A 72,089-nucleotide genomic window follows, 5' to 3' on the forward strand; every position below is an offset into this window, starting at 1 on the left:
ACCATTATTTTTCCTGAGGTTAAGAGATCCAACCAATGGCACTTTCACCACTTTGTTGAATTCTGCAAATTAATTAGAAGTAGGAGAATTATTCTGCCCCTAATTGGTTGGAGGATTGGGATTCCTCTTGCCTTCCTATAAGATGGGCATAAATATCCATTGCCTATTTAGCTAGTTCCTCATCCTATTTTACAGTTGATTAAAGATGCAAAAGATTAATGTTGAAAAAGGCTGATTCTGCCACACAAAAAAAGAATTCCATTTCCTCTCATTTGATTTTAGATCTAAAAGTCTTTGAATGGTAAAAAAATACTCTAACAAGATTTTCCCTTCTTTTTCCTGTGGGACTCAAGCCTATGAATTCTGAAATAAGGAAATAAAAACCAATAGAAATGAAAACAAAAGGACTTGAGTGATCTCATCTTGTGAGATACCCCAATCATTTTAAGAAGCAGTTGTTCCAAATCAACAGCTCTCAACTTTTTGGTCCCAGGGTCACTTTATATTCTTAAAATAATTATCAAAGACTCTAAAGAAATTAAAGCTAAGGAGAAGTTTTTAAAACACAAAAATTCTATCAGCTGTCAGAGTAATGATGTCATTGCACATCATGTAGCCTCTGGAAAGCTCTACTGTACACTAGTATGAGACTGAGAATGAGAAAGATAAATAATGTCCCAGTATTATTAGGAAGATAGTTTTGACCTTGAAAATCCCCTGAAAGTGTTTTGGTGACCTGAAGGAGCCCACAGACCATATTTTAAGATCCATTCTTCTGAATAAATTAATGCTGAGATATTACTATAGGAATTATATAGCTTTGCTTATAGGAATGTGCCAAATGTCTTTTTTTCCCCTGAAGTGATTGGAGTGAGGGGGAAAGGGTAGGGGTAGAGCTAGACAGAAGCCAAACATGAAATCTACTTGGGGCATTGTAATAGGAAAAAAATTATATATGTATAAATATATATATTATAAAATATAATATAAAAATATAAAAATTATATATAAATATATAAAAATTAAATATATATATATTTCTGTCCCTGGTTCCTAGCACAGAGCTCCTAAAACCCTTATAACTTACTAAGTAATAAGAGCACTAGGAATATATTTTGTCATAATATTTGGTCTTTGAGCCTGGTTCCTGGTTTCTAACACAGAGCTCCTAAATTTCTTGGAATTTCCTGGGTGTTTGATATGTCTTTAGTTCTAATGAGGTAATTTTGGGTAGCCTCCTAGGTGGAAACTGGTGGGTCATCAGAGAAAGAAGCCATGATTATCAGCTTGGAACTGAGAACCACTTACCCGAAGGTGCTAACTCTCAATGACACAATATATAACAAGCATATTAAACAAGTAAACTATATGATATTGAAATTGTTTTGTACTGTAATAACTTGTTGAAATTGGAACCTTGTTTCTCAGCACCTTTAATGTATGATGCTGGTTAGAGTTGGCTCAAATCCAAATTTGTGGGACATTAGAAAGGTGGACGTATTAGTTCTCCAGAGAAACAGAACCAATGGGATATATAGAGAAAGTTATATAAAAGAAAAGATTTATTACAGGAAGTGACTCATGTGATCACAGAGTCTGAGAAGTCCCATGATCTGCCATCTACAAGCTGGAGAATCAGGAAAGCTGGTGGTGTAATTCATTCTGAATACAAGAGGCCTGAGAATGGAGGTAGGGGGCAATGGTATAAATCCCAATCTGAGTCCAAAACCTTCAGAATCAGGAGTGCCAGCGTCCAAGGGCTGGAGAAGATGGATGTTCCATTTCGAACAAAAAAAGCAAATTCAACCATCCTCTGCCTTGTTTTTTCTATTCAGACTCTCAATGGATTGGATGATGCCCACCCACATTGGTGAGGGTGGTCTTCTTTACTCAGTCTGCTAATTCAAATGCTAATCTCTTCCAGAAACACCCTTCCAGACACATACAGACATGATGTTTTACCAGTTATCTGGGCATCCAGATAGGAGGGAAGTAGCAGCCATTATTCTGAGGATTGTTCTGACTGGATGAAGTGGGAGGCAGAAATGCAGGTACAGGTAGTTTCAGCTTGTCTTCCCTCATTATATTTAATTCATTTTCCCTTCAGCAGGCCCTGTTGGCCAATAGCAACCCTAGATCCACCACTAGACTTGGAGGAAACAAATTTCCTTGGACTCCTACACCAGCTCCTCTTTGCATCTCACTGGATGTGCCAGTTCCTCAGGTTTCACGGCAAGCCCAACTCATACTGCACTAGCGCTAGGAAGGCTAACTGTTGACTATGAGATTGGACTGGGCTAGAAATAGGAATCTGAGAGTCATCAACATATAGATGATATTTTATTATAGCTTTATAAATCATTTTACAGTTGACAAAATCATTGTTATCTAATTTATCAAACATCTGTGAAATGTATAAGACTGGTATCATGATATCTATTTTACAGATGAGAAAATTAAGTTTCAGAGTAAAATTGATACACAGCCTTTCTGCTAACTTCTAATCCTTCATTTCTTTAGGACATATTTTAAAATCTGGATGGTGACCCAAAAATTAAAAATTAGAGATTATCTTTATTTTTCTTGTCAAGACTTTTATTAATACATTTACAATCAGGTGTAGGTCACACTCATATATGAACTCCACTCTGCAAACATCAACGAGAAATGTAAATTTTACCAGAATTTTAGTGCTAGAAAAATGAAGTATGTGTCATCAGGCACAAGTCATTTCATTCTTATAATTCCCATTACCCATCATTTTCTACTCCACAGAACTCCTTAGTTTTTCATGAGTTATTCCTTTTTTTCAAAACCAAATCCCTACCTGTCCCACCTCCCATATTTTACTTCAATTTTATAAATGTTCCACCTAGGCTCAATATATTACACTTTGTTTTCCAAAACAACTTAACACCATCCTTGCTCCTGTAATCACATCTCGTCACACCTTTCATGTGATACCGTCTTCAGTTCTATGAAACATCAGCAGGCCAAACTTTCTCCAATACCAGGATCCAGATTGACCCCCTTTAAATGGTATAGGAAATTATAAAAACAATGTTTTCCTGCAAATATTTTCTCCTGTTCTAAAAACATGTCATATGGGGAGAGAATGGAGCCTATTGTAATGAACATAACATTTGGGGCAGGGGAGGAGTTCAAAGAACCTGGATTCTTGTCCTGTTTCTACAATGAAATAGCATTACCTTAGTGCAGGGTTTCTCATCCTCAGCACTGCTGACGTTATGGTCTGGCTTATTCATTGTTGTGGGGGCTGTCCTGTGCATTGTGGGAAGTTTGGTCGTGTCCCTGACTTCTACCTACCAGATGCCAGTAGCAGCCTTCACCCAGTTACATTAACTAGATATGTCTCCAGGCATTGCCAGATATCCCCTGGGGGCTGAATGGCCCCTAGCTGAGAACCACTGAGCTGGTAAAATAGGTCTTATTCCTCCTTTTTAAACTGAAGAGATCATAATATCTGTGCCATAGGGTTAAGAAAATTAAATGTTTACGCATTTTAAATTGTTCTACAGATATTTATTAGTATTGACTAACTCATTCATAAATAACCCTTTTTCCTGTATTTAACCACTTTCTTGGGGTTTTTCTAATTCATCTAACCATAGACACCAATTAAATATTCCATTCAATATTTATAGCTATTACTTAATCTTTATTATTCACAACATAGGGTAAATAATCTTGGTCTGTGTGCTTTTCTACCAAGAACAAAGTCACATTTGCCATTCGACTGAATAGTTATTCCTCTGACTGCAGCACGATATTTGATTTAAAATTCATATTCAGTTTTAGAAACACTCACTGGGGTAGACAACCATCACTACATTTGACAGAACCTTTTAAATTCGAGCAGCTTTTTCCCCTAACCTGCATTATAATTCAGTAGAGGATGATCTACCATAGTGAGAAATGGTCTGGACAAGCTTCTGATTAGCAGGAAGTTCCAAACAGCAGTTTCTCTGCCAAACAGATATCGGCAGAATCCAACCTCCCAACCTGGATGCAACTGCGCCCAGGAGCTGCCTAACCCACGGGGCTTGGACATCTCCCTCATTAGCTAAGATTTCATACAAAGACTGTTCAGTAATAAATCCATCTTTTTCAGAGGTCAATATGTATTGGTCTTTCCAAAATCACCCTGGCATCAATCCCAGAACATAATTTATTACCTAATAAGCAAGTAAGCTCTTCAATTATTTCCTCTCCCTTGTATCTTACTCTCTGTGATTTGATTGTGTTGCTGCCAAGTTCCAGAAATCTGAAGCTAGGCAGGAAGATGAGGAAATTTTTAAAGAGACATTCAATGCTACACAAAAATATGGAAAAAAATGAGAGCACCCCTACCAGATTTGGTCACTGACTGATTCACCCTGTGTCATTCTAATCCCTTTTACCAGAAGTCTGCATCTTTGTGAGTAGTTTTCTATCCACAGCAGTACTTCTTTCATTCCTACTCCCAACTTCCATTTTACCTCTAAACCCCCCATTTAACTCCACCTGCAGTTCCCAGTCTAGCTTCTCTAGAGATATTCCTGAGTTAAACAGGGAGTTTTAGCTTCTCTTGACTAAGGCAAAGTCTCAGCTTAGACCAAAGCCATCCTTGACTCCTTATGTTTGTTCGGTCTCCCACCTTGGGGCATTGCCCACCTTCTCTCTCTGTAGATCTCCCAAGTGCCTGAGAGATCCACAGTCTTCTGTCTAGTGTTAATTCTAACTTATAGCCTGCTCTTTTCTTCTTTCTGAATTTTTTGACAATTATGGGCCATAAGAATTGGAAAATAACTCCTCCGTTGCTACAACTCATTCTTTCCAAAGTAAGCTGCTTTACAAGTATTTTCTTTCTTGCATTTTGTTAACGTTTAATTGCTTACTAGAAACCACTAGAGGATAAAAGCTGAAGGATGTTGGAGTTTTCTAATTTAATAAATTGTTATTCACATTTTTCCTGAATAACCTACTTTTTGAAAAGAAGTTTTACAAAGAGTATCAATGGTTTTGTATTGGTTCATCAATACTCTCTTCCCTCCCCAACCTGACTCCGTGTCCTTTTTGGAATCACTAACTGGGATGTAGTATATACTAGAAAATACAATCAAGTTTAACCTATCACACTAAACATTTCAGTTAAAAGTAAATTTAATTATAATAGCACCAAATAGACACTCAGAAGATAGAACCAAATTCCTTATATGAGACTGTAAGGATGCTTTGAAAAGCTAGTAAGATAATGTAGGCTGACATATCTAGCAAGGTATACATCTATAACTATATCTATAATATTTGGATATTTTGGTTAATATAGAAGTATAAAGATAAACAATGAAAGAACTCGTGATAATTAGAGCAGAAGGATAATGTTGAGACAGAAGAACTATTATTCTTACTTTCTGTCTTCTGAATACTAAAGAAAAATCACTGGCCATGGTAAGCTCTGAGGTGGGAATCTGAGACATTCCAGGTCTAGAAATTAAAAAAAAAAAGTATTACCAGGCAACCAGTAGGAAAATGATGAAAGATTGCCTCTGCACTGCCCCAGGGATAAGCAGTCTGTCTAATAAAAAGCCTCAAAGGGTGTCACTCATTAGTTTTGTGGGATGAACTCTCCCTAGGCTCTGGCCTCATCCAGATCCCTTATTTTGTGAGGACATCAAGAGTAGATTCATCGCTCTGGGCCAGATTATTATTAACGAGTTTATGAAGATGTTATTTAAAACCAGAATGCAAATGTGTTATTATTTTGTGAAATGTATTTGAACCATGGCAATTTAGCTAAGCTGGAACTACATTTTCCATAATTCTCTTCCTATGTTGGCCAAAGGAAGGACAGAATTACCTAGAAATTAAATATAACCAGAAGTTTGCATAGAAAGCTTGAAAACAGAACAGAGAATTAGAGGTGAATCGAATGTTTGATGTAAATTAGATCTGTTGTAATATAGCACCTTCCTGCCAATAGAGAAAGATTATCAAAAATTCTGTTATCTAAGAGACATTCATCTCTGAACTATGCTAGGATAGGCCTTGCCAAAATGTACCTCTGTGACTATTTTTTTCAGTACTTTCAAGACCGACCAATCTCTGATTATGGCCTTTTTTTCTTAAATTTGTTAATCATTCCATAATAGTACAATCTTTTTTTTTTTTTTTCTGGTCAGCATGAGGTCAGTTGGATTATCTCTTTTTTGATCTATTATGGTCCAAATACTGAAAGAATACAAAAATCCAAGTCTCTTCTCTACAGCTGAAATTCTTTACTTCATTTCCTAGGTTCTGCAATTTAGAGATAAATTTAGCTTCTCAAGCAAACTCTTTTATGAAGCAAATACTCCCATGGAGGCTAGCGGACTTTCTCATCTTAGAGTAAATTAATTCCATCTGTTTGCTTTCCTCTTGCTATGGTCAGCTGTGCTGGAAGAATTGGTGTTTTAGCAAGGAGTTAGAAAGAAAGAAAATTTTTTCAGAATGCAAAGTTCTTTGAGGGAAGACAAATGCAGCTGAGTTATCTCATGGGGAACCCGGCAGACACAGGCAGTATAATCGCTGAGGGCTTCTGAGGAAAAGAAGAGAGGGAAAACTCTCGAGAGACATTTTTCAGTTCCAAATTCTGCAGTCATAAGTACTTCAGCAGACAATTTGGACTCAGCAACAGATTCTTCTCAAATCCCAGACCTTGACTGAGAAAGTCAGATGGCGAGTTCTAATTCACATGCTAAGTATATGAACAACTCTCTTCCCAGTTAGACATCAATACCATCTCCATAAATGGTTCTCATTAGGTGTCCTTTGAAAGGCTTTGACACAAATGTGTGCCTGTAAGGGATCTTGAGAATATCAAAATAATCAAGCTGCAAGCAGCCATTATTGACAAAATACAAAAATCATTGCATTTTTGTTGTTGTTGTTGTTAACTTGAATACAACCTCCGAATTACTTGCCTAATGGAAAGTTTTACTCTCTGTCAGAACTCTAAATACTGGAGTTTATCTGATTCTTAAATATAGTATTTTTAGCCTTGAAAACTGCCTGGAATTATTGGAATAAAAATGAAAGAACAGAGATAACCATATTTTATAAAATTCCACTTTCAAGAAAACTTTATGAAGCATTTTATTTTGTATAGAACTTTGAAATAGCCTAAAGGCTTTCTTTGGCCAGCTGTATATTTTATCTGTTAATGTCTTCAAAGTGAAAAGATTCCCTCAGCAGAGGCACCTGCAGGATGTGCAATGATTCATTTTTACTCTGAATATCAGTTCTGTGGAAGCATCAACTCTACTGGCTCATCATTTACATTCACAATGGACATCTGGAGCCAGCGAAAGGAAACATCAGACTTGTTTGTGTTGTCAAATTAAGAAGGAAAAAGAGAATGGTTTAAAGTTCCGAGAGTCTCCATAACATTTAATTATGCTTTCGACTGTGGTCCAATCAAAAAATATGCTTTTGCAGGAAAATGGGCACTAAGAAAAAACATGCTTTGCTATTTAGATTGTTGCTAGGTCAACCACTCAACTCATAAGCTTAGAAAAAGTGGTCATGACACTGTCACAGGGAGTCTTTCCTTTGCGAAAACAGAAGAGCTTCACCGCTAGTCTCAATAGGACTTTATTTCCTCCACAATCCCAAGAGATGTTATTAACCCTCCTCTCCTGATTGAGGAACTAGAAACTGTTAAGTCAACTAAATTTCAGAACTAGACCTCAAGGTCGTGCTGTCAAGAAGCCAAACATCTCATGGGATAAATTCAAATCCAATACATATAACTGGAGATATAGTTGATAATGGAATATTATACAGCTCAAAGAATAATATTTTGATACTATTCTTATAGGAAGTTTATTCTATTTTTGGCCTTTTTAGTAATTTTCAAAACCACTTCTTTGAAAGAAAAAGGCCATGCCATACAAAATAAAATAAAATAAAATAATAAAATAAAATAAAATAAAATAAAATAAATAAAATAAAATAAAATAAAATAAATAAAATAAACAACTGACTCTTTTCTAATGACCTTTATACTAACTATTCCTACTGAAATTGTTTCAGATACTGGGCTGTTTCTATCCTGACTCCAAATTAACTCAATCATCTGTCTGCTGAGGTACTGAAAAGGACTTCAATAGGCAGAAAAAGTCTTTTTCTAGCATACCCAGCCATTGCATAAACATTTATTGGGCTTTTACTGTGTTTATTACACCATACTAAATAACATGAGATATTCTAAATGCAGCTCATAACCCAGCCAGAAAGAAAGATCATAATAAAGAGATATGACACTCATATTTTACAGAGAAGTTTTATACAAACTGAATTTTTAATTAGTGATATCCCTACACGCGCGCGTGCAAATTATGTTTGGATCCAATGTGGCAATACAAAAAATTGTTCCTTTGAAAAAATTCTATTTTAAGAAGAAAATAAACCTCTTAAAACTGAGGTTTAAAGAAAATTGAAATAAATTCAATTAACCTTTTGGTTATTACTGTACTATAATACACTGTTAGAGAACATATGAACTCTTCGCAAAACTTCATTATAATTGTTTGTCTTGTTTTAATATTTAAAATATTCTTTAAAATACTAGCGCTTTTGAATCGCTTTTTCATTGTCCTGAGTGACTTTACCTCTGAATTTACACTTATTTCTAAATTAACTTGGTATTATAGTAGACCTCATTTTTTAAGGGCTTGGGACTATTTGGTTTTGCTTTTCACATTTCTACAACCATTATAATTCATGTCACCTGGTAACACCTCTGTGAGGCACCACATATTTTTATTTAACAGATGACATGGGGTTGGCACAATGTTCGGGCTTAAAAATCTGTTCATCGCTTATTCATATTTTTGACATATTTACTAACAGCTAGTCCTTACTTTTTTTAATTAGAAAAGTACTTAGATTCTATTCTTACATTTGTTTTTTTCTTAAGTTTTGTTCCATATACAGTATGGAAATATTAATTTAGCAGAATATTTTGCCAAATTAGGATATTGCTTGATGCTATCTTGTCCATGCCTAACTGTTACACATTGGTTTACAAGAGCCACCATGTGATGGCTGTAGCCACTTATGCAAATGTCTTGGTAAAGAGTATAGATTTTTTGAAGATGTGACAGGGACAGATGAAGGGCATATCAGACACACCCCTATCATATCCTAACCTCCTTCAGCCACTGCCTTCCTCAAAAATCTCTGTCAACTGAGGGATTATCATTTTATCATTCCCCTACCAGCCTGGGCTCTCTTCCCTCAACCCTTCAGAACCCTTTAGGGGAATGCCAAATCTTTCTCTCCTTTATTATGTAATTTTCTTTTTCCTCAGGCAAACTGGGCCTAGAAGACTTCAGGGTCCTGGAGGTTCATCTTCTTCCTAGCAACAGTCTCTCAGTAAAATTAAGTAGGAGCCTCTACAAGCTCCTGATTTTTACTCCTTATTTTTGTAACTATGTTATCTCATTTAATCTTAAAGATAAACACTGTGAGTGAAATATTAAGAGTTATTATAAATAGTGAAAATGACATGCGGAGACCTTAAGCTACTTGCCCAACTTTACAAAGTAGAGAAAGAGCTAAAATTATTTTTTATGTCTCAGAGATGCATTCTATCATAAAACAGTGAATCCCTTGCCAGCATGTCTTACTCACAGTCTTCTTTCCCAGTTCACCCAGGTGTATCCTGACAAGCTGGTGCCAGAAGTAGAAACGGGTGTAAGCAGATAACCTGGCCCAAGAACAGTGAAGGCTTAGCACCTACTTTCCAGAATCAGCACTCCCAAGAGAAATGGAATTGGTTTTCAGGCAATAGCTGCTATCACCAACAACTGTATTGGCTACCATTTTTAAAAGATTAATTTCAAATTCCTTATAGTCTGAATTTCCACCAATTAGCTCAGACTAACACAATTTGCAGCAATTGTAACAAGATGGGACAGCTGTCCTCTCTTTTGGAGGAACAAGGGATTTGCTTCTGAAGCTACTATGAACATTAATGGGAGTGGTAAATCTACCTTGTCTCATTTCAAAGGAAGGAGAGAAGATATTCTATTCAAAGCATGTTCACAATTTCTATTAGTAGCCATAGTTTATCTCCTTGTAAGTCTTTATGAACCAAATTTTGCTCCAAAGTCACACTGCTTTAGATTATCAGCTGTATCAGGTAATGTCACCAATGATAAGCACCTGCTGTTAAAATAAAGGCTGTGCTCTGTTCTGCATCTCAGCTTGTTTTCAATGCAGACTCCTAGGGGCTCGTGCAACAGTAGGAATCCATTTATCGGCACAAAACATCCTCTTGTTTACACATGATCACTTGGTAATCATGCAGCCTGTGTACGAGAAGTCAAGAAAAATAATAAGTATTGTTCAATCTGCAAGGCTAGAACAAGGGGGCTGTCTTTTGACAATTAAGCACTATTTATGAGGATTAATGTGGCTTTTGATAAACTGCCAAACAATCACAGAGGCCAGCTTTAGAACAAGGCACACTGAAGACCTTTTGGGCTCTTCATTTTCATGAAGACTCTTCACAGGGCATGCTGAGCAAATGCTTAATAATTGGAAAGTAAATGTATTAAAATAAAGCACAGCTAAGTGTTCTTCCTGAAAACTCAGATAATCTCATTTATCCTCTTTTTGTACCAAAGAAATCATGTTCTGCAATCAAAAAGGTAAAGTTTTTGCCTCCTTTTTCCATAATCCTCAATGTCCCCAAAGCGTATGCACACTTTTTCTGAATTTAAATTTATGTTCCTGGTATGAGCATAGCTCCACAGAGGAGACAATTGCTATGGAAATTCAGAAATGCTACAAAGCCCTGCCAACTCCAAAACTTTCTGTTCACCTTCTCATCTGAAATGGGATTAAAGCAATATTTTCAAGGTCGGTGTTAGGAGACAGTCCTTCATGTATTTCTCATGCTTCTACCCACCTTGCTGGGTGTGCCAGGAATGAAAGGCCATGAGTACACTATAGAGTACCTTTTATCAGGATTGTATTTACATTGAGCAACCTTGAGAAATCAGGTAACCTATTTCCTCAAAGGACAGGCTTGCTTACTGCTTGGTATAAAAGTAGTAAGTTACCCAAGTTATTGTAACTCGGGTGTGAAGCAAACCACCTGCATGTGAGGCATCCATCTGCTCCATATCACATGAAAGGTTTTATCTATAAAATCTTATACTTATTCTACCAGCATTTAATGAAAACCCACTATGTGTCAGACATAGTGGAAGGCACTGAATACATAAACTCAGAAGGAAAATCAGAGCAGAGTATTACACAAACACTAATGCCTTCCCATCACCCATAGAAACATTATAAATGTCTAACAATATCAGAGCGTTTAATTCCCATAAAGAAGTTTGATGTTAAACATTATTATACTAAGATAATATTAAAACACTGAAAAATTAATTTATTTTTTTATTTTTGTTAGGAATTACTAAGTAAATTTCTCAGATTAAATACATTCATGATCTCTCAGAAGCCAGCTAGAAATATTGAAATATCTAACCTATTTAGAACATGAGGATAATGAAATTTTGTAATAAGAAACCTAATAATATCAGATTTACAACCCAATTTATAGTCTAAAACATCTCAATTGGTCAGGAAATAAAACCAAAGTCAATAAACTGTTGTGTTAAATATTGTAAATGATGAATAGAAACTATTTTGTAATGTTAAAAGATAGAAAAACACAAAAAGAAGATATGTATAGAGCATCACATAATCTTGAAACCAGACTCACCAGGAAATGAATTACGCGAATCAATTCAATTCAACAAGGTTTTTTGGGTTCCTACTATTTGTCTAGTCTCGTGCTAGGCACCCGGGGACTATTTTAAAACACAAGAAAAAAATATAGTATTCTACAGTCATCTTATTTTGTTTGAGCAATCCGCTTGGAAGACATCATTTTTGACTTGCCCTCTAAGAGCCCTTGAAAAATCAGAGAACAAAAATACATCTATTCAGATGCAAACTCGAAAAGCAAGAAGATGAGGAAAGGAGAGATGAATTACACCAGAGTAGTTTGGGAAAACTTCAAAGAGAATCTCAAGAGAAGAAATTAATATAAGTGAAGCCAGAGGAAGTTTTTTGTTTTGTTTTGTTTTTGTTTTTAGTTAGGTGGGGGTTTTTTTGTTTTTGTTTTGTTTTTTGTTTGTTTTTAACTATAAAGTTTGCACAGGGTTTAACTGCGGTAGAGGGAAAACCTTGACAAGTAGCTGGCATAAATTCTGGGCAGAAAGGACAAGATCAGTGACAGACAACGGAAAGAAAGGGGACCTATCTTATGCATTTATGTCAGCAAGGATTTCTTGAATAACAACTATGGGAAAAAACATTGTAGTAAGCCTTTGAAAGTATACAAAGATTAGTAATTTCCCAAATTTGTCATCAAAAAGTGTCCATAAATCAGATAGAGAAAATAGTGCCCTGAAAAAAAGCATGCAGCAAGGGTCATAGAACTGAAACAATTACATGCTATTGGAGTTCAAAATGGGGTAAATCCCTTCCTGTTGGAAGTTAGAAAAAACTACATATATTCTGAGTCTTAAGAATAAAAGATTTGAAAAGTGGAAAAACACATGAGAAAGAATGAACTTGATAATATGTTGACTAGAGAGAAAGTAGAAATCTATCATCTCAAATGAGATCATGTATTTGAAATCAATTTGAAATGATCTAGCAAAATACAAACTGTAAAGGATTATACAGTGGCCTGGGTCAACTTGTTTAATGTGTCTGAGCCTTGGGAAATAAAAATAGTCATGCCTCCTCCTTTTTCACATGACTTTTGTAGCAGCTTAATCAGATGTACCAAAATGTTTTTAGTAACTCTTTTTTATCATAGAAATTTCTTTTTTAAACAGATTATTGAAGTATAACTAATATACAAAAAGACTGGACAAATTTAATGTACACAATTTGATGAGCTTGTACATATGTATGTGCCCACAAACCATGAATACAATCAATATAATAAATATGTATATCACCTCCAAAAGTTTCCTCATGCCCCTTTTTTGTTTTATTGTTTTTGTGTTTTGTTTTGTTTTGTTTTGTTTTGTGGTAAGAACACTTAACATGAGGTCTACCCTCTTAATTTTTTTTTTAAGTGCACAATAACAGCAGTGTTAACTAGGGGCACAGTGCTGTACGGTCGATCTCTAGGACTTATTCATTTTGCAAAACTAAAATCTTATATCCATCCTCCTCCTCTCTTCCCCCTCCCCCAGTCCAGAGCAATCACCATGCTACTCTCTGCTTCTATGAGTTTGATTATTTAGGTACTTTATATAAGTGGAATCATGCAGTGTTTGTCTGACCAATATACTTTTTAAATTGTTAATCATGTTAAAATGGAAGTTTCTTTATGACTCTCAAACCATAATCTGCACGTTTAGAGAAGTCAGTCAACTACAAACTAAGTGAAAATAAAAATGAAGGTATCTTTTCCAAGAAAAATCAACAAAGCCAAAGCAAAAATCTTCTGACTAACGATGCAAATATGAAAACCCAAATAAGTAGGCTTAAATGCAAAAATGAAGTCAAATCTATGTATCTTGCAGCCTGCTTGCAATGCGGGTTTCTGCCATAGCCTCAGAGAAATTCTAAAGTGTTTTGACATATTTATCTGTGGGAGACTCTGCCATTGCATTAGCATTCTTCAAATTATTTTTACATTTAAATTTATTTCAATTACATAGACATTTCAAAACATTAATATTCATTTGAGATATTTCTGATATCTTCTCTCGGTGTGGTAAACTTTTTTTAGGCATTGGTTCATAATTAACTCTCTCCACATGTAACTGCTGGAGAACAACTCTATGAAATTCTGATTAGTATAAGAGCCTTTTTTGCATATGCTCAAAGTGCCTAAATTATAAGCATTCTATTGACAAGTTCACACATATAAACTCTTCCACCAAGATCTCACTTTTAAGATTTCTCTCTCTTCCCAATGTTTGAGAATAAGTAACTTGGGTGAGAGAGAAGCTCAAGCAATAAAACACGTTCATTCATTTGTAATGAGAGAGAAAAAGGCGAATCTAATTCTCTGGAGAAGACAGGAAAGAGAATAGAGTCTTTAAGGGAAAAAAAGAGAAAAACCTGACCCCTTCCTGTGGATCCTGTGGAATCAGTGTCCTATGGAAACTTATGAGAAAACTAGATTTGATTTGTGCAAATAGAGGAAGCATGGACAATTTCAGAAGGTCACAGGCGGAGGGAACCATGAGCATTTAACACAGAGAAATTAACAGAACATGTAGGAAGGAGTCACGGAATGACGTATCTGAAGCAATGCCATTTAAATCTCATTGGGCCGAGAAACCCACAAGTGTTATCTTGGACACATGAGAATTAAATTACATAATATATAAAATACTTGGCACTTAGAAGGCTTTTAAGAAACAGTAATTGCAACTATTATATTATCTTATTTAGGTTTCACAATTGAGCTCAACGAAAGGTTTGGAGCTGTATTCCCCATGAGTGTTAGTCTGGAATGTGAAATTAGGCAACACTGCCCCCTCGCGGTCTACTCTGTGCTCTGTGAGGATTAGCCTCCTTAACCGACCTTGAAATCTAAGTAAAGGCTGCGTTCCTGCATTTGGTTGGCGTCCAGTGATCCATGGGAGAGAAGTTGAACTTGTGTTCCCATTGGGATCCAATCTTGTTTGAAGGCCTGAAAGTTTCCCCAAAGTTGACTCAGACAGAAGAGAACCTTTGGAACTCCAGAGAAAAGCCCGCGGATGGGTAAGAGTGACCCAGGAGGACCAGCAGGGTGGAGAATGCAGAGGAACGAGTAGTTCCAGGTGAAGGTCCGACCAGGCTTGATCATCCCTTAACCTGGCCTGCCAAAAGTTCTGTCCTCTGGGAAATAGAAAGGTGTAATATTAAGAAGAAATCAGCATCACTAGGGATTCAAGAGCTTTAGAGTTGAGAATAGCAAGCAAAGGTGATTTCCTGGATACTGGAAGTGAAGATTAGTAAGAGTCAATGGAGTAAATCAAAGGAGGTTGACAGCAGCACAAGCAGAGGTTCTCTGAGTGGCATAGAGGTCAGTAGATCAGGGGAGCTCAGCACGAGTGCAAGCAGAAGAGAGCAACTGGTCCAGCGGTCCAGAAAAATAGGAGTAGAGCGATTGCTGCTCTGCAGGCGCCCTTTTCAGAATTGCCCTCATTCCTCCTGAGCCAGAGATCTTAGAGGAAATGCAAAGGAGATCTGAGGTAGAAGGAGTCTTCTATTACGGTTATGCCATGGATCACATTCAATGGCCAGGTTGCTTAAGCTTTATATCCATTTCCTACATGTGGATACTGAGATTCAGAAGCTTGACCAAGTTCACGTGACCATGTTTGTTTGTTTGCTTTTTTCCAGCACAAAGATTACGACATGAATTTATCTGATATTATTTTCTCTTTTCTTTTATCTATATTGACCTGCCCCGCTTAAAAAAAGAAATCTTGGGTACCCAGAGACATTTAAATCTCTTTTTAATTTTAAAGTTTTCTTAGTTTACATTACACTTAATTTCATAAGCTTCTTTCAATATTTTTCTGGAGTAAGTAGGACATAAATATTACATAAACAAAATAAATCATATTTATTTGGGAAAATGTGTTACAAGTTCCAAACAACTGGCCTCTGAATGAACCCTATATACTACAACTTTTTCATGATCTGAGTTCAGAACATATTTGGACCAATCGGAGGATTCTTTTACACTCTATTAACATTTCCCATTAAAATAATAGGAAATAAATAATGCTCGGTATGCATTAAACTACTTTAAAAAGACTATTCTGAAAAGTTCAATTATCTGACCTTGATGGATATCCTGCGATATATAATGAATTTATACATTTCTCAAAGAAACTTGATGTGACGAGGTTATATTCTTAGAATTATATATTTTCCTTTTTCAGAGTTTTTTTAGTCTAAAATTCCAGTGAGACAGAAGTGAGCAGAAATGAAAATAATAGCTGAGTCACTAAAAAATTTATTAGTATATTTAATGTAAAAGAGAATTTTTTCATAACAAATAGAAATCCAGTAAAGTTCTTTGGGGGGAAAAAAGACCAAAAAATGTTTTCTAATTTTTCCGTAGCTTGATAATGTGGACAATAATAGATTTAAATTAGATAGGCTGGGGTCCACTGAATTATAGCTTTGGTTGCTATACCACTTATATAGTGCCTACCAATGTGACTTCAATTTCTGGATAAAATATAAAAAGTTTTCATTTACTTATTTCTTTACTGAAATTAACTTTTCTCTAACCTTGTCCCATGGCCCTTTTAGAAAATAAAGGCAATCCTCAAATAATTTACATTTGACTCTTGGATTTCCCTTCTCTGTGGAGCAGAGTACCTGGATCAGTGAAACTTAACTCTCATCCCACAAACAAGATTCCCTCAAAGCAGCTTCTATTTGGAAGTTACCATGTTCTTCTCAGTGTAGGCAATAGGCACTCAATGCTCTAAATAAAATGTGCAACAGAAAAAGATGGGTACAATAGCGGTCACAATCTGACCACTTTAGTGTTTCAGGAAGAAAGAGAATTAATACAAGGAGTTAGATGCTGACCCAACTGTCAGACATGCCAGAGGAACAGAGGTCAGGAAATCTGGCCACTAGCATTTGGAGTTTCCCATTACCTCTCAGAGATTTGAAAGTTTGCAGTAACCACAGAAAAATGTTCACAGTGATCAGAGTTACCTCTAGAACTGAGGTAAGTCATTCACAGGACAATACTGAAGGTCCCTGCAAAATCTCACATCAGCTAAAGCCCACATATCTGACCATGACCACATATCTGACAGTAATAATGGATTTCTGCTTCTCTCTCACCTTTCAAATCTCATACAAGTGTGGCTAATCAGAAAAATATGTGCTTTTCCTTATGTCAGGGGCTGAGAGTTTTCAGGCAGTATCCAGATTTCCATTCACTAGGATGAATTTCAGCAGGAATTCATTCTTTGCCCCTAGCAATAAGTGCTTCTATTAAGAATCACTTATTGTTAGGGACAAGGACACTGAATTGGTGTCTCAGGTTTATTCAGTGAGGCTCGGTTCTGGCACAACATGTAGCTGAAGCTGGATGCTCATTTTAGCCAATGTGGGCTATACTCTGGAAATAATGGCTGAGCATGTGGATATGAACTAAAAAGATGCAACTCTAAAAGAAAATACCCTTGGCTGAAAGAGTGAGGTTAACCTCTATCAGAGAATGTGTGCAAGGATCTGGACCAGCAAAACATAAATGCAGCAGTCAACTCTGCCAAACCAATTTACAAGAGCAACACAAGAGTACACCAGTTACAGAAACAATAGCAGCAGAAAAATGAGTCCCACTAGTGAATCAGTCAGTTCTCCAATTCTCTCTTGCTGAGGCAATTGTCAGCAAGATCTGCCCCTTTGAGTAGTCCTCTGGAGTCATTAAACAATTCAGAAGAGAAGGGAAAAAGGTACTTACCAGACATCCTGCTATTTTGGAAATTATAAAATTGAGTTGGTTTTAATTAAATTTTTTTTTAAGTTTCCAGATAAATATGGTCAATTAATGCACTTATAGGCCTCTGCTGTCTTCTAAAAGCCCAATAAGCTGTATTTGTTTTTAAATAAAGGCATAAATTCACATGGACAGAGTATTTGGAAAAGAGACAAAAACAACAGTTTTGGAAGTTAGAAAGCAGCTAGATGAGTGATAAATTACTTGGCAAATCTGAGAAAGCTGAATTCTAACTCAGTAGTAGGATAAGCTGAGAAGCAACACAACGCATGTGACAGAATCCCCAAAGACCCAAGATTTAGCTGACCAGAAACCCCTAAAAGAATTGGAGGTAAAAGTGATAATAAAAATAGCAGGATTGTTTGAGAGTCATTTCTGAGAAACAATTAGACCTCCTGGCCCCTCACCAAACTTGTGAAGCTGGACAGCCACACCACTTTCACTCTGGCAGACTAGAAGGGAGAGTGAAACTGGAGTTGTCTCTACTCGAGGGCCACCGGGCAGAATTTCAGGCAAAGGTACCCTAAGGGAAACAAGGGTAGTAAATGAAAGTCCCTACACTGAATGTTGAGATCCCCGGCATCTCAGCTCAGCACACACACACAACACACACTCTCAGAATGCTAGCTGTGAGGCCTATACCCTCCAGGCAAGAGGTCAAAAGCAACTTTTCTGGGCAATCTTGCAAGTCCAAGAGAAAAGTCTTAAAAATGTTCTATAAAAGGTTTCCCAAGGAAACATACTAGTCAAATCACTCCACTCTGAAGTCTATGGTCCATGCACCCCCCCACACACAGACCTTCCAAACAAGAGTTTTTTGATGCCCTCATCATAAATATAAATGGCCAATGAAGATATTTGAGGCAAACTTCTAAATGACAGTGGCCAAGCCAAGCATCCGTAAAAGCAACCTGAAGGAAAGCAATGTTATACTAGAAGAAGAAAAAAAAATTTTTAATTAGTAATTGCGGGGGGTGGGGGGGCTCTGTTCCACATAGTTAGTCTCCCTCCACTTGTGACTTCTCCATCTTTTTGTTCTCTAGAGTTCTATCTATTCACCTGACAATGATGAAAGAAATGTCAAAGGAAACATATCTAGTTCCTAACTCTTTGGCCTAGAAAAATATACACTAATTTTGTTCACTTTCCATTAGCAAGATGCAAGAGGAGCTTGGAAATGTGATCCCTGACTGAGCAGTCACTTTCCATCCACAATTCTATTTTAAGAAAAGAGACGCAAATCTGTATTGGAGAGCTGACTGTCTATGCCACACAAAGAAAAGGAAGGAAGGGTGGTGGGAGGGAGGCAGGAAGCGAGGGAGGAAGGGAGCGGGCAAAGCAAGCAAGCAAGCTCAAACAAGCGAGAAGGAAGAAAGAGAAGAGAAAGAGGAAGGAAGGAAAAGGAAGGAAAAGAAGGAAGAAGGAAGGAAGGAAGGAAAAAGAAGAAGAAAAGAAGGAAGGAAGGAAGAAGGAAGGAAGGAAGGAAGGAAGGAAGGAAGGGAAAGAAAGAGAAAGAAAGAAAACATAAAATAGATCTTGGAAAATAAAAGTATAATAGTACTTATTAAATAATCAACAGAAGATTTGGACGACAAAATTGAGAAAACATGGGTAAAAGTATAGCAAAAAAAAAAAAAGCAAAGGAATGGAAAATAGCACAGAAACATTAAAAAAAATTAGAAGTCAATCCATAAGGTCTAACGTCAAAATAATAGGAGTTCCAGAAAGAAAAATAGAGTGAACAGAGTGGAAAAAAATAATGATCAAATTAACAATTCAGGACAAATTCATAGAATCGAAAAGTATGAATCTCTAGATTGAAAACTTTCACCAAAGATCTGACATAGTAAATAAAATAGACCTATATCAAGATACATTATATTAAGCTAAAGATAATTGAGGAAAACAAAAAACTTTTAAAAGAATTAAGAGCAATAAATCATAGTTCATACAATGATCAAGAATTGGAATGGCACTGGATTTCTTAATACCGTCACTGTTGGGGCCAATCAGAGTTTGGCGTTGCCCAACAGCGGTGACGAGGGAGAGGGATAAGTATGCAGACATGTAGTTAGCATTTTCCCTTGGTTCTTCCTCAAGTGATGCAGTGAAGAATCACAGGTCATTGAGATTTAATAGTTTTATTAAAAGTATATTTTAAAAAGACAAAGAACACTCCAAGGAGGCCCATGGAGAAAAACAAAGCATGCCCCAAGGAGGCACATGGTCCCAAGGCTATAACCAACAAAAAGGCCACAAAAGAAAAAGAACCCAGAAGGACAAAAAGAAGGGGCCCAAAAGCAGGAATGTCTGCCTTATATCTGAGCCAAGATGAGTGGTTCCAAAGGTATTCCTAGGTGATTGGCAAGTGAGGTCATTTTGATTGACACCTGGCTGCTATATAACTCTTTACCTAGTGTACATGTGCTTACCCAGAATTCAGCCTGTTATAATTAGATTCGTGAACTTCCAGGCATAAACATAGTATTGTAACAAAGCTTAAATTGTAAGCAAATTAGGGTAGCACCTTCTGCCCAGGCGTCTGTAGACAGATTAGGCCAGCTCAGACTATGACCCTCCTGTCCTTTGTCTCTGGGGATGCAGGAGGAATTCTCTAACTACTAGTAGGGTGCTCTTTGGGTGGTCTCTAGGCTGAGCCCCTATTCCTTTGTTTCCTCTGTCACTCATGGTTAACTGACTTCCTAACAATACTAAAATAGCAGCTAGAAGACAGTGGAGCATTGTGATCAGAATTACAAAGGAACATAATTTTGAACCAAGAATTTTAGACCCAGCCAAACCAATTAGTTTATTTTATTATACCATTAAGAGCAATGGTATAAAGACAATTTCAAACATGCAAGATCTCAAAAAGTTTACCCATCATGCAATCTTTTAGAGGATATTGCTAGAAAAATCTTCATAAGAACAAAGTATGAACTGAGAAAAGAAAGGCCAGAAAGCTATAAGAATATATCCAACATGCAAGAGAAATGAGATTCTGGGAAACATGGTGGAGTGACAGTCGTCCTCAGATTTCTCCCCTTGAAACAATAATAAGCTGAACTTCTAAAACTGAACAAAAAACACCCAAACTGCACACAAGCATGTCTGAGCATAGGATCTGCGCAAAGAACTACCACAGGTCAGGCCCTTGGTGTCAAGTGGTGGACTAGGAGAAATAAAGAAGCTTCCTCTCACAGCCTCCAGAGCTCCTTAGAGGAGTAGAGAGAGAGGTGAAGGGGAGGCGACTTCCCTGAACAGCCCTGCCTGGAAGTGTCGTGACATCTACACAGCTGGCAGCAGGGCCCAGTCATCAGAGCAGAAAACAGAGAAACGGGCGGGACCACAGAGAAACAACAGTTGATTTTTACTAGCCCTGGTTGCAAAACCAAGGCTGAGCTGTCCCCAGCTCCCAACCCAGAGGGCTCCTCTCCCCATACCCTCTGATCATTGCAGTGACCGATCATTGCAGAACCCCAGGGGAATCTGAGCAAACTCTACTGAAAGGGGACTGAAACTGAGAGTAGTGAGTGTGATTAAATATCTACAAGAAAATAAAAAAGACATTATTTGGGCTTTATATAAAGCAGGGATTCAAGAGTCTTAGACGCCACCTACTGGAAACCAAAAGAAAAGGGCCTTCTTTGCAGCAGGCTAAACAGAGACCTTTATATAATAAATCTTCTTTCTGGAAAAAAAACAGATTATACTTCCAATAATGCTCAAGTGGAGAAATAGTCCATTAAACACCATGAACAACCAAGGTGTCAAGGCATATCAGAAAGAAAGAAAAAAATCTCCAAAAAAATAAGTTTGCAGACATAGAAATATGCAACTTAAATGACAGAGAATTCAGGATGTTACTTCTGAAATAACTCAGTGAGTTTCGAAAAGAGTCATATCAACAGTTTCAGGAATTGAAAAAACAACCAGATGAGCAGAGCAAGTAGATTTAAACCCTAAAGAAGACCGAATAGAGCTTCTGGAGATAAACAGAAAAACAAAAAAAAACAAACAAAAAAAAAACCACACACACACACTGCAAGAGTTGAAAAATGAAATAGCAAGCTTAGGAAATAGAGTCAACCAAGTTGAGGAAAGGATCAGTGATATCGTAGACAGAAAGCTAGAAATAAATCAGAAAGAAGAGAGAAACTGAAATGAAAAATAATGAAAGAGAAATACAAGAACTAGCTAATATAATCAAGAGAGGAAACATAAGAATAATGGACATTATTGATGGCAAGGAAAAGGAGAAGGGACGAAAATTTTCAGACGAATAGTGGATGAGAATTTCCCAAATCTAAGGAATGAGCTAGAGCTTGGAATTCAAGAATTCAACAGAACAACCAATTATCTCAACCTAAAAAGGCCTTTACCATGACACATTGTATTAAAGTTATCAAAAATCAATGACAAAGACAGAATTCTCAGGGCAGCCAGGGAGAAGAAGACGATAACTTATAAAGGAAAACCCATTAGATTATCATTGGATGTATCAGCGCAGACCTTACAAGCCAGAAAGGAATGGAATCAAATATTTAAACTATTAAGAGAAAGGAACTATTAGTATAGAATAATGTATCGAGCTAAGCTCTTCTTTGGATATGAAGGAGAAATTAAGACATTTCCAGACATACAAAAATTGAGAGAATTCTCCACTACAAGGCCTGCACTACAGGAAATACTGAAAGGGGTCAGTTCACCTAAAACAAAGTGACAAAAAAAAAATACATAATTAGGAGTAAAGTAACTATCAGGTATATAGAAGCAGAGGAGTATAACCCTTACTAAGAACAGAGCATTATAAGCTTAAATAATAAGAAAATTGCTATAGCAAGATAGTAATGAATGTTCAGCATACATAGGGACAAATTGAGATAACAATGACTGAAAAGAGGAAGATTCAAAGATCCAAATTCACAAAGGGGAAAGGAGATAAGGCACATGCAGAAGAAAAAAGACGACTAATATCCTTTTCATATTCGTAATAGTAACCACACACCAAAGATTCAGAACTGAAGTATATAACATAAAACAAGAAGAACCAGAGGCAAAACCCACAAAAGCCAAACAAAATAAAGAAAACAGAAACACAAGGACAAGGAAGCAATGGAAACACTGAGCTATCAGAAAACACAAGATAAAATGGATATAAGAAGACCTTATATTTTAATAATCACCCTAAATGTAAATGGACTGAATTCACCAATAAAAAAGCATGCACTGAGTTGCAAATTGGATCGAAAAACAAAACTCAACTATATGCTGCCTCCAGAAGACACATTTCAGCTCAAAAGACAAATATAGACTCAAATTGAAATGGCGGAAAACGATATTTCAAACAATTGGCATTCAGAGAAAAGTGGGAATAGGATACTAATATTAGACGAAATAGACTTCAAAATAAAAAGGTAAAGAAGGATACTAAGGGACACTTTATAATGATTAAGGGAATCATGCATCAAAAAGACATAACACATTAATATCTATGCTCCCAATCAAGGAGCCCCAAAATATATAAAGCAATTATTAACAGAACTAAAGGGAGAAACAGACCAAAACACTATCATAATAGAGGACCTAAACACCCCTCTGTCGGATATGGACAGATCATTCAAACAGAAAATCAATAAGGAAATAACATCCTTAAATGATACATTAAACCAACTGGACATTATTGATATTTACAGAGCCTTTCATTCCAAAACAGTGGCTTATACATTTTTCTCTAGTGCATATGGAACATTCTCAAGGATTGATCACATACTGGGACACAGAAATAGCCTCAACAAATATAAGAGGGTTGAAATCATACTAAACATAATCTCTGATCATAATGCTTTGAAACTAGAGATCAACTATAAAAAGAAATCAGGAAAAATCACAAATACATAGAGATTAAACACCATGCTACTGAAGAATAACTAGGCCAGAGAAGCAATAAAAAAAGAGATCAAGAAACACATAGAAACAAATGATAATGATAGTAAAACATAACAAATATTTTCAGAGAAAAGTGGGAGTAGCAGTACTAATATCGGATGAAATAAACTTCAAAATAAAAAAGGTAAAGAAAGATACTGAGGGGCACTTCATAATGATAAAGGCAATCATGCACCAAGAAGACATGACACATTAATATCTATGCTCTCATTCAGGGATCCCCGAAATATGTAAAGCAATTACTAACAGAACTAAAGCGAAAAACAGACCAAACCACTATTGTAGTAAGGGACCTAAATACCTCACTGTGGGATATGGACAGATCATCCAAACAGAAAATCAATAAGGAAATAACATCCTTAAATGACACATTAGACCAACTGGATGTAATTGACATATATAGAGTCTTCCATCCCAAAACAGCTGCTTATACCTTCTTCTCTAGTGCACATGGAACATTCTCAAGAATCAACCACATACTGGGACACAGAGATAGCCTCAACAAATATGAGGGTTAAAATCATAGCAACCATATTCTCTGATCATAATGCTTTGAAACTAGAGATCAACTGCAAAAAGAAATCAAGAAGAACCACAAATACATGGAGATTAAACAACATGCCACTGAAAAATAACTGGGTCAGGGAAGAAATAAAAAGAGAGATCAAGAGATACATAGAAACGAATGATAATGATAGTACAACAAATCAAAACTTTTGGGACATAGCAAAATTGGTCATAAGAGGAAAGTTCATATCATTACAGGCCTATCTCCAAAAATAAGAATGAGCCCAAATAAACAACCTAATGCTTCATCTTAAAAAACTAAAAAAGGAAGAACAAATGAGGCCTAAAGTTAGCAGAAGGAAAGAAATAATCAAAATTAGAGCAGAAATAAAATGAAATTGAAAAGAAAAAAAAAAGAAAAACTAAATACAACGAAGAGCTGGTTCTTTGAGAAAGTTAATAAAATTGACAAACCCCTGGCTAGATTCACTAAAGAAAAAAGAGAAAGGACACAAGTAAGCAAAATCAGGGATGAAAGAGGGGAAATTACGACTGACATCACAGAAATACAAAGGATCATACAAGAATATTATGAAAAAGTATATAACACCAAATTTAATAACCTAGAAGAAATAGACCAGTACTTAGGAAAATATAACCTTCCTAGACTGAATCAAGAAGAACTGGAAAATCTAAATAGACCGATCAGCAGTATGGAAATTGGAACAATCATCAAAAACCTACCAAAAAGCAAAAGTCCAGGACCAGATGGCTTCACCAGTGAATTCTACCAAACATTCAAAGAAGATTTAATACCTATTCTCCTCAAACTCTTCCAAAAAATCAAAGAGGAGGAAATATTTCACAACTCATTTTATGAGGCCAGTATTACTCTGATACCAAAACCTGGTAAAAATAACGCAATAAAGAAAACTGCAGACCAACATCTCTCATGAACACAGATGCAAAAATCCTCAATAAGATACTAGTGAACCGAATACAGCAACATATTAAAAAGATTATACACCACGATCAAGTGGGCTTCATCCCAGAGGCACAGGGATGGTTCAACATACACGAATCAATTAATGTGATACGCCACATAAACAAATTAAAAATTAAGAATCAAATGATCATATCAATAGATGCAGAAAAAGCCTTCGACAAAATACAGCATCCATTTATGATCAAAACACTTCACAAAATCAGTACAGAAGGAAAGTACCTTAACATAATAAAGGCTATCTATGACAAACCCTCATCCAATATTATACTTAATGGTGAAAAACTGAAAACCTTCCCTCTAAGATCAGGAACAAGGCAAGACTGTGCACTATCACCACTGTTATTCAATATAACATTGGAGGTCCTAGCAAGTGCAATCAGGCAAGAGAAAGATATAAAAGGTATCTAAATAGGAAACAAAGAAGTCGAACTGTCACAATTTGCGGATGACAAGATTCTCTTTATAGAAAATCCTAAAGACTCCACAAGAACACTACTAGAAACAACAAGCAAATACAGTAAAGTCTCTGGATACAAAATCAAAGTTTAAAAATCCATAGTAGCGTTCCTGTAATCTCATAATGAAGCATCAGAAAAAGAAGTGGAAAAAATATTCCTTTTGCAATTGCAACAAAAAGAATAAAATACCTAGGAATCAATTTAACGAAACATGTGAAGGACCTACATAATGAAAACTACGAGACCCTATTAAAAGAAATCGAATAAGATACAAAAAAAAAGTGTTCTTGGATTGGAAGAATCAACGTAGTTAAAATGACCTTATTACCTAAAGCATTGTACAGATTTAATGCAATTCCCATTAAAATCCCATTGGCTTTTTTTTTTAAATATATCAGATTTGTATGGAAGCACGAAAGACCCCGAATTGCCAAAGCAATCCTGAGAAAAAAGAATGAAGCTGAAGGCATCACTCTGCCTGACTTACGGCATGGTACTGGCAGAAAAACAGACACACGGACCAGTGGAACACAATCAAGAGTCCAGAAGTAAACCCATATTTATATGGGCAAATAATTTTCAACAAAATAGCTGAAAACATACAGAGAAGAAAGGAAAGCCTTTTCAATAAATGGGGCTGGGAAAATTGGAAAGCCACCTGCAAAAGAATGAAACTAGACATACACCAAAATTAACTCAAAATGGATGAGGACCTGAATAGAAGACCTAAAACAATAAAATACATAGAAAAAAACATAGGAACTAAACACAAGGACCTTGGGCTTAAAGAGGATTTTATGAATTTAACCTCAAAGGTCAGGGAGGTAAAAGCAAAAATAAATGAATGGGACTACATCAAACTAAAAAGCTTCTGCTCAGCAAAAGAAATCATCAACAAGGTAAAGAGACAACCATCCGAATGGGAAAATATATTTGCAAGCAACGCCACCAATAAGGGCCTAATATCCAAAATATATAAAGAACTCATATGACTCAATAATAACAAAAGAAAACAAACGATCCAATCAAAAAGTGGACGGAGGACCTAAACAGACACTTCTCCCTAGAGGACATACAAATGACCAACAAATATAAGAAAAGATGCCCAACATCGCTAGCTATTAAGGAAATGCAAATCAAAACCACAATGAGACACCATCTCACACCTGTTAGAATGGCTATAATAAACAGGACAAGTAATAACAAATATTGAGAATGTGGAGAAAAAGGAACCCTCATCCACTGCTGGAGGGACTGCAAATTGGTACAGCCACTATGGAAAACAGTATGGATCTACCATAGAATCCAGCAATCCCTCTACTGAGTATTTACCTCAAAAACTTGAAAACTCATATCCAAAAAGATATTTGCACACCGATGTTCATAGCAGCATTATTCACAGTGGCCAGGATGTAGAAGCAACCGAAGTGTCCTACAATAGATGATTGGCTAAAGAAGCTGTGGTACATATATACAATGGAATATAACTCAGCCATAAGAAGAGATGACATACTGCAATTTGCGACAACCTGGATGAACCTTGAGATAATCATGCTAAGCGAAATAAGCCAGACAGAAAAAGTTGAAAATCACGTGATGTCATTGATATGTGGGATATAAACCTAAAAGCAAAAAATGAACAGGACAAACAAACAGAGACTCAGAGACGAACAATGGACTAGTGGTTACCAGAGAGTAGAGGGTCGGGGAGGAGGGGCGAGGTAGATGGGGTAAAGGGGATCAAATATAGGAGGTTAGGGGGAGGGTGAAGTGAGTAAAGGAGATCAAATATATGGTAGCTGAAGGAAACTAGACTTTAGGTGGTAATCACCTAAAGAATATATAGATGTCAAATTATAATGTACACCTGAAAATTATATAATTGTATTAACCAGTTTTACCCCAATAAACTTAATAAAAAAATAAAAAATAAATAAATAAATTATAAAAGAAAGAAAGGAAGGAAGGAAGAGAAAGAAAGAGAGAGAAATGAAGAGAATCCCCAGGTTGATGGAGAACAGAGGTATCCGGACAATAACTGCATCAGGCCCACAGATCCACCACTCTATATAAGAACAGGGAAATGTGTCATTAACAAGATGAATTTTAGATAGAGTACCTATAATATTGACATTATGTTGAGAGGATATTTAAATAGTGGGGGTAAAGTTGAAGATAAAGTGGCAGTAGTAGTACTACCAACAGCAGCAGTTGTAATGGTAATATTACAAAAAAAAAAACAAAAACATTAATTTACTTAAACCTGGCTGAAGGAAAAGAATGAATTCAATAACATAAGAGTATGTATGAAATACTAGTAATATATAATGGAACAGTCAGATAAATTGCAGTTTTTGTGAAATATCTAGCTCTGTCTTAAAAGATATAAGCTAATTATTTTAGTTTTTTACATTCCATTTTATCGTATTTTCCAGGAACACATCCTCTCTGAAAGCAGAAGATGACCTATGTTACCACTATGGAGATGGACTCGTATTCTCTTTCCAGGTGTGGCCTAGGTTCCACTTTTTCATAATTGTTGCCTTTAATATGAGGCATTAAATTGAAATCATTTGATAGTTCCTGTAAAATTATTAGCAACACTTCCAAACTTTTATTAAAATTTTGATCTTCTAAAGTTTAAATTATGTCCTTTGAGAAAAGGTATTGGTAACTCTCTGTGAATGTTATGCAAAATAAAATTAATCTTTAATAATTAAGAATAAGAAAAGCAAGTTGGAACTATGCAAAAGGAGACCTACCTATCTATCTGGTACAATTTGTGCCAGTCATACCAATTAGTGCAAATTAAATATTACAAGGAATTTTCTATAATAAGTAAAAAAATAAGCCATATTACCATGACCTAGTTTACTAAATTTTAGGGATCATCTTTGTTAATTCATACCTTAGCAAGGCTTACATGAGAGGAAAATATACCCCCTATCTTGTTTAAGCCAGGGTTTGTTTTTTGTTTAGTTTTGTTTTGTTTTTGTATATGCATCTTCACTCAATCTCTAACTGTTGAAGACACCAAAATATACTTCTCCCTCTCCCATACTTCACGACTTTGGGTCAGATAACATAGTATGAAGCAATGATTAGAGAGAAAGTTTAGCAGGGTTTCTCAAAGGACAACTCATGAATCACATAAGAACTGTCTGGAGTATTTGTTAAAAATGCGAATTCCTGGGCCCTGCCACAGAACAACTGATTATTCTCTATGGTAAGTCTAAAAAATCTGATTTTTTAATTTACAAATAGCCCATGTGACTCTCATGCAGCTGAAATTTGAAGACGCACTGATTTAAGATATAAGATCCAAAGGTCACATCATTACAGAAGTCTCACTGCCACAGAGTTCAAGCAAAGACAAAGGACTCTCTTTCTCAGAGGTAGAAGCAAGATAAGTTTCTTTAGGAAGCCACAGGGTCACTGAAATTGGAGAACAACAAACAAGCCTTGAAGACACAAGTTTGTGAAGGCTGAGAATCAAGGAGTTCAAACATTTAAAAACAAACAAGTTTTCTCTCAATTTTCTGCAGAGGGAGAGGTTTGTGATTGTGTGTGCACATTCTTAGACAGCAGCATTATTTTATTATTTTTATGACTCCAATTTTATAAATTTTACTTTTAAATAAAGAATCGAGATAAACAATGGAGTGGAGTATTTTGGTGTCTTTAACTGTTAGGATTGAGTATAGCTACTACATAAATAAAATAACTCTGGCTCAAGCAAGCTGGGAGTTTTATTTTCCTCATATAAGAGATGATAAAGCAGGTTCACAACTTCTTCAGAAGCCCATGCTCCTTCTAGGTCTCTGCTATACCATCCTAACAGTCTGCTAGGAGCTCCAGGCATCATATCCTGTTCCAAGCAGCAGGAAAGACCAATAACAAAAATGTGCATATTGACCCAGTCAGCCCTCTTTTTAAGGCACTTTCTCAGAAGCCCTACAAAACAACTTCTAGCTACATGTCAACAATTTAATGCCTATATGCTATGCAAAGAAGTCTGTGAAAGTAGTTTTGGCTGAGCATATGCAATCTCCAGCAAAATTGGAATTTTATTGCTCGAAGAGAGGGGGCGAATGGTTATTGAGTAGTATCTAGAAGTCTAAATTCTGTCCTGTACTTAATATTTAGCTGCGAGAAATTCACCCATCTTCCCTAGGCCTCAGTTTATTCATCTGTAAAATAGGTACTGACATGTTTCAGCATCGTTATAACATTTAGAGATAGCATATGTAAAAGTCTTGATACATAGTAGGTATTGAATAAATGAAATAATTACCAAAAAAAAAAAAAAAGCTTTAACTTCTAAAATATATTTTTGTAGTTATTGAACATTGTTGTAGAAAGGTTAACTGCCTGGTCATGTATAATCCCATCAAATACTGAAACTAACAGCACACTGCCTTCCCAGTGTTCTTCGACTACTTCATCCAAATCCCATTATCTGTATCCCACACTGAGGAAGTACTAATCAGGAGTTAAGACTCTTACAAGGTTAGTCAACTACTAAAGAAAACTAAGAAAAAACTAATAATGAAAGGATCCATACAGCATATGTGATGGATAATCCAAATTCATATAACTCTTTACTCACCACCGAAATAATGGCTTCATTAGCCCAAAAGACATTTCGTCTTAAGGATATACCATGTTCCGTGTTTAAAAATTGGAAGTCAAGCTTCTCCAGTAATGTTTCTACGAGGAGACTGCAGGATCTAAGCACATCGATTCCATTACTGTGTATTTCTCTTTTTTTTTTTTTTTTGAATATCAAAAAATATAACCACCTAATCCACCCATCCCAGTATACATACAACTGTGCAAAATGATTTATCACTCTTCCTATCAAGAGTTGGATTCTATTTCCCGACCTTTTAAATCTGGGCAGCCTTTTGCCTTGCTTTGACCAGTAGAAAGTGTCAAAAGTGGCATGATATAACTTACAAGACCGAGTAGGTCTTAATAGACCTTACAGCTCTGGCTTTACCCACTCGGAGCACTGCTCTGAGACCACCATGTAAGAAAGCAGGTCTAGCCTATGTGGAGGCAGACATAGGTGCCCCAGAGGACAGCCAGCACCAACTGCCAGACATGTGATTTAGAACATCTCAGACATCCTAGCCCAGGAGATCCTCCTGTAGAATGCAACTACATGAGTGAGTGAGCCCAGAAGAAAGCAGAGGAATCACCTAGCCAACAGACAAAACAGTGAAAAGTAATAGACCCCTGTTATCGTAAACCAACTTTAAAGTGATTTGTTACACAGTTAAATAAAATGAAATAGTATTACTCTGTGAAGAAATAGATCAAAGCTTTTATTTACCTTACAGTGGTCTTTGGCCCTGTAAAAGAAAACCTGATACAGTCCTAGCACACAGTGGGTGTTCAATAAGTACTTGTAAATGAATAAAATGAATGAAAAAAATTAGTCATAATGAATCTCCTTTAACTCAATAAAGAGCTATGGTTTATAATCTGCATCATTAAATCTCCACCAGAATCAAGATCATAGTGCCATCTATTGGTCAGTCAGATAATTCTAAGGAGGTAAAGCAGGGATGAGTTCACGTCTTTTGCTTTCTTTCTTTTTTGTTGTTGTTGTTGTAACCTTTTTATTTTTTTAACTTTTTAAAATTACAGTTGTTATTCAACATCATTTTATATTAGTGTTGGGTGTATATCATAGTGGTTAGACATTTATATAATTTACAGTGTGATCCCCCAATTAGTCTAGTACCCATCTGGCACTGTATAAATCAACAAACGAGTGTTGCTGAGGATGTGGAGAAAAGGGAACCCTCGTTCACTGTTGGTGGGATTGCAGATTGGTGCAGCCACTATGGAAAATAGTTTGAAGGTTCATCAAAAAATTAAAAATAGAACTACCTTATGACCCAGCGATTCCACATTCCCTTCTTTTTAATGTAAAATTTAATAATTCAGAAATACTTCTGAGTGAGTCATATGCTCACCTTAGAGAAGAAAATCATTCTATAGATACAGGAGGACTTTTCTCCCCTACTCTCTTTTTTATATTAAGAGCACTTCCACATACAATGGTTTCCAATATTTTATTGCTATTGAAAAAGCTACCCCAAAACAAAATCCACCCTTTGCGGACTCAGACTTTCTAATATCAAATGAGATTATTTCTAACTTTTCCTATGTTAAAAATTAAATTTAGTTACCTGGTATACATTTTACAACTAGTAAACATTAGAAACCCCCAAGAATTTACATAGCTCAAAAGTAAATGTTTTAGGAATATCTGATTGAGAATTGTTTTTAATTGCCACAATGGAAGATCAGTAAACTATCCTTTGAAATCTTTCCAGTCTTAAATCACTGTGCCTGTATTCTATGATGCAAAACTTCAGTGTATCAACTGCCCATCTGAGTGTTGGAGTAAACCCAGATTGTCTTGATAGGAAAATCTTGGCCATGTGCACAAAATCTCACCAGGCGCATAACTGCAAAAGGTTGTATGGCCTTTGAATCAGCTGTATGTGCTGTGTGGAAAAGAAGACTCTCCCTTTACTGTTCGCCTTTATGCAGCAAGTGGAAATGAGAGGAGTGCCCAGCAGTACCTCACATCCACAAGCCACTTGGTACCTTTTAATTGGCACTTTATAAACCTGTTCCCAGCTTGAACAAGCAGTCAGGTATCTCTTTATGGAAACGGATTTACTTTGTGGTTAGGGGTCTCCATTTCTAAAAAATGTTTTTTCTTTTTCTGTGGACATGGGCTTCATGTGACAGGGAACCTGTATAATCTGTATAGTGTAGGAGTTCCTTATAATACAGGAAAGACTGTGGTTAGGGCTCTGGATAGAGATATCTTGTTACATAGTGGAGTTGAGGCCAGAGGTGACATAAGGTGGGCCGCAGAAACTTCAAAAAATAGAGGTGATGACATTAATGCTTAAATGTCAGAAGGGATTTCAGTTAACTGTGGAAGCACATACAGAATTTGGGTACTTAAAACTATTACCAGGAAATGTAATCCAAAATCTCTTCCATTTAATAAGTGTGTTTGGCTTTGTGTATGTGTGTGTGTATGTGTATGGAGAGAGAGAGAGAGAGAGAGAGAGAGAGAGAGATAGAGAGAGAGAGAGAGAGAGAATACAACCTACTACACCTGGAGGATTGCCTGAAAGCCATGTCATGCTTCCATTCCTGTAAATACTCTAAATGTATTCCCAGATCAAGCCAGACCATAAGAGGGAAAGACATGTACATTTTATCATTTTAATCATCACATAATTTCTTTCATTCAAACAACCATCATCTTTTGTCAGAATTTCCTACAATGTCCTCTTAATTGGTCTTTCCATGTCTGTTTTCATACCCCTCTAATGCATTCTCTGTATACCAATCTGAATGTTCCTTGAAAAATTCAAATCCTATCCTGTCACATGTCTGCTTAAAACCTTTTGTGAGTTCCTAATGATCTGTACATTAAAAACAAAATCTTTAACTTTACCCTGAGGGCCATATATTATCTCGTCTCTACCTACCTCTTCAGTTTGTTTCTAGGTCACTTGTCTCCTTTCAGCAACCTAAGAAAGTTATGAGGGAGGAGGTCCAGTTAACAAGGTTTCTCTTCCCTATACAAATTCTACAACTATTTAGGTAAAAGAGCAAGGTAAATGAGAGACTTTAAAAAAAAATCTTTTTTACATATTACGTTGGTATTGGAGAATATGGCCTTTAAAAAAAGGGAACTTCTGAAGGCTAAACCTGAGAGTGAGGCAGCATGAATGACTGCTCATACCCATGGGCAAAGAGCCTCAGCTACTAAACTTAAGTCCTGGCCATAATTCGGGAGTGCTTGGGTTATGCTGAAGTACCAAATGACTCGCAAATTTCAGTGGCTCAAAGCCACAAGGGCATAATTCCTGCTCATTTAACATGTCCATCACAAGTCAGCTGAGACTCTGCTCTATATTCTGGTCCCTTCTCGGGACCCAGACTGAAGGAGCAACCACCATTTCAAATTTGGCTGATTGCCATTACAGAAAGATAAGACAGGGCTCTGAAAAGTCTCTTTCTGGCAATCACATGCTCTGCTCCAAAAGTGAATCACACCACTTTCAATCCAGAACTAATAAAATGGCCCCACCAGTAAATTTAGCTTTTCATGAGCCCAGTGAAGAAAACCATATATTGGTGAGCAGAAATAATGACTATCTCCATAGCCAAGAGCAACTGTGGACAAGTCCTCCCTGTAGGCATGCTGGCCTCCTAAGAGACACTGGAGTGGAAAGTGCTAGGCTACGTATACCAAAAGTTGCCACTCAGAGTTTCATGAAGATAGATAAGACCTCTTTAGATAAAATCTTTCCTCATGAAAACCAAATGAATGAGGAAGAGGTATTCCCTCTGACAAGACCCATTTGGAAAATTCGAGATCAATTGGGATGAAAATTAAGCACAGTTTGAATTAGGTATTCTTTTGAGAATGTAGGCAGCCTCACAGGGAGAAACACAGTACATAGAGCATGCCAAGTATGTAGGAGGCTCTCAACAAATGGTATAACCAAAGCGGATTTCAGAAATTATAATGTAGGATAATTAATCCTCAAGGAAAAAAGAAAGTTGCTTTTGCAAACCAATTTTTACAAGGCTTTTCCCATAGTTTTCCAAAAGGGAGGCTCTGAGACAATTAACAGTACGTATGTCAATGCATCCTGGCATTTTCCTTGACAAAGTTTTAACTAAAATATTGTGTACATACAGAAAAGTGTACAATTCACAAATGTATATAGCCTGATACATTTTCACAATATGACACATCCAGGTAACTAAGCACCCAGATCAAGAATCACAGTGTTATGATGACCTCAAGCCCTACCTTCTTTGTGTTTCCTTTCAGTCACTAATATCACCTCCCAAACTATACTATAGATAGCAATTATGCTATTGGGGAGGAGAGAGAGTGTGGAAGGGTGGGTAAGGTGTCACATTTTGCCATGTGTTGTTTTAATTTTTCACACCAAGACTATAATTATATATAACCTTTGAAATAAAATAATTTAAACCCTCCTATCTAGACCCAGTGATTCCCCCTAATGATACTATAGTATCAGGTTCCACTCAGGTGTAGCGATTATTAGCCTGAGGAAGGAAGGAATCAGGTGTCATAGAAGAATTTACTCAAGTATTGATGGCTTTGGTTTGGGAACTTTTGATTTAGTTAAGGGCTTTGAACTTGTGTTTGAATCTTGATTGCTTGGTGTTAAATCCTACTGTCAATTCTGTGGCCTCATTTTAGTCCTTTCTGTTGCTTAGCATTCATTTCCTCAACCCTAGAGTAACTTCTATAATTGATCTCTGAAACTGATATAATTTTCAGCAGCTATAAGATGAAAGGACTTCAATATGTTTAAAATATAAAGAAAGCTCTGATGTTTCAAACACTCAACATACTACATAGCTAAATCTGTCTCAATTATTACTTTTATTGTTCTCTTTTAAATCTTATTAACAAATCAGAGAAAACTTTTTTCCTTTAAAAATATTTAAGATCGAGAAGAGTACATTTCCTGTATTTTCTTTTAAAAAATAGAAAGGAATGCTGTAATCAGCAAAGGGGATGCATTAGAAATGCATACACTGGCAGATCAAAGCAATATTAATATTTAATACATAAGAATGAACATACAAGAGTAGAAAAACAATTTTTTTCTTTACTACTACATGTGTTTATCAAATGACCATATATGTTATGTTCTTTCAAAAGCATAACTCATAGAGATGGCATCAATAAGTCCAAGTACCTATTTTGTTAATGGGCCTTTTTTCCTCATAGAGTGTAGATAAACAAAAGGCAGTTATGGGATGATTTTGTTGGTATATTCTTAAAAATAAGTAATATTACCCTATTGCCTTCTGTAAAGCACTTCAAAGAGATGCACAGTACTGACACTCAAAAGTAAAACACTAATGAAAACACACAAGAATTCCACCTTATAGCCTGGCATATTTATAAGAGTAGCATTTGCAAGAAATTTTACTCAATAAAGCATCAAAAACTTGGTGGTTAATGACTATAAAGGCTTAATTCCTCTTTAATATAAAGTTCTCCTTATTCAGTTTCTAAATATTTGACTCCAGTAAAAGGAACCAAAGAAATGCCTCTTGCTCACATTGCCTTCCACTCCCTCTGCCTCTGCCCAGCCCTGGTATTTCCCCTTTGTGGCCAAACATGGACTGCTATGTGTCATGTTTCTAGGGATCTGTGAGTATAAATATTTCTTCCTTCATGACAATCATTTCTGTATATATGTATCTTACTAATTAAAACAAATCCCAGGTAAAGTTTTAAACATCAACACACTTCTTATGGCCACCAACTCTAACTACTCCCTACCCACACAAGTATATTTTTACAGTCATCGAGAAGTCCCTTTGTTCTTGTTTAGTGTTTCATGTTGATTTAGAAATAATGAAGGTAGAAACAATACATACACTTTTTACTATATCTTAAATATAAGAAAAGAAGGCAATAAAGGGTGAAATTTAGCATAAACATTGGCCAAACAAACTCACTGCCAGGCTACACCCAAGGAAGAACTCTGCTGTGATTACCCAAACTGGACTCCAAAGACTCTAAAAGAGAGTTTTTAATTGTGTTGCTGAGGACAACAAAGTCAGTTATTCATGCGCCCTCTCTGCCCACCTAAGTATGTCCCATTGTATTTGTCTCTGTCACACACAGCAATGGAGAGCATGGGTCTTTTCAAAGTTGGAACTCTCCTGCGATTACTTTCTCAGATATTTTGCAAATAGTTGTCTGGGAAAGAGTTCTTGAGGGGTAAGTAAGCCAGAAACAGCATATTTTGCCATGAGCATTATAGGGGTGATTCAGGTTTCACATCTAAGGAAATGCATCCCAACATCTAGCTGCTATGAGAGACCCATTTAAACAAAAAGAACCTGATATAGCTAGCATATGTAGTGAAGAATCTGAAGAGGGTATTATGACTTGAATGGACTTATCTCTTATAATGAAATTTATTTAAGAAGATATCAACTCATGTTTGTTATAGAGCCAGATCCAGTTTTGAGAATTTGGGAGGAAATCCAGCAAGAGTCTGATAAGCTGTTATTACCCAAGAGGAAAAAAATGCAAGAGAGGAAAGTAGAGATCTAGGAAAGGGTGCTGGTCATGGCTATGGCCAGATTACTGGAGGAATCAAAATGCAGCAGATAAGAACAATACTCATAAATGAAGAGAAAGAGGACAGAGGATGTTCTCTCCTCCAAGTCTTTCAGAGTGCTAAGAAAGGCAACCCACTGATCTAAAAGGACTGCAGGCAGCCAAGGAGGTCAAGAAGGAAAGAGTAAGTGGTCTCTGAATAAGCAAGTCATTTGGGAAGTATCTAGACAAGAAAAGTACCCTTTCCAGAGCAGAGCATGCATTCCTATGTTGTTGGCTCTAGAGAAGAACACTTTTACAAAAGCCTGTCACTGTAAATTGGACTAGGACATTTATTTACCCAGCAATGTGCCAGAAGCAGAGAGGGAACTGCATAGGCTGGATAGAGAAGCACTTTACTATATTTAACCAAATCTGAGGGTGAACTTGGGAATCCTGTCTAGGCACAAACAAAAACAAATAGAAGAGCAGAAGAGCAGGCAGGTGCTTGCTGAGTCATACGGGAAAATTACTAAAAACACTGTGGAGACAAAGACTGTTTCCCTAATGTGAGATCACAAACTCCAAGGTAATAAATTGAGTTTGAAAAAAATAGGGGGGCGGGCAGTAACTGGCTCAAAAATAACAGTTCTCAAGCCTGTAGCACACTCTCCCAGTCAAAGCTTCCAGTGCTTTCTATCAAGGACTCCAGTGCTCTCATTTGCCAGACACCATAAAAGATCAAGGAGCAAGGAGAAGAAAATGGATGCTATGAGTAACTGGGTACTTATTTGTGTAACAAATTAAAAATATAAACACTGCATTCAATTTGATTTTTTTTTGTCAGCAAGGCAATTATTTCTTCTGGATAAAATAAGTCATAACCTTGAAGTTCTATAAGTTGTACAAATGATGTACAAATGCCCCTCTCTGAAACTACCCTTTAGAGTTCCAATCCCATTTCATCTTTGTAGCTGTTACTAGTTTTTCTGCCTTTACTAATATCTCCTAATTTTTAAATTCTATCAGTTAGTACCATAGAGATTACCACCTAATTGTTTTCTAATTGTTTCATGTGTGCTAATTGCCATTTCTGAACCAGCTTATCAGATCTTTGAGGAAAGGTATCGTATCTTTCTCTACCCCTCTTAATTTCCAGACCATCTGGAATAGCACTAAAGCACAAAATAAGCCCTTCATAAAGAATTGTTTTTAGAAGCTCCTAAATTATGCCTTAATCAACAATATTCTTTTTTGCATTTTAAAATGGGATGGTAGAGTAGGCTGAAAATAAAACTTCACTAATTAAAGGAAGCATTTTTAAGAGACTGGCTCCAATTTTTCAGTTTAATATTCAGAATTTTCCTGACTTAGTGTAGGCAAACATTGAAAATGTAATACTACAGTCCCACTACTATAAAGCTCTTCTTATGTGGAATTAAGATGTGTGGTGTTTAACATGAGAATTCTGGATTCAGAATGGGTTGGAGTCACTCTGTCATTTAATGAGCTGGTACTGTTTGGTACAGTCACATAACTAAGCCAGAGCCAATTTCCTCATTTGTGTAAAAAGAGCGCATTAATGATACCTACCTCAGAAAGATGAGGTTGGGATTAAATGAGAAAATGTAAATAAAAATCTTAGCATAGTGTTTTGCACATAGTAAATACATGTTAGCTAATTGGAACCTTTATTTACCTACTGGACATCCCATTGTACATGTGGGACATTTATAAATTTCAATCAACACTAAAGATAGTGGCTCAGTGTTTAAATTTTAATATTATTAAATAGAATTATATCTTCAATTTGGTTATGTTTGGAATAAAGTGTTATAAAAAACTTTATTATAGTTCTTCATTGTCATGTAAAGTCAGTATTTGGTTAGCGCTCACCATGAGCATGCAGAAGTGTTTCAAATAAAGTTTTGGATACATATGATAAGTGAACTATTATACTAGGTACTGGACGGGGAGAAAGAAAAAAAAATAATAAGAAATAATTTCTGAATTTGTAAAAGGCCATGATCTTGAGAGCCACAGAAGCCAAGAGGAGATGTACATGCTAAATGCCTCAGTTTTCATTGAGTAAGTACTCTTCTTCAGCCTGAGAAGGATATCATGAAAATATGGGACTTGGCCAATGACTTTAGAAGACAATCAGGTTGGAATATTAAGCTATAAATTAATATGTAAAGAATTTATTTTATTATTAAGAAGGGTACAAATGAGTGATACAAAAAGTAAATTGTTGAAAACAAAGATTTAGAGGTAGTAGCAGTGGTGTGCTGGTTTAAAAACTGGTTCTGCGTGGGGAGGGAGGCCTGATTTTTATGGTGCCAGTTGCTGTGGTGTAAATATTCCCATCATTGCTGATTTCAAACTGCTAATGAGATATCACTGAATGCGGAGCAAGAAGAGATGTGCACATTTGACTCAGGCTTCACCACATCAATATCAGAATTTGAGGGGAACCTTGAAGGAGTGACAAAATTGGGAAAAAATGTTAGAGAGCAGAAAAAGCTCCAAGTGGGGAAGAGAACTTGAACAAAGCCTCAGAGTGAGGATCAGAGTATTAAGGGAGATGGTGCAAGGTCAGTCTGATTAGAGTATAAATGATGAGTTTAGAAAAGTGGATTCAGAGAAGCTTCTGGAAATTTCAAGTAGAGTACACCAAAGGGTCTGAGCTTTATTCATTATCAAATGGGGATCTCCAAAAATTTATAAGGAGACAGTTGGCCTTATGCAAGTAATTCCTTAAGGGAAGTGATTGGTTTGTTGTATTCTGTAAGTATAAGAAAAAAGAAATGACTGGAGAGTGGAAGACCTGGTGCAAGACGAGAGCAGCAGGACTATGGTAGCAGCCCTGAGAGTGAAAAGGCAGAACTGCAAGTGACATTGAGTGAGGGGAGAACTGAAAAGAAACCGTGACATTGAGTGGGGGGGAAATTTGATGGCATCTGAAGACTCCCTGGATATGGAGGATGAAGAAGAAAGAAAAGATAACATGACTAAAACTTTCATTTCAGAGTCTAAAGTAGAATTATCATATCACTGAACAACTTAGGAGAAATGATTGAAAGAAGCTAGTTTATGGGGACAGCCAATAACTTCAGCTTTGACATATCCACTTTAGATCCTAGCAATGTCTGCTCTATTCCCTGCCCTTCAGAATTTTATGGGCCACAGAGATCCCCATCTACAATGCCCTATCAGTCTCAAAGCCCAGGATCCTCTCCAGTTAAATGATACAGCAGAAATCTTAAATTCTTTATCTTGTTGAAATCATCCCCTCCCTTCCCTTTTACCATTTTTTGCCTCCATCCTTTCAATCTATTTACTCTTCTTTCATCCGAATCTGATGATCTTTCTTTTATAATAAATGTTCTCACTTGTTAAAAAAAGTTTCTTTCTATAGCACATTCCTGCACTTAAGTAGGGTTGTAGTGTTATAATTCATATTTGGAATATCTCACTTTAAATATACTGGTATATTCATTATTCCATTCATTTTCCTAAAAAATCCTATGAGATAAGTAAAAGTAGTTATAATTAACTGTGTTCGGTAAATGGAGACCCAAAGCAAAAGAGTAATTAATATAATCAAGTAATCAATTAGGAAGCAATCGCTGATTTAGGATTTCCTTTTCAATATCCTACTCAATAAACAAATGTTGCTTCCAACCTCTTAATTTCCTTAAAAGAAAGATGCGACACAAATTTATTTTTGTTGTGTATGGCAATATAATTACATCTAAAAGCAATATGAGGTAAAATTTAAACTTGAATAAGAATAAATGTCTCCTAATCAAAATTCCATTGCCTTTTTCCAAACTTGACCTTTTTTTTTTTTTTTTTTTTTTTAGAGTTATCTACAACAACCAAAGGTGAAGACCACTAAAGAAAATTCTAAAAGAAGATAATTCTAATGCTTTTTGGTCTTGTGTGCCATAATTTGCTACTCGAATAGGATAAATTAGAAACAAAGCACTTAGCTTTCATTACCATCTCTAGCCTAAACATAATAACCTTGTATTTTTTAGTATATCTTTATAAGCAATAGAGTGTGTTTAAATACAAACAATAGGATATAAAGAGGGAAACTATGCAAGGCAGTTTCAGGTCCAAAAGGTGCTTAATCTCTAAGTATCTCAAACTGTAGTCTCCTCACGTCTCAGATCCTTAGCAAAAGGCGTGCAATCAAACCTCCATTCTGAGCTGAATGCATCTAACTTATTAATTCTAACAGACAAGATAAGGGGAAAGAAAACCTCTGAAGCATGTAAATTCCATTGTTTCAATGTATAAGTAGTTTTAACCCTGAAGGGTAGCTAACCAACTATTGAGGAGCTCTTGAATGCTGAATGATGTTCTTCAGTTCTTCCTTTTGAGTTCAATGTAATTATTCTGCATGTGAGCAACTGTTCCTGAAAACACTGGCTTTAAAAGTTAGACCAGTTGTTCTCTACATTGGGAATTAGACATCTAAGGAATAGGGTTACAAGGTCAGAAGCAACAGGGATATAAACACATTGAATGTAGATTGAGTGAATAATATTCTGCCTTTACAGAATGAGGTTAATTAGAGCTTCTCTCACTTATCTCATAGGATTTTTTTTAGGGTAATGGGTGAAATCTTAAACATTCCAGCATAATCCATAGTAAATTTGCTAATTATGTATTTTCCAATCAATGAACCTAAAAATACAAGTTTTATCTTTCTGGCATCTTCAAAATTTTTTGCTACTATGCAAGGATTTTCATACTATTAAAGAGTTGGGAGCCACTACTTAAATTTTAGAGTAGGCAGAGTATTGCAATATTGGTAGGATTATTATCATTTAATATTTTCTGATATTTTCATTTCATATATTTGGATTTTTTTGTTTTTTAATATTATTTTAGGGAATATATTTTTTAATCAGCAAACAAATATGAGAGCCATGTATAATAAAGAAAATGGGTAAAATATAAAAGGAAAAAAGTTATTATAAGGGTCCCTCAAATTTGGATGTTACTGTGAACTACCTATATAATATGTCTCACCTGAAAAACAGGAACATAGCTACTTTACAATTTCCTTATTTGTGGAACTATTTTCCAACATTTTGAATTTTTATAATAATAAAGTCTTATCGATAAAGTGCTTTGAACTCCTTGGAGAAAGGGATGATGTAAATACAAAGGATCACTATTAATACTTCACAATAAATCCCAGCTAACATAGCAGGCAATTAAGGGAGAGAGCTGGGGAGTAATTAAAAGTAATTGATATCTCATTATCCTTGCAAGGTGCTGTTTTTGCTGTTCCTTGATACCTTCAAAGTAGTGTCAAGTACAATAAATAAATAATTCTTAGATAAAAGCAGAAATCTGTCAAGCCCCCTTTTTCTAACTAGGACGTTCTGAGACACAGTATCACCAATCTGAGAGGTGCTCTCAGTAACTCATGGACCCTGTTGTTAACAAAAAACAAGTAAGAGGTTTCAGAGTCCACAATGACATTTAGGGGCTTTGTGCTTCTCACATGAGTGGTGATTGTTAAAGCAACTGACTGGAAATAGTCTGAACATTTAACTATTTTCTCATTTCTTGGGATGCAGATATAAAGTAAGCTGTTTAGTGTTCAAAAACACATATTGCCTAATTGCATCAGTTATGAGAGACTGAAAAGTTTGCAGGCACTATCTTCTCAGAGATTCCTCCTTCCTCCTTTTCTTCCATCTGAAACCTCACTACCCCATCTTTAAATTTTAAATAAGCCAAGGTTATCCCCACTGGTATGAGTTAGTTTCCTAAATAAGAATGACCTGCCCATTTTTCTCTCTACTCAGATTTTGTCCATCACTCCAGGCCTGCTCTCCCATGATTTCATTTTTTCCAGACAGAATTTAGATGTGTCTTCCTAGAATCATATTTAGAACATCTTGCTCCAAAACTTTAGTGATTCCTAAGGACACTAGCTACACAATAACAGACAGTGCAGACATTTAAGAAATATTTTCTGACAAAGGTTTTAGCATGGTTTCTGGCATAGGAAACCAAAAGGAGGTTTGAAGATCTTTCAGTATTCTTTCGGACTGTCATGGTGATAAGTCTTTAGCAATCCACATGAAATTATGCTGGAGTAAGGCAGTAGGTATGGCAAAATTGACCAGGGCTAGTAATTTTGTTGTGCATAAACAATCTCTGGGATTGTTTTAGCCTGGGATTGTAAACCCAGGCCTATAATAAGCAGCACACAACAGTATTTCTTCTACCCTAACACTATGCCTCCAGGCTGGCTCTAGCATTTTCTCCAACTTCTTTTAACCTACAGGTAATGTCTATATATTTAGTTATCAACACAGTTCTTTCAACAGTTCTTTCAAACTTCTGGTTGGCTTCCCTCTCTGCTACAGCTCCTTGTGATAGTTACTTCTGAAGTCATCATATCAATGAAGCTTTCCCCTCCACTAAGATGGCTTCCTGTCGGAAGTGCCTTCACTGCTGGTTGTGGTGGCCAGCAGAGGCTGCCCGAGTCTGCAGATATATTTAGTCTTGTCAGAATCTTAGGAAGTTAGTTCCTGTCCAAACGGTGATCAGCTACGGTAGATATAAAGAAAAAGTAAACTTCCATTTATAGAACTTTCTATGCCAGGTATTAATGCTGGCACATCCCTATTTCAGTTAGTCCTTTTTAATAATCTTGTTGAGGACAAGTTAAGTGGTTTTCCCAAGGTCACGTTATTTCAGAGCCAGAATTGCTATTCAGATCTGTGTCATTTCAAAGTCTTTCTTCGCTTTGTGTACATCTGCATGGTCTGATGTCCGAGAAGCATGAAGTCCACTGAGGGTCATTGAAGTGAGAAGCCGGGTGAGCTCAGATCATTTGTTCTCTAAACTGCCTTTATTGCTGATTGAGTGTAGAGATTTTAGGTTTACCCACAGTGATTAAAATCAGATAGCTTATAAAAACTACAGGTAAATGAATCTGTCTTCAGGGAAACCTGGGACAGAAAAGATGAAATTTTCTCCCAAAAGTAAATGGAAAGGATAAAATAAAAAGAAGGCAACCCCGTGCTCTAGTCTTTGGAGAACACCTCTAAGTCGGTAATTTTATATCAATGGCTGACGTAGATACAAGGGTCTCTGTCACTGTTCACAGTTGTCTTTCTCATTAACAGCACCCCTGAAGTTGAAGCGCCATGAGAGATACAAGTTCATATCAATAGAGATTGGCTTGCTATTTTCTATGAATTTGACATATCCCTGTTTTCTCATATGCCTTGCCTCTTCCTGCTACACATTGCCTTCCCACTCTCCCTCCTCCTCTTCATTTGTCACCTTCTGTTCCCTCCCCTGCTTCTTCTGTTTTTAATTTAGTGATGTTAAGTGATTCAAGTGTGAAATAATATGCATAATACTGAGGGTCTTCAGGAGAACAATAGAAATATATATGTACCGCCACTGTGTGTGTGTGTGTGATTATAGTGAATGAGCCATAGCAATAATATGGTATGAGACCTGAAATAAACGTGTGATGGATGAGTTAAGGTGTTAATAAAAACATAAAGTATGTCTCAGGGCACTCTTAATTGCCCTTTGAACCTTGATATCCACTGCTATCCATGTATCATTACAAAAGCACTGGCAAATGCAAGAAGCTCTGATAATTATTTCTCAGAGTATTGTAAAGGTCTGCATGGCTCTGATATGTTTTGAATATATCAGCATGGCAACATAGCATCTACTTGGGTATCACTAAGATGTCAGCAAGAATATAGATAAATTAGAGCATTATACATTTCTCCAATGTTGAAGAACCTCAAAGCACTATATAGATGACAACCAAATGTACAGACAGAGATGTCAAGTTCAACATAAAGTGTCATTTATATGAGTAATCTTTAAAAACTGGTGATCTCTGAGACAGTGTTCATAGTACAGTGACACCTGGATTAACACAAACTTTCCTGAATCAAAGGTCAAGTATTGACATGTTTGGGATAACTGTTACTGTTCTTAATACAAGGTCAGTTGAAGTAGCTATCCTGAAAAAGATGAGATACTGATAATTTTTTCAGTTCTGTACCTGGGTGACACAGAGACACATTCTGGGGCACTACAGATCCAGTCACCTGGGAAGTAGGAAGCAAGGCATGCTGCTTGCTGGGTTTGTATTGTTTTGCTTCTAAGGAAAACTGGAACATCCAAACACTCAAGGGGCAGGAATGCATAAGCAAAAAAGGAGAAGGGCACAAAGAGAAAAATTTCTTCCCAATATAATTATAGGAAGGAATCTACCTTCTGAAACATTTCTCAATCCCTCCTATATTGCTTAGTAGCAGGACTAGTAGCAGAGATAGGTTTAACAAGAAATAACTGCAAGTCAGTGTGACAAGTGCTATAATGTTATGGTGGTAGAAGAGAGAATCTCTTCTTTGACTTTGACATGTGAGGATTTTAGGAAAGGTTCCAGAGAAGAGGTTATGTTAGAGTAGAAGTTAAATCATGGGTTGGAGTTTGGGCAGGATGATAGGATAAAAACTTCAGATCTTGGAGAAAGCATATGCAAAAACAAGGAGGGCATTTTGGAAATACTAAGGAAGTCAGCTATGAGTAGGACAGTGTGTGCTGTGGGGAGTGCTCAGATTAGAGTTTTGAAATGTACAGTAGTGTTAGATATTGAAGTATTTTGTAAACCAATCTATAGAGTTTGGACTTGGAATTATACTGTTAAGCAAAAGTGATCAGATTTTTCTTGGTAAAAAGTAAGTCAGAGAACAGTATAAATCATGAGTTAAAATGGTGGTGAGATTTTGGATAACAAATGAAACGATGGAGGAGTCAAGGCAAGAGATCATAATAATCTAACTTGTACTGGAAGTATAGAGAGAAAGAAAAGATGAATAATAGAAAAACCGAGGAGGTAGAGATCCCAGATGTACAGATTAAATGTAGAGTGTTAGGAAGAGAGAAGAGGTAAGTAGGTCAAAAAGATTTCTCTGCTTGAGGGACAAAGTAGATGGCGATGTTTTTAATCAAGACAGACAATATAACCCAAATGTGGTTTCAATAGCCCTCCATCTGACAGCAGTAGATCCTATGCTTCTTCCTCAGAGCTTTCTTTTTTTTTTAAATATAAGTCATTATGTTGCACCGCCCATGTTCTAGAAAGGACTTGCTTGGGCTCTCACTCACCCACATGAGCTGCCTGAAAAGATTCCTGGAAGAACTTCCCCATCTGCCACAAGAATGTGCCTTGTAAATGACCGAATTAAGGACACTATATCTGGCTGATCCTAAGGCTTCCATGTTTACAGTCTCCAGAATGGCACTGCATTCCATGCCAAGGCAGAACGCTGGGCAAGGGTGGGCTCACCTGCAAGATTTTCTCCTTCAGTAGGATGTATGCTCTCTACGTGCAAAGATTTTTATGTTTCATTTACTGCAATATCTTATTTATCTATAATAGTTCTCGGCACATAACAGGTGCTCAATAAATATTTTTTAATCTTTTATTTTTTAAACTTTTTATTTTAAGGTAATTGTAGCCTCACACGCAGTTGTAAGAAATAATACAGAGAGATCAAATGTACCCTTTAGCAATCTCCCCTAATGGTAACACCTTGAAAAACTATAGTATAATATCACAACCATAATGTTGATATTAAAGCAGTCAAAATATGAACATTTCCATTACCACAAAGACCCCTCATGTTGCCCTGTTAAAACTGCACCCACTTCCCTCCAAAGAAAAGTTGCTGCAAATATTGCTGTCACATGAGGCGTGTGGGAAGCAACTGTAAAAGACTGGAGATAATCTACAAGAATTCTAAACTCATTGTTTTATAATTAATTTAACTTTACATTAGTTTAAAGAAACGTAAATGTGACCAACTGAGGCTGAGGTTTAAAGAAAAAAATAAAATAAAAAGGAATTCTAACCAGTATAGCTAATTAGATATTGGCCCTAAATCAAAATATTGGCCAATAATTTTTATTTACAATATATTTATTTAGGTTAAAGTACAATTAAGATATATATAGAGTTCTTTTAAAATGACTCTTCCATATTTTATAAAACCTTTTGAGTAAGCAATCACTAGTTCCAAGCGTCTTGGGTAAAAGGCCCTCTACCCTTGGTCAGTCATTCTAGTTACATCTTTTGATCTTAAGATGGGTCTAAACCTCAGGGAGCTGGAGGACAAACGCCCTCTGTCAACACCTTCTTTCTTTTTAACCTTTCCTCTCATCTCAAGTTTTGTTCTCTTTTAATTAGAACAACAATAACAACAACAACAACGAAACAAAACTTCCTTGCATGAACATGATTTAAAATATTGATGTGAGGGGTAGGGGTGGGAAATAAAGGTTGCCATCTTTAAACAGCAGCAAGACACAAATCCTCTCTTGTGGAAATGTGAAAAAAAAATGACGCAGCAGTAAGTTTACAGGAAGCCGGCAATCAGAAAATAGATTTGAGATTGAAGATGTGTTTTAAAACTTGTCCCCTCATATCTGTCCTCCACAGAGCCACAGACTTGCCCGTGTAACTCTCTTGCTTGCCCCCTCTGCCTAATGATAATGGCCAAAGTCACCTACATGGTCTGCTGAGATCCTCCATGTTCTGATCCCTGGCCATTTCTCCAGTCTCTCCACCTGTTGCTCCCTGCCATGTACTCTCCTCTCCAGAAACACAGACTGGCATTTTCCTACATACACGCTAAGCCATATCTTCCTTCAGAACCTCTCCTGGTGTTATTCCCTCTATACTGACTGTATCTCCACACTCACCTTTGTTCTCTCACTTCTCTAGCTAGAGCCTAATTCTTATTCACTTAATTCTTACTTCACACATTACTTAGTCCACAAAGCTTGGCTGGAAGCCACATGAAGAATGTGTATGAAGAAGGGCAATCTCCTGTGCCAAATGCTGCTAACCGAGCAAGAAGGATGAGGCCTGAGCATTGGCCATTGTTTGTAGCAACACGACGATCACTGAAGACCAAGACAGGAACAGTTTCAGAGTAGTGGTAGAGGCAAAAACTGACTGGAGAGGTTAAATCGAAGAGAGGAGGAAATTTAGAGGCAGGAAGGAGTTAATTACAAAATAGAGCAAAATTGGAGTCAAGAGAAAAGATTTATTTTTTTAAGATGGGGAAAACAGCAAGTTTTTGTGCTAATGAAAAGAGACCAGTAAAAAAGAGGGAAAATGGCAAAGGAGATAGAGGTAAGAATCACAGGGGAAGTGGGCAAGAGGGATGAAATCTAGCATCAAGGAGAGGGACTGATATTAGAATAAGATATGTTTAGTTCTATGTAACCGATGGGCAAGTAAAGTATGCAGATACAAAGGCCCTTAGGCAGGTGGATGAGGGGAAGTCTGTGAAAGTTCTCTCTGGGTGCTTCTGAGTGTACAGTGATGTAGAAAACAGGTCATATGCAGAAAGTGATGATGAAGAAGGAGGAATTGAAAGTTAGAGGAAAGAGAAACTGGTATATAACAGTCATGTAAAAAATTGGGTGAGTGATGACGATGACTAGGCAAAGACAGCACGATTGTCAAGGAAAATTTAAAGATGTTCTTGATGTGCTCAGTCTGGGGTCATGGGAGTATCCACAGTCCAGAGTGGGGAGCCCAGCTGCAGCACCAAAGATTCCCCTGTGTGCTCAGCACTGGGAGCTATTATTATTGTGTTATTCAAAAGTGTCCTCTCCCTTAATAGAGGTGTTAGAGAACACTAGATTATCTACCTGAAAATTGCTCAACATTTTTTAGGGAGAAATTTAAAGATTACCTGTTTAATGTCCAATTATTTGGCATTTCCATAATCCTTTATATTTTCAAATTGCTCATTATGTATGCTCCATCATATCACTGACTTACACATAGAATAAAATCAAGTTAAGTAAGTCAGAGGAGACACAATGCTTTGTTCAGTCAGTGCTTGGCAGAGGAAACATATAGAAATTATCCATCCTGGGACAGTTTATAGCAGTATTTCCTCAAAGTATATTTTGTAAGCTATTAATCCCATTGGATGCTCCATGAATCGAGAATTCTATAGTTAAATAAGTGTGGAAACCTTACATGGTATATCCTACTCTTAGATTGTCACAATATACATTAGCATCTTTGAGAAGCCTGGTGTTAAAGAGATCTGCTTAACTTTATTTAACTTAGCATTTCTGAAGCTTATTTGACCACATAATTCTTTTTTTTCTTCTTTTTTTAAAAGAAGCCTACTATTACAGGTGCATGTAACATTCAATGATAGGGTCATTTCCCATATCCATTCATCCTTTCTTCCTGCATAGCAAAATTATAGTTTCAGCTGGGCACATTGCTGCTTAGCCAAAAGATTTTTTTCCAGCCTCCCTTTGCTGCTAGTCCTGGCCATGTAATTAAGTTTTGATTAATGAGATGTAAGTGGAAGTGAAACACATGATAAACAAGACATAGCCTTAAAAGTACAGAGCACTCCTTTCTTTGCACCACTCACCTTCCTCCTTTTGACTGGCCAGAATGCAGAGCGATGGCTACAACCTTAGCAGGTAAACCACAAGGAAGCTCACAAAAGACAAGAAAGCTGCAAGATAGCAGGAATCTGGCTACTTTATCATTGTGGAGCCACCACACGAGGCACACAGTGACTACCTTCAGACTCCTTTAAGTGAGAGAGAAATCATCTTCAATTTTGCATTCACCACTGGTTTTTTTTTTCTGTTACTCCAGGCTGAATCAAACCCTAATACAGTGTAATGCCTACCATCATCTCAGAACAATGTTCTTCAGAAACACTTTGAGAAGTGCTGATCTAAATGCAGTCGCTGAAACTCCATGGCACTTTCCTCCCAATAAGTGTATCTTCATCTGAGCCCAAACACATAGAATCTTCATTTATTTCTGAGATTTTTATTTCATTCCAAATATTCTCACATAAAAGAGCACAGGTAACTGGAAAAAGCAATGGCTTAAGTCAAAAAAGAAGCATTTAAATCCCAACTATGCTTTTCAATCTTAGACAAGTACTCTAAATTCTTCCTCAGTTTCTCTGAAGTCATCGTAGTAATAGTATATTCTCTGCTTCACATGGTTGTAATAATGGTTAATAAAATATACACTCCCTCCCCCATAAAAAAAGCTTAAGTATTATGGAGCATGCTACACAAAAGATCTTACTGTTATCATTATTCCACCATACCAGAGTGAGCTCTGGTACCAAGCTTACTAACATGTGGGTATGTGCACTTGAGCTCTCTCATGTCATTTCTATGGGTGCCACGTCTCTGTGGACAGCTAGAACCAGGTAGGCTCCTTGGTCCTATATCAATGTAAATTCTAAGGCTAAGATGGGACCTTTTAGGGCTCCTTAAGTTTATGTCTCTACATTAAGGTGAGATATCACCTAAACTATCCTGAAATTATAAATTTATTAGTTTATAAATACCTTGAAGAAATAAATTCTAAATCCTTGCCTTCAAGAGCATATCTTAGGGTTTTACAGCCCTTAGTATAAGAAAATTGCGCCTCAGAATTAAATTTAAATTCCTTACCCTGATTTAAGTCTCAGGCTCTCTTGTGTATACTTTGATAGTCAGCAAAAAGCTGGTGTAATTTGTTCAATATTCACCTTTTATGTGTTTGAAGACAGTTCTTAAGACAATCCTCAAATGAATATTGAGCCTAAAACTCACACTTGCCATGGCAACTATGGTTTCTATATTTTTAAAAAAATCATGTAAGATATCCAACTCTCTGATGAGGACTTTCATGAATATAATAAAAGTACTATATTTCTAAAGTTATGGATATTTAGAAATCTATTTATAAAGAAAAGAGACTGGGTAACAAATTTGCAAATCAAAACATGCTTTAAAGCTAAAATTACCTTTCTAAACTAAGTAGCTGAAAAAATAAGACTATTAGTTAAAATAGGTACATGCATTATTCAAATGATATAGCTAACATTTTAAGCTTAAAATGAATGAAAAACAAATGTCTAATTGATATTCATTTATTCCTATCACTATATAACCAGAACAGTGCAAACTAGTTTTGTATGGCATCATTCACATAAAGAGTGTTCCAACATCCTTTACAAAATTAAAATAATGCATAAAATTAATTTTGTTTGTTTTCAGTTTTAGGATGTGTCTGACATATATTATTGACTATATTCAGTTTCAATTTATTATTTTTATTGTAAATCCTGATAAAGGGGCGTTAGTATTGCACGCAACAAAATTCATCAAATGTTTGATTTTCTTAAACCAATATGAAATTAGCCTAGTAAAATGGAATTATTTAAAAACATTAATTAAATGTCTGTTTGCTTGTCAACTCTGATTCATTATTTAACTGCATAACTCTACAAAACTGGAGTCTCCATTTATCTCTACTGACAAACTTACCTTTATGAGGTTTGAAATGCAAGGAAAGTTGAAGTTACCAGTAGGGAAAAAGGGACCATAAGAGAAGAGTACCTCTTTTGTAACCATCAAAAGTCAATTTTCATATATAAAGATATTGCGAAAATGAGTTTTCTCACCAATAGAGAAATGAGTTACAAATAAAGAAATAAAGAAAACTAGAAATAAATCTGTTGTAATGGGTTGGAATCAAAGATATATATCAGTTTTTAATATAAATATGTATAGATAGATATAGAAATATAGATATGTCTGGATGCACAGGTTAGTTTACATACATATATTTTCCAGCTCTACCCACTGAGTGAAACTCACAGCAAAACTATTCCAGTAGTAATTAGAATAACTGGCTCACAGATTTTAGTGTCTAAATACTTTCCTCCAATAGAAGAAACCAGGGCTCTTGGAGAAATGGTAGATTCCAGGGCTGAGGCAGGGAAAATACCAGACCATTCTGGAATATCTTTTGGTGCTAGAGAGAAAAGAAATGCTAGAAAATGATGGAAGCACATTGAAGAACAACTTGAAGAATTTCAATGGCCAAATCTGGATCAATTTGAACAATAAAACAATATATTGTATTATTATCTACAGTCCATAGTGATATAAATAAATAATTAAATGAATAAATAAATGAAGGCGAAGGGACAGCTTTAGTTACAGTCAAATTGTAATTAATAAATATAGACAGAATGATGAAAATAGAAAATCATGAGGCAAACACCACAGTAATAATTATTGCAGGCAAAAGTCACAGATGGATGCTAAATTTAGTAGAAAAAAAATATAAGAAACAGGATATTTGCATAATTTCAAAACATCTTCTCACAAGATATTTATTAATCATGAAGGAAAACAAAGATTCACACTCCAAAAGAGTGCCTTTGGGGATATTGATTTTACAATGACTGTTAAAAAACAAAAGACTCAGAAAGAAACTTTGACCCTCCTCCTTTCCTGCCTAAGGGATTTAGGATAAAAAGGCCTGTTCCAAGAAGGGATTCTTAGCATATTCACTTTAGGATTAAGTAGGAAGTGTCCAAGCAGGGGTCTGTTAGCTAGATTCCCTCCCATGTTTCCCACTGTTTCTGCGTTACCTAACAGGAATTTATTTGCCCAAGTGTGCCTCTTTTTTCAGTTACCAGTGAATTCCCTTTTTTCACCTTTTGAAATCTCAGACCCCTGCCGCTTTGTCTGTAATGGCATACAAGCCTCAACTACCCAATGCATTACCTGTCTCATTCTTATGGCACACTCAAATGTGTATTCATATAATAAATTTTGGACATTTTCTCCTATTAATCTGTCTCTGTTACTGTGGTTATTAGCCCAGTTAGAAGAACTTAGAAGGTGGGAGAAAATTATTTTTTTAGCCCGCACAATTACAAATGAAAAAACAATCTTACAGTGGAGAAACCTGGCAGATATCACCTTAACTAAGTGATAAAAGTTAAAATTGTATAAGATACAATGAATTAAGACATGTCTTAATGCTGTACCTCTTAATATGAAACACTGAGGTTACAATACTACTTCTGTGATATTCTTGTGAAAAAGATACATTACTTGAATTTAATGATGAGCAAATATCAGAAAAACCCAAATTATGACATTCTACAAAAAAACTCATCCATGCTCTTTGAAAATGTCAAGGTCATAAAAGACAAAGACAGAATTATAATAGATTTGAAAAGGCTAACAAACTATAAGAACTAAAGACAAAGTGGGATTCTAGATTGAATCTTGGACTAGAAAAGCGGCAAATAATAATATTATTTGCTAGGTTAATAAATAATATTATTATATAAATGTTCATTTTTGACATCATTAATTTGATTGTAATTATACAAGTTGTTAACATTAAGAGAAGCTGGGTTAATGGTATATAAGAACTCTCTGTGCCATTTTTGCAACTTTCAAAGTATAAAATTATTTCAGATTAAAGCTAATTTAAATAAATCCATCTTCATTCTCATCTCAATGAGCTTCAGTTTATAATACCTTTGTGTTATGGTTGTCTATCGCTATGAAATAAACCACGCTAATTAATAACATTTATTTTATAATGTCTCATGATCCTGGAAGTTTAATTGAAATCATCTTATACTTACAGAAAGTAACAAAAATAGCACAGAGAGCTTTTATGTACCAATCACCAAACTATTCCTTATGTTAATGTTAATATTTTATATAGTCATAATACAATTGGTGATCTCAAAAAAATGAACTGATACAACAATATTATTATTATGTCTTGTAGTTCTAAGGGTTCATTAGGCTAGACTGTGTGGTTCTCATTTGCAGTCTTTCATGTGGCTAAGATCAGATTGTGACAGAATCTGGAGTCATCTAAAAGGTTCATTCTGAACAATCTCCATCATGAGCATTCCTGATTGTATCTATTTTCTTTGCTATAATCATTATTCTCTTTCTAATAGCTATACATTTTGGGGGGCTTGTAAAACATTCTTTAGAAGAAATATTCACTTTCTCCTTATAACTAATAAATAAACTAGAAAAATACACAAAAAAGCATTAACTAAAATTCTAATTCATAATTTTTAATTATTCATATTTTTATAAAAATAGCATATTAAAACAAGAGATATTTATCTAATAACAACAATAAAAAATTCAGTAACAAACATAATAATCATAAAATATCTGATGCATTAAAGCCAGGCACAGCACAATACAATTTATTACTGTTGTTGTCCTATAAATCTTAATCAATATAATGAGGCAAAAAAAATTAAATAAAGGAAATAACTTAAAAGAAGAGACAAAGGTTTTCTTGGATACCACATGACTGTAAATATACAAAAACAGAATAGCATAAACAGGTAAACTTAGAAAAATAAGGAAACTTAATCAATTTTCTGGATGTCAGGATAACATGCGGAATCAATAGAATTTTCATAATTTAGTAATAACAAATTATCAAAAATTTTAAAGACCAGAATGAAAAATGTTTAAGTCTCTAGGAACAATTCTAACAAAGGTAGGAAAGATCACTATGAAAAATATTACTAAATATGGCTAAAGGCTTTTTAAAAGACCTAAATAAATGAAAAGGTATGCACCCCTATCACTCAGTAGATTCCGAGAGATTTAGAAACTGTGTCAGGAGCTGGAGTCAAAAAACGAATATTAGAATAAAAGATGTACCTGTATTCTTGTCACTTAGGAACTTACAAGGGTTTTAGGAACACTGTGCCAGGAACCAGGGACAGAGACCAATATTTTTTTCTATTATTTCACAACATCCTTCTAGCAGAAATGGGTAGATATGGAAGACAGAAAATCAGTGAAGACATAGCTGAATTCAACAGCACCATCAATCAAGTGGATATAATTAATATCTATAGACTATTTTATCCAACAGCAAATTACATATTCTTCTCAAGCTCACATGAAACATTGAGATAGATCACATTGTGGGCCATAAAACACATTTTAATAAATTTAAAAGAACAAATATTATATTTCTGCTCTCAGACATAAAAGGAATTAAACTAGAAATCAATAAGAGAAAGAGAGCTGGAAAATCCCAAAATACATAGAGATTAAACAGCACACATCTAAACAATACATGAGTCAAAGAAGAAATCCCAAGAGAAATTTTAAAAGATTTTGAAATAAGTTAAAATGAAAATAATCAAAATTTCCAGGATGCAGCAAATATAGTGCTTTACAGAAAAAAATTATAGCAGTGAATGCATATTTTAGAAAAGATGAAAGAGCTAAAACAATAATCTAAGCTGCTACATTAGAAAGCTAGAAAAAGAAGAGCAAATTAAATCCAAAGTAAGCAGAAGAAAAAATAATAATAATTAGATGAGAAATCAATGAAATTGAAAATAGAAAACCAGTGGAGAAAATCAATAAATCCAAAATTTGGTTCTTTGAAAAATCAATAAATTTGATAAGCCTCTACCCAGGCTAACTAAGAAAAAAAGAGAGAGAGAGAGTAGACATAAATTACTATATCAGAAATGAAAGAGGTTACATAACTACAGATTCTATAGACATTAAAAGTATAATAATAATAAAAGAAATACTATGAACAACTCTATGCCCTCAAATTTGATAATCTAGATGAAATGGAATGATTCCTCAGAAGACGCAATCTGTCAAAATTCATAAAAGAAGAAATAGACAATTGGAATAGGCCTATATTTACTTAAAATTTTTGAATCAATAATTAATAAACTTCCAAGTCATAAAGCACCCAGCCCAAATGGTTTCACTAGTAAATTCTACCAAACATTTAAGAAAGAAGTTATTCCAATTCTTTATAATCTCTTCTAGATGATAGAATCAGAGAAAATATTATTAAACTTATTCTATGAGGCCAAAAGTATCTCATTACCAAAACCAGACAAATTTTTTATAGGAAAAGTACAGACCAGTAGCTCTCATGAATATAGATGCATAATCCCTCAGCAAAATGTTAGCAAAACTAATCCAACAATGTATAAAAATTATTATACACTACAACCAAGGGAGATTTAGCCCAGGTATATGAGGATGGTTCAACATTTGAAAATCTATTAATGTAATCCACCACGTGAAGAGGCTAAAGAAGAAAAATCATATGATTTACAATAATAGATGCAAAAAAAGCATTTAACAAAATCCAACACCCATTCATCATAAAAACTCTCCGGAAACTAAGAATAGAGGGGAACTTCCTCAACTTGACAAAGACCAGCTTCAAAAAACCCTAAAGTTAACATCCTATTTAAAGGTGAAAAACTCAAAGCTTTCCAGCTAAGATCAGGAATAAGACAAGGATGTCCCTCCCTTTGCACCACTGCTTTTCAATATTGTACTGAAAATCTTAGGTAATATAATAAGGCAAGAAAGGGAAATAAAAGATATACATATTAAGAAGGAAGAAATAAAGCTTTCCTCATTTGCAAATGCCATGACGTTCTATTTAGAAAATCCAAAAAAAAATTGACAAAAATTCCTGAAATGAAGCGATTACAGCAAGGTTACAGGATACAAGATTAATGTACAAACCTCAATTACTTTTCTTTTTTTGAAATTAAAAACACATTGTAATTAAGGACTGATTTTCACTTATATTGAGTGTGACTATCATAAATAAAGGAGTGACTCATGTTTATAAACTGGGAGTTTAAATGTTTTCAGGATTGCTGCACTTACAAAGTCAACTAGAAATGCCAGCTGCACTCTCCAGTAAAAAAATGAACAGTCTTATGTCTTAACAGTTATTATGCTCTTTTTGAAAGCTTTTTGATATGAATTAAAAAATCACAAAATACAGTTTAAATGATGAAAGGTTTCCTTTGTATTTGAAAATATTTTTTTCAGTCAATTGGTCAAATATTGTCTTTCTGTAAAATCGTTATCATGTTAAATTTAGACTGTAGTGCAATATCAATAAATTTTGCTGCTTAGGTAATTTCAATTACTACCTTATCATTTACTTTAGCACTCAAAAAAGTAAAATAAAATATTGACATGTAAATCTAATAAAATACATGTAAGATCTTAATAAAGAAAACTATAAAACTATGAAGAAAGCTATCAAAGAAGAACTAAATAAAGAGATATTTCATGTTCAAAGATAGGAAGACTCAATATTGTCAAATTGTCAATTCTTCCCAACTCAATCCATACATTTAACCCAATTTAAATCAAAACCTGAGCAAAGATATTTTATTGATATCAATAAATTGATCCTTAAGTTTATATGGAATGGCAAAAGTCCTAGAAAAGTCAACTTATTATTAAAGAACAATGTTGAAAACTTACACCATCAGACTTCAAGACTTGTTATAAAGCTACAGAAATCAAAACAGTATAACATTGTTGAAATAATAGACAGATAGATCAATGGAATAGAATAGAGAGTCCAGAAACAGACCCACATACATGTAGTCAACTGATCTTTGATAAAGGAGCAAAGGCAATACAATGGAGCAAAGATAGTCTTTTCAACTTACGGTGCTGAGAAAAACTGGATATCCAGTTGGAAAAAAAAATGAATCTAGACACAGACTTCTACTCTTCACAAAAATTAGCTCAAAATGGTTCATAGTCCTTAATGTAAACCATGAAATTATAAAACTCCTAGAAGATAACTAAGAACAAAACTTAGATAACCTCAGGCATGTGACGACTTTTTAAATAAAATACCAAAGGCCTGATCCATGAAAGAAAGAATTGATAAATTGGACTTTATTAAAATTAGAAACGTATATTTTGTGAAAAATAATGTCAAGAGAATAAAAGAATGAGCCCCAGATCGGAATAAAATATTTGCAAAAGACACATTTGATAAAAGACTGCTATCCAAAATATACAAAGAACTCTTAAATCTATTTGATAAGAAAACAAATAGCCTGATGAAAAATGGGCAAAAGACATGAACAGACAACTCCCAAAAAAAGATGTACAGATGAGAAGTAAGCATATGAAAAGATGTTCAACATCATATTTCCTTAGGCAACTGCAAATTAAAACAGCAATGATATACCACTATGCAACTATTGAAATGGCCAAAATCCAAAACATTGGCAACACCACATTTTGGTGAGGATGTAGAGCAACAGAAACTCTCACACATTGCTGTTGGGAATCAAAATGCTATAGCCACTTTGGAAGTCAGTTTGGCAGATTCTTACAAAAGTAAACATTTTCTTACCATCTGATCCAGTAATCACACTCCTTGGTATTTAACCAAATGAATTGAAAATTTATGTTCACACAAAAATGTGCACATGAATGTTTATAGCAGCTCCATTTATATTATTCACAATTGCAAAAACTTGAAAGCAACTAAGTAGTCATTCAGTAGGTGAATGGATAAATTAATCTGTGGTACATCCAGATAATGGAATATTTATTCTTCAGCACTACGAAGAAAGGAGCTATCAAGCCATGAAAAGACAAGGAGGAAACTTAAGTGTGTATTACTTAGTAAAAGAAACAAATCTGAAAGGCTACATACTGAATGATTCTAACTATATAACCTTCTGGAAAAGATGAAACTATAGAGAGTAAAAATATCAGTGGTTTCTAGGGGTAGGTTGGAAAAAGGGATGAATAGACAGAGCACAGAAGATCTTCGAGGCAGTGAAACCATTCTGTATGCTAGCACAATGATGGAAGTATGTCATTATATAGTTGTCAAAACCCATAGAATGTACAATAGCAAGAGTGAACCTTAATGCAAACTAGGGACTGTGAGTAATAACAATGTGTCAGCACCAAGCTGATCAAGAAGGAAAGGTTTTGGTGGTGAGACGCCCAGTTGGAAGAATGCACGAGGGGTTGACATGAGAATGAAACGGAAGGCACCAACTTTATTGTGGGGAGCACGCTTCTATTTTGGGGAACATACTTCTGCCCCGTTAGGGGATTGCATGGGCTTTATATATATCAGAGTACAATAGTGGCATTCTGCTACACATGAGTGATACAATAAGCTGATTTGTGTTTACATGAACTGGGAGCAGAAACATTACTACGCTAATGTGACATTCTAAATCCAGGGTCCTATTCTTAGCCACTAGCCCGGATCACAGCCAGGTCTGGGACCCACATGATGTGTTATTGTAGGTTAATCAATCATAATAAATGCAGCACTCTAGTGCAAGATGCCAATAGTGGAGAGGTCATACATGTGTAGGGACAGGGGATATATGGGAACTCTCAGTACTTCCCCTTCATTTAGCTATGAACCTAAAACTTCTCTTAAAAAATCAAGATGATTAATTTAAACATTTTTTTAAAATAGAAATTAAAAAATGGGTAAACATGACATTTTATAGAAATACTTCTTAAGCAAAACACAAGAGGTGGCAACCACAAAAAAAAAAAGACTGATTCACCTGATTACATCAAAATTAGGAACTCTGTCAACAAAAGACACTACAAACAAAACCGTTTTTTTAAAAAAAGCTGCAGTCTGGGAGAAGATATTTTTAACTCATTCATGTCCAGAACAACTACAAAAAGTATACAAACAATTCAACAGAAAAGTAGTAAAGAGAAATGAATAGGCATTCAAAAAAAGAGGAAACCCAAATGACCAATAGAACTAAAATAGAAGTATAAGATCACTAGTAATCAGAAAAATACAAATTAAAACCTTGCTCACATCTATCAATTCAGCAAAAAACTTTAAAAGTCTAAAATTACTAATATATGGTATGGATGTAGAAAATACAAATCTTCTATCCAGTGATGGGAAGATAAATTGGCACAGCCCCTTTAAAGAGCAATTTAGCAATATCTTGTAAAGTTAAGATGAAAATATTCAGCCATTCCTTGAGGTATTTTTTCCCATGTGAACAAAAAAGCAGGTACAGAAAATGTATATGACAACATAGTTTAACCTAAATGGCCACCAGCAGGAAATGATAAAGTAAATTGTGATCTATTCATTCGGTGAAGCACTATTCAACTGTTAAAATGATTGTATTAGAATTCAATGTCTTATTATGGGCCAATCTCAAAACCAAAGTTGAATGAAAAAAGTTGAGTCATTGAAAGGTATGTATAGTATAACAGTTTTATTTAAAGCAAGAAAACATGCAGAACAGTGCTATGTATTATTTATGTATACATACAGTTTTAGTTATTACGTGAAAACCTGCAAAGGAATGAAAAATACTAACTTGGGCTCATTCAGGAGAGGGAGGAAGAGTGATTGGATTAGGGAAAGGTATCCAGGTGGTTTCAGCTTTATCTGCAAAGTTTTATTTTATTTTTTAAAATTTAAAGCAAGTAGAACTAAAGCGTTATATTTTATATAGCATTTTTTGAAATGGTCTGCATGGCTGAAATATTTCTCAGTTATAAAGAAATGAGATAAAATCAAATGATTAAGAAATTCTGTTTCTCTCTGCTCATTACCACCTACCCCTGACATTGGTAGGTCATTGTTCCTGAATTTTACAACTAGAATAGGAGAAATTTGAAAATAATCTGACTTGGACCAAAGAAAATAAACATAGGATCTAAAATCAGGACATAAATTTATAACAAAAATAGATAGCCCTGAATCCCTCAAACCATGAAAATGAAAGAATGCCTAAAGGCATCATTTTTCATCAGTCAGTAAGAGAAATTTGACGGAAATTGAGTATACCAAACACAGTATTTTATTTGGTTCTCTAGTTATTAGAATTGAAAGGAAAAATTATGCAGAGATGCCATCTGAAAGTATTTAGGTCATTATAGCAAATGAAGAGTTTAAAATTGTGCCTAGATGAGAGTCTAAATTAGCATGCAGTAATTTTGTACCTTCTGATTGATAGTTGAAGTTCTCTGCAGAAAGTGGCAATGACAGGTCGAATAGTTTTTCCACAGGACCATCCAAGGATTGCATTGCAAGTAGGGAAAAAGAAGAGCCAGTTATAGTCCAAAGAGAAATGCGTGCAAGAAAAACTGTCAAACCTTTTGATTTCCTTTCTTCTTTCTTCTATTCTTATGCTATTATTCATTTCTCATAGATTGGTTTATAGATATTCCAAAGCCAAAAAAGCTTTCTACATCTTTGAACCAAATGAAAAGGTGAAAGGAAAGCCAATAATGTCTTCACATGTTATTGACACAACCTGTGCAGGCACCCCACTCCCTACAAAGTGAGGCCTAAGATGGAGGATGTTTTCTACATTCCAGAGGTTTTACGTAATTTCATTCAAATTATATTTTTTACATTTCATCGAATACTAAAAAGTAAATATCATTTTATTATAAGCTTTTGCTTCTAGGGCTAAAACATCCTAAACTACCAAACTATTTACTTCTTTAAAAATTTGGCTCTCACTTTTCTGGGATCCTTGCACTGCAGTATAATGACTCTCAGGTGGAATCTAATGCCATCTCCAGACATGCAGATAAAAATGTAAAGATTCATGAAAAACCTAGATAATATATGCCTTTAATCATAGATAATGTTATATATTAAGGAGGCCTTCTACTTTAGTAACTGGATTTTTTTTCATTCCTATTTTTGATGTTCTCTGACCTTAAGCTATATAACATACATTTTTGCAATGAGAAAATGGATAACATGGCAGAGAATGAGATTGTGGGCAGTTAATTTTCCCAGCAACTCATTTCTTGCAATTTCTATTAGAATTGCAAAGTATGCAGGGTGCATCACACAATTCAGGAGAAGCCTTTATATTTAAAACAATGGAGCTCCTAGAGCATACTGTCTTATAGTGTTGGTTATTTTACAACTTACATTAGAAAAGGGTAAAGTATATAATACTGATGCTTTAAGTACTTAAGTTCTTCCCATTCACAACAACTTCAATGATGACCTAAGGTCTTATACTTATGGTTCCCGTACCTTCTGCCTCATGCTGCCTTCTGACTCAGTTACATGCCTTACGGATAAAGACCATATTGTTGCATTCATTTTCTTTTCTTATGCTAGTGGGGTAGCTGGTATACAGTAAGGTCTCAATAAATATGACAGAAACAAAAATTCTTCACATTTCACAGTTATGGTAGTTGAGATTCAGATAGGTGTAGGGTTTGTGCAAGGTGGAAAGGCAACTCCCAAGACTAGTGACTTCAGCAGTTCCCTTGCCTCACCGACATTAAGGTATGAAGGGCACCTGATGCCACACATTCTTCTGTTAGAAATCTTCCTAGAAAGATTTCTGCAGATTTCTTCTGTTCCTCAAATGTGGCTCAAAGAGAGTAATACCCAATTAATAGGATATAATGTGGTAAAATACCATTTATACTAGTGATAACATCTTGCTCAAGTAAACTAGTGATAAAATTTATGATTGCTGCCTTATTTCTCAAAGCTGCTAAAAAGGGATAATTTTCTGTTCTTACATGATTAAAATCCCTTGAAATCCATTTACGCTTAATGTAATCCAAGAACAAAAATGAACATTGCTCTCTACCATGTCTACATTGAAGCATTTTCTCTTTAGGAGAATTACATAACAGACACCTTTCAAATGGTTCTATGTCAATTAATAAAAAGCAGCCTTAATTGTGTTATGGATATTTAAACCAGGTGTGATTTCCTGGCTGTGTGTGGCGATATCTCCTGCAGACCTTTTCCCTATAGCACATCTCCATTCGGTTTGATCTAGGAAGACTGGTATACATTTCATTTTACTGTGACACAGCAAGCTTCTTGCAGAATCTTGTCAGTGCAATTTCACGTGACAGGTATGCATGTGTGTTCTGCATATTAGGAAAGGCTCTTGTTTGCCAACAAAACACATTTTCATTCTGAATTCATTTAAAGCCTCAAATGAGATTACAATGGAAAATAGCACAGAAGAAAAAGTTGACAATGACAGTCATGGTTTTCAAATATCTTGGCTTTGTCCACCAAACCATTTAGAAAGGAAATCTGCTATACTGTGCTTTAGTTCTACTGCTTGCTGTCATGACAACAATTTGAATTAGTTAAGTGTCTGATTATTTTTATTAATGGGAAAAAATTCTTGTTGTTGTTTACTGCTTATAAATTAAATGCATGGGGAGGTGGGATTAACTCTATATATGTTATATTGTTTAAATTTTTAAATAACGTGCTACCTTAGTAATTTTATATATTAATAATTTTTTAAATAATGGACATCTTTTAAAATTAGTAAACATAAACAATATACTTGCTTGGTTTTTAAAATTCATACAATATCAAAATATACAAAACAGAAAGCAACCACACCATTGTAGAGACGTCAATGGAGAACATTAGTACATACATATTTATTTAAATTAAACTGTGAAAATACTTTTAACTTGGCTAATAAAGTTTTGTCATATATTTATTTCCTTAATAAAACATAATAATCTTCTTGTCATATTGATTTATGAGTCTCTGCAACATTATTTTTAATGGCTTCAAAATATTCCATTATGAGCATTTCTTAAATATTTTTAACCAATCCCCTAATGATATGTATTTAGCGTGCTTCCAATTCTTCGATATTACAAATAATGCTACATAAACATTTATAACCTTCTCGGATTAATTCTTCAGGATAAGGAGGTTGAAGAGGATGCACATTTTAAGTCTCTTACTACACATTGCCAGAGAATCTAAAGGTTGAACCTATAGAAAGTCATATTGTAAAGTTACCATCCATTTATAAAGCTTCTACTATTTCACCACAAAAACAACAAAATTTTTTTTTTTAATTTTAGTTAACGAAAACAAAAGCTAGAGAAGGAAGAATACTAACTCCAGTAGCAGCTTTGTTCAAATTCCTTTGCTTGAGAGGAAAGAAGAAACTAACCACAATTTGCTGAGTACCTATAATGGACCAGTCACTATGCAAAGTCTTGGACATGAGACATCCCATTCAGTCTTCCATAATAACCTTAGGAAATAGGTGCATATTATTATCTTCATGTCACAGATAAGGCAATTGAGGTTCATGAAGGTTGAGTATCTTGACCAAGGTTACTGAGATAACTTTGACCCTGGGATGTTTTGACCCTGGAATGGATAAGAAGATTTGTCTAGCACCATGTGCTTTCATCATTCAGGCTTGATGTTCTCCACATTCTCAACTGTTCACCATATTAGTGACACATGACTTTGCTGAGTTCCATAAAATGCAAGGTACTCCTGGTCTCAGATCTGGAAGAAATACCTTGCTAAAAATTTACATCTTTTATAGAAAAACACATAAAGCAATTAGAAAGAAAATTAAAAACAATATTATTTTATAACATTTTCTCATAAGTTTTAACTCAGGGTCATTCATAGCCTACAAAATTTCTCAAAGTTTCAGACATAAAACTTTTCAAATAAGCTTTGGGAAAAGATAATTTTAAGCTACACAGTTTTGCCTTAAATTTAAAGAAAAACTTTAACTTATTAATGAGTATGTACCTTGAGAAATAAATGGCAGAGAAAAATAAAGAGGCCAAATGAGAGCTAAGAAAGCAATGTTGTATATCAGGAATGTGTACTTAAGAACAATAGTGATAACTTCTAATGCATAACTCACATCCCATGAGCTCATATGAAAAGAAAAATCCTATGTAATAGACTTAGCTGTCAATTATAATATCTGTTCTCACATTTAGTGTTAATAAAAATGGAACAGAAGGAGGAAAATGCGCATATTTTTTGTTAGAAATAATTGGGTGACTTCATTTGCTCCAACTTTTTAGATTCCCTTTGTTGACAACACTTTCAGATATTTTTCAAGTTGGAATTTAATCATAAAGTCACCATTTTAAAAAGAAAATTATCTTCTTGTAATAACCAAATACAGTATCATACTAAAGTATATAACTTCAGTTAAGTTTCCTACAAAAATGATTACTTTTAAGTTGGCATTTGAATGAACTAGACAACAACACAGAGATTCTGCAAGTTTTTTTTTTTTTTTAGCTTTCCATCTCCCCTCTCCCCGCCACACAATAAGGCAGCCCTGACAAATTCTAAATTCTAAATCAGCTGATTGTGAAATTCTCTATTTCTCATTATTTCAATAATATACTTTCTACTTTTCCTCCAATATTGCAACCTTTTAAAAAAATATATGCAGTGCCAATTTTCTGATAGAAAACAGTGGAAATTCATAGGATGATAATCTTGCTTTTTATTTCACAACTTTGCTTTACAAAATGGCAAAATTAAAGTCAGAAAAGAAAGTAGGAAAATCCTAGCTGATTTACAATTGGGAGAGAGAAATATTTTTTTCTTTTTCTGTTTGCACATTTAAGCCTAAAGAGAAAATTTTAGGAGCAGAAGTGATGCTGGCATTTTCATCTAATCTGATAGATATTTGAAAAGCAAACCTTCATTTTTTATTTATCTATGCTGTGGGAAATTGGTTTCAACCATGCTTTGACAAAAGGCATCCTCTAGAATCTTGAAATTGATGCATATAGGGTAATTATCTTCAATTTGAAACCAAGTTAAAAGTGTCCCCCTCAACCCCCCCCCCGCCGCCACCACCACCACAACACAAATACTTAAAGGTACTTGAACTTCCTCATAGAAAACCTCTGGAATGCCCCCCATGTCATTTCATTCATCCTGTGTTATCATAGCCTCATCTCAGCTGAAGCACTTCCTATATAAAATAGTTTTAACCCCCTAAAATAAATCTCCCCAAATAAACAGATGCTACAATGGTATGGTCTTATTTTTACTGAGGATCAGGAGTTATAGAGTTAACAATATGCAATACGGTGATGAAAATTAATGACTTCTCTACAGATACAAGACACTGGCGTTCGTTGTTCACACTATTTTTTTTAAAAAAATGGTATGATTATACTATACCTGATGAATTCCAATTTTAAAAGCCACAGATAAACTCTATTTAATGTAATTTGTATTGGTCAGAAAGCATTGTTTAATTCTCTTAGACATCTTGAGAACATAGCTTTATCCTGTTCCCTGCCTATGCAGAAGCAATAATTCAAAAAGTGAGAATTCTGTCATTAGAATATATGAGAGGAAGGACACCTGTGCTCTGGTTGGCAGACAGTGTTCATCAGAACTCTGAGAGCTGAGGTCTCTCACCAACTCAATTTAAGCAACTTTTATTTACTTAACACCTAGAAAATCCATAAAAAAAAAAAGAACCGGCAGCCTTCAGGCTATTCCTAAATTACCCGAGGAATAATACAACTCTTCATTCTTGTTGGGTAGGGAATCCACTTAACGTTTCCAGAGAGGGTTTCTACTTTCCCTTTCACTTTTATTGACAGCAACATGGGTATTCTTCTACTGAGATCCAGGCTGGGGGGCATTTTTAATTAGAGAAGCTTCTTAACATTCTTTCCATATCTTGACCCAGCTGCCCTAATACCCTGTGTAAGACAACACTCAGATTGGAAACTGGTATTCTTACAATCTATATATGTATTCTTGCTGCATTACAAAAATGTAGGATTATAACACTGAAAATAATGGAGAGAGTACGCTTAAAATCATTTAATTGCTTTCCAGACCATGAAAACTCTAGCTTAAACCAGACCTGACATTACTCATCCAAATGTATGTTAAGTGTTGGATTGAGGGGAGGAACAGAGGAGGAGGTGGCTCAGAGGCTTGCAGATTTGGGAAGTGGAGGAGATCCAAAGATTACTACACTTTGAAGAGTTGTTACCTCTAAAAAGTAAGAAATATCCTAAATATTTTTAAGTTTACATTCAATGTCATATATTTTAGAAAAGATCATCTCAAAGTATCTGTACTATATGTATGTTAATGAGCAAATATGAAGAGCAAACATATAGTGCTTACATAGTACAAGGCACTGTTCCAAGTACTTTACATATATTAAACTCCCTTAATCCTCACAACCCTACAAAGTGGGTCCTAGTGTTCTCATACTATTTACAGAGTAGGGAACTGAAAGGTTAGGTAACTTACCCAAGGTTTTGCAACAAGCAAACCAGTTAGTAGAGCTGAGTCCATACCTAGGTATCTAGCTTCAGAGTTCATGCTCTTAACCACCACATTATACAAGTTCTTTCAGTTTCCAAAAATAATTTAAGTTGACTTCTCTTTTAAATCACCATACAGAGATATTAACTTGATTTATTTTCAGCACCCAATCATTCCCTCCATTTCCAAGTTCCCTGAGCTTATCCTAAAAGTATGCACATTACTTTAAAGTATTAATCTGAGAGATGATTTCATAAATAGCATAAAGTTCTTTGAGCTTTCCAGCTAAATAAAAATAAAATTTTGAACCAATATTTGATGCACTAATAAGCTGTGCCAAAGCAATTTTTAGCATTACAAAAGGCAAGTTTCAATGGCTCAATGATTCTTTTGTTTATTTATTTAGTCAATTATTTATTTATAACATCTAGAGCATATGATCTTTTGAGTTAATTTTACAGATGAAAAATCTTATAGAGATTGCAGAAAACAACAGATGGCATAATTCCAGGAAAGGCCAGGAAACTTGTAGTTTTCTATATAGCGATCTGAGGCAAAATTCATGTCAAAACTGAAACATATGACTAGTTGAAGCAGGCAATCTGTTGTCAGGGTTAGAGTTTACAGGAAAAAGCTTAAATATCACCTATAAGCATATCATCTCTGACTCCGGGGATGTTCGCCAACCCTCTAATTGGTGCCATTCTGTACTGATCAATACATTACAAGCACCTAATAGGCACTCCTGCAAATCTTGGGAAAACAACTCACACCACAGAAAGCACTATAGCCCTGAATATTCATACCCAAGTGCAAATGTTAATTCATGTGGTGCTTGGGTTAAACTGGTCTAATTATCTACTGAAGGAATCTATTAAAGGCATGCTGTCAATCCTACCGATTGGGTTCAGCAAAGTGAATCTGAATTGCATGCCTTTTCAGCTAATTACAAAATTCTTTCTGGCATGCTTTAAAAATGGTCAAAAAATGTAACCGCGGCCAGGATATAGCTCCCAAACACACACTGCATCTACTCTTGTCAATCACATAGAAGACCTGTATCCTTTCGTTACATCTTTTATGGTCTCATAAAGAATATAGCATACCACAAATAACCAGATTTTTAAAAAATATCAAGCTGCGTTTACTTCGTTTTTCATTGCCTTGTTTGAGACAATAACCAACAACTTTTAAACACTTAGAGACAATTCTTAATGCTATGTTTACTAGCCCTATATATTTAGCTTAAAAATTTTTTGTCTATAGAATTCTTTTTTGCTTTTGTCTCCAATATTAAACTAAAAAATAAAGAGGAAAGTAGAATTCTTCCCTTCTGCTTTCCCCACATTCTCTAGCTTCACTGGGTCTCAAGTTTCTACCAGCTCATCCCACATTCAAATAATTCTGAGTAGACTTTATAAGGAGGACGGAGGAAGCAGTTTGTAATAGAGCAATATCTAGACAATATTCCAAACTATTTTGTGGGGAGGGGCCAACTTGCTGTCAAAATAAGACATTCTTTTCTTCTGTCTAGAAATGTTCACTATCGATTAGTCGAGCCAGATTTTTCATACCTTCCTGTCATATAAGATTTATACCATCCATACCCATATGTAAAACAGATATAAACAATCAAGTTCAAGACATAACATTGAGCCATCAAATAGGCTGCTTTAGCATCAGCATGCTATTATAGAAGCCATGTAGCATTTAAGGAGATTTTACGTATATTACTCTCGGTGATGGATAAATGATTGATGACTAAGTTATTCAGAAAATTCACTATATAATGATTCATATCCTACTCCTCTTTCTCTCATGTCACATGTCTGAAAACATCAACAAATCCCATTGGCTTTACCTTAAAAATCTACCTAGAGTTTATTTACTTTTTATTATCCCTACTGCTACAGCCATGTTCAAGGTACCATCATCTCTTGCCTACAGCACTGCAATAGTCTCAGACTTTGTATGCCTGCTTCCACTTTTGCCCCTATCTTAGTCCATATTTCTTTTATATAAGAGCCATAACATAAAAATAATATAATAAGATAAAAATATAAAAATCACATCAAAATGAAATAAACCAGTCATAAAATGACAAATACTTCATGATTCCACTTAGATGAGATATCTAAGTAATTAAACCGTTGACAGAGAATGCAGAATGATAGTTTCTAGGCATTCGTAGGAGGGAAAAATGAAGAGTTTTTCAATGGATATAGAGTTTCAGTTTGCAAGACAAAAAGCGTTTGAGACCTATTATACAACAGTGTGAATATAATTGACACTATTGAACTATACAATTAAAAATAGTAAAAAAAAAAATTAAAATTAAAAAAAATCATGGCAGAGCTAATCTTTGCACTACTCAAAATCTTCCCATTACTTCACATGTACTCAGTAGAGTTCTGAATCTTTTCCATGGCCCAGACACTACCTTCTATAGAGTCTATACCAACAGCCACATCCATCTGTCCACCCTTAGCTCCCACTCTTTCCTCACTAATTCGCTCAGCCAAACTGGCCTTCCCATTGTTAGCACACCAAGAACACATGCCCTTGTGAAGCACACTCTTTCCTCTAGAGAGTCATTCCATTCAATCATTTATTTCCCATAGGGCTCTGATCAAATATCACCTGTCAGGATGGTGCCATTGAACTATCTAAAATCACACCTGTCACTGAACATTTTTCTCCAGATTTATTTTTTGTTCTATCATTTATCAGAACCAGATCAATTTTCTATTTCTTCTCTGTCTCTCCCAACTAAAAATACAAATTCTAAGACATCGAAATTTTATTTTCTTCACTACTCTATCCCCAGTGCTTAGAATAGTGTCTGAAACATTGTAGCTGCTCAATAAATATTTATTGAATAAACAAATGAATAAATAGCATGAGTAAATGTGACTATGGATAACTGAACTATAAAGAGAAATTTCATCAAATTTTTTATATCATTACCCAATTCCTGAACTGATTTCCTAAAGATGCTCAGTTTAACTCAATATTATTTTACTAAAGTAGAAAAATTATTTATAGAGACTAGGAAGTATGTTAATATATGAAGTACAAAAATAATTTTGTATAGTTTTTGATGCTGTATGTTTTTTTTTTCATTCTACTGAGATCACAACACACCCAAATATATCATGTAATATAACCAGTAGTGCTTAGCAAAGCTGTCCTGTAGCACAAGCATTTTAATGGTCTTATTTCTGCCAGTGGATGACACACTGTGAAGTAGTCATAAATTACAGATTGATTAGACACACACACACAGAGATTAAAATCTGTGTGTTGTCTAAAGCTAAACATATTAACTTTAGTCTGCAATCCTGACTGCTGATATGAACTGGCGCCAAGAGCCTGTAAGGATGAATTTTTTTTTTTAAAGTAGAAAGGTAAATAAAGAGGATAAATATAATTAAGAAAACTAGAGCAAAAAGTAGAAACAAAAGAACAGTTAATCTATAGTAGGCAGGTAAATCAGAGCCTCTTTAAATTGTAATGAAAAAATACAGAAATGCAATATCAAAAGTTAAATAAGCTCATTCATAAGAGAATATCTGTAGCATATTTCCAACCTACTGTGGGAGTAAAATTCATGAATAATATTAAAGGTATTTACATGATCCACTGTTCTCCTGAATAGTGTTTGCCTAATGTAATAAGATCTGGATTGCCTGAGCAAAATACAAATTTGAGGTTGTAAGACCTAAACCTGACTGCCCATGTTATTAAAAAAAAATAAACTTTTTTTAAATACAGCGGTTTACATAAATATTATCACTTTATTCCATTTATGTTATAGATTAATGTGATTAAATTAATATTCTGTAGTAATTATAGTATTCTACCCATGATAGAAATTCCACTCTCCTTTTTGAGCATACCTTAATGTTAGTTTCATTTAAAACAAAGTCTTAAAATTGAATTTAATTTAAACAGTCCCAATCTTCCTTTGTAAACAGGATGTGAGAAAATACAGTCTATCCTAAAGAAAATAGAATATTTTTAATAAACTAAAAATCTAACTAAAAATTACTTATCTCTTTAATATTTCTAAAGTCACTTTTGTTAAACATACCTCTATCTCATTTCCTTCCAACTCTTTTTTTCCCCCTTCTTTAATTCTCGTTCCCCTCCACTTCTACCCCTGCCCTATGAATGTTGCCATTTCCCTTTTAAGAACTGGCTCTCTGAAAGCAGGGGAGTTTCCCTTTTAAGAACTGGATCTCTGGAAACAGGGCATCTCCCCCTACAAGTTCCAGGGGTGCAGGGCCTGGTGCAATGGGGGGCGGGGGAAGGGTTGGGGGGAGGGCACACCCGGGGTATGGGTATGGGTATGATCCGTGGCTCCATCTGGGGCATGATGCCCAGGACCTTCTGCATGTAAAGCAGACGTGCTAACCACTACTCTATGGAGCCACCCCTCCCTGCAACTCTTAAAAATTGACAGAATAACATTTTAAAATGCAAGAAGCAAATATTTACAGCTAAAAAGCTTTTCTCTTTTTCTTTTTTTTTTAAGTTTTATCTTGATGCATATACTTATATAAAAACATATGAAGGAAAATGAGAAAAAAAAACTCCTTTATTAATAATATCAGAGTTTTCTAGCAAGAACATGTATCTCAAATTCTATGAGTGAGGATAGCTCATCTTTATAATTTACCTGTATTTTATCTTTTTGCCTGGACCTTATCTCCAGATAGAGGCTTGTGGGAGTAATTTACATGCTTTTTGTGAAAGGCTTGTTTCATCCTTTGTTAATATCATTAGCTTGGTTCAACTAAGGCAAGTATTTGATAGATTTTTTTTTTTTTTTTTTTTACCACACCTTCCCTTTTCTTGCAAACACTGGGTTATGTGGCTTTAGCTCTATCTAGTTTAACTTCACTGTAGCACTGGGCAGGACTTCTGGTCCCTCTGCTTCCCTGCCTGGTTGTTTTGCTTTTGTTTTGTTTTCCTTAGCCAGCATTTTACCTATCTGAAGAAATCAATCCTTGTCTCTTCTCAGAAGCACCGGATGACTGTTAGTGAGTCAAGCTTAATGTGCTTCAGGTCTTTTCCTCATTAAATAGGAAAGTATTTCAGCTATCCAAATAATATTGGAAAAGCACTTAGAGTTAGTGTTTTCATGTTCCTTTTAAGCCACGCAGATGTGAAAGGACATCTTAACATGACACTCCCTGTGCTCTTTGTAGCAGTCATATAATTGATTCAGCAAATGATTGATTTAACAAATATTTTGAGAGTCTATTCGTGCAATGTGGCATGGAAGAGGAGGAGATGAGTTAGGCATGTTCCTTGTCCTCAAAGAGCTCATAGAAACCTAAGGATTTATATTTCCATTTTATGTATTAGAGCAAGTTATGAAACATACACAGAAATAAGATAATTATGTAAAATGACTGGCAAAAAAAAAACAAAACCTCGATATAGCATTCTATCAGACACTAAATCTGTAAAGAAGGAAACTGTGGTAGATCGATTGCCAAAATGTCCTCAATTTCTCACCCCCTATTCACGCCCTCTGCACTATGACCAGCTCCTCCTTTCCAAAGGATGAATCCATTTCCCTACCCTTGACTCTGGACTAGCCTTGTAATTTGCTTTGGCAAACAAAAAGTGCCAGAAGAGTCCAT

The sequence above is a fragment of the Pteropus medius genome, unplaced genomic scaffold, assembly GCF_902729225.1.
Source record: "Pteropus medius unplaced genomic scaffold, Ma_sr-lr_union100, whole genome shotgun sequence".
Taxonomy (NCBI): domain Eukaryota; kingdom Metazoa; phylum Chordata; class Mammalia; order Chiroptera; family Pteropodidae; genus Pteropus; species Pteropus medius.